We start from the raw sequence: 52,955 nt of genomic DNA, 5'->3' as shown, positions 1-52,955 counted from the left end.
ACAAATGGAGAAAGTTTAGCACTGTTGCTACTCTCCCTAGGCGTGGTCGTCCTGTAAAAATGACTGCAAGAGCACAGCGCATAATGCACAGGTGCACAACACCTCCAGCTGCACAGCCTAGTTCCTAAGTGGCTGCGGCCCAGTACCGGTCTGCGGACAGGGGTTGGGAACTCCTGCCTTATATGAAATAGTATCTCCCACCATATTTGAATAGCCTTCTCTTTCTAACCTTCAGATAGTGAACACTTTTGAATAAGTTGTTTGGTTTTATGCTATTCAAATATAACCTTCTGTTTTTAAATTTGATTTTTATTGTTTTAAAATCTTAGTTATATATTGGACAAATGTGTGCTACTTCGAGTTGGCTAGTTGAAACAGCCAATCAATCAATTGAGCTCAAAACTCCCTTTATTACCCTTGCTCCAAATGGGAAGGGTCTGGGGAACCCATCCACAAACACAAGGGTTCTGCTGCTGGCAAAATGGGGCTTACCCAGTCCGAGTCCATTAGAGAGGTTAGTTTGAAGTCCCATCCTAGGTGCCAAATTGTTGAAAGAAAAATCTTCATCAGGGTCCAGTCCAAGCTGGGAATAAACAAAATGGAGACTGCTTTAGAAAGAAGGTTGTAGTTTATTGAAGAGCAGAGCCTGACAGAAATGTGGCTCTGGGAAAGCTGACCACATGACGCTGGGAGAGGTGGGTTTTTATACCTTGTTGGGCTTTTGTGTTTGGAGTTGTTTCCTGTTCCTGTGGCATGAACTCTGACCTGAGCTTTTGACTGTGTACTTTTTGGTATTCTGATGGTGATGGGTTAATCCTATTATGTCCTAAAGGTCATATTCTGCTTTCCTGGGGCTGTGGCTATGTCCTGTGTTGCATTTTTTGGGTGAGGGGTTGTGGTTCTAGGGATCTTTCTAATCTCATCAGCTCTAAGCTTCCTGGTGCCAATCTGTCTGAAAGGATTATCAAATCTGCATTTCAAAAAGCTGGCCTGTTTGGTTTCTGCTTGTGGGAGGGAGACTTGGAGCTGTCTTTGCCTAAGATTTTTCATTACTCCTTTGGCGAAATATACTATTCTGTCCTTTTTAATATCCGCCCAAAATATTTCCTTTTCTAGGAGGGTGGGTGGATGCTGACTTCCAACACAATCAATCAGGCAGCATTAGATAAAAGATAAGAAAACAGATTTTTGACTTTACATCCGAAAAAATCCTAACAATAAGAGCAGTGCAGCACTTCAGATGGTGGTGGAATCTCCTCCCCTGCAAATATTTGTCAAACCCGCGACATCATGTGACATCGCGCAACGTATTGGGACAGTTGCCATTGCCAGCAATGGGGTGGGCGCAGCTTCAGCGTGATGCGTCCAGCCCACGGGCCAGCAGTTTGACACCCCTGTCCTAGAGGATAGACAGGGGTTTTTTTTTGTTACCATGGTGTTGTAATGGATTTCTTCACTGAGCAGGAGGTTTGACTATAGATTATTTCCAAGATTTATTTATTTTTTATTTTATTTTAATCCCATTTATATCCCGCCCTTCTCCGAAGACTCAGGGCGGCTTACAATTTAAAGCACAAATCAATGTGCTTAGCAATAGCCTTCATTCTATGTATATACCTGCTTATTAGGGCTTTCAGCCCCATCTCAAGCGGCATTATTACAAAGTCAGCTTATTGCCCCCAACAATCTGGGTCCTCATTTGACCTACCTCGGAAGGATGGAAGGCTGAGTCAACCTTGAGCCTGGTGGGATGCGAACCTGCACTAATTGAAAGATCCCTTCTTGGTAACAATGGAAAATACAGTAATTGGGAAAAATTATAATAATAAATTGCTAACAGTTATGACATAACTAAAGCAAAAGTTTGATCCATTTAATTCTCTTTCAAATGCATTCTTTTTTTTTAATTATTCCTACCTACAACCTTCGCTCCTTCCGGCATGATCTAAAAACTTATCTATTCGAACAAGCCGGCCTGGCCTGATGGATTTGGGTTTTAATATTATTTAACTAATGTATTCTTATTTTTATCGCCCTGTACACCGCCCTGAGTCCTTCAGGAGAAGGGCGGTATATCTATCAATCAATCAATCAATCAATCAAATAAATAAATAAATAAATAAATAAATAAATAAATAGATAGATAAATAAATAAATAATAAATAATAAACAAACAAACAAACAAACAAACTGAATTGAAGCTATGATCCTTCGATAGCTTCTGCTCTTTTCCAAGGACTTTCCTTCCCTCTGGTTTCGAAGGCCTTTCCTAAGGCAGCCCCCACCATGTTACCTACCCATCCCGGGCCTTAATCATTGTGGCGGTCGCCAGGAGCCACCAGCCAACAGAACCGCGCCTAAAACTCACTGATTCACCGATGCCGCTGCTCCGAGGGCGCGGTCCTGCCTTCCCGCTCCACTGCTCGGGCGGGTGTGGCCGGAGGCGATAAAGTGAGATCTTTTCTGCCGGAAGCCTCGCTTCCTCTTGCAGTGCGGACTGATTGCGCCTTCGGCGACGCCATGCCCAAGTGCCCTCGTTGTCAGAAGGAGGTCTATTTCGGTAAGGGAGAACTATGGTCGCTTCCTTCCTTCGCGACAGGTACAGCCGGGATGGAGAAAGGAAAGAAAGGCTACTATGGGAACTAGTGCTGAAATACATTGCAGAGACCAAAATCTGAGGTCTTCCCCTGCAAGCGCGGGTTGGGTGTGCAACGGAGCAATCAAGGCTGATTCAGAGCAGAGATTCTGGGGGGCAAAACTGGTAAGGGCTAAATCCCCAAGTACAGGGGATCTGGAGCACTGGAAGAGCGTCCCCAGATCCTGGGAGTAGGACTGTAGTACCTGAGCTCAGGATCTTCTGTACAGCACAGAGAACTTCGGAGCCGCAATTCCGATTAGCAAAAGGGCGCCGTCTTGAGCTAAAGTCCACATCTATTGTGGTTTTTTTTCTCGATTTCTCTATAGTTTTTTTTTCTTGTAATCTGATCCGAATAACTTTTTGGTGCATCTCGGTACCTTGAGAATTATTGTCTCACGCGTTTGCACACGGCACTAGACAATTTTAATATACCAGTCCTAGGTTCTATAATTTATTTTATTTTTATTTATTTATTTTAATTCCATTTATATCCCGCCCTTCTCCGAAGACTCAGGGCGGCTTACAAGCTTAGCTGTTTGCACTTCTAGAACTTTGAAAAGTCTCTTCCCTTTGTCAGAATAATAATTTGGAGTTCCAACTCCATCCGGGGTTGCACAAGAATAAATAAAAACGAGATCCAGACAGCTGTGGGGAGAGAAGAAATGTTTATTCCTAAAAGCAAACTGCTTGCCTTTGGGAGCAGCTGCAGAGAAATGGGGGAACAGCAACCCAGTTAAATAGGGAGCTTGTCCGGGGTGTGTAGGTACTGATTCTAGGCTGACACTTGTGTGTGTGTGTGTGTATGTATGTGTGTATGCATGTTATGTCTGTGATGGTTCTGCTGGGAGACCTAATTTAATTAACTCTAATTGTGTTTGCAGACCTTATCCTTTGATATGGGGATTAGGTCTGGGTAACTTATTTGGAGGTTTGAGGAAGTTTGGGTAAAAGATATTTCCTGTTTGCTATTTTTATTTGATTAATTTAGTTTCAGCTTGATTGTCAGTTATTTAGTGGAGATGCTGATTCTTGGACCATTGTAGATTATGTTAATATTTTAATGAATGATGGAAACAGTATAAAGAATAAAATATATTTTGATATAAAACTTCCCACATCTTAAAGCAGAAAAGAGTGTGTCGGATGAAAAAAGGGGAGGGACAGAGATTGTAGCATGTGGCAGTTGGAAAAAGATTTGGAGTAAGAGAATGCTACTCTCAATTTACCTTAAACTGCTTTGCATGTTTCTAAATTCTCCTAAAGGACCTAAAAGAAGTCGCAGTGTTGTCTTGCTGGCTGAGCATCATGAGAGTTGTAATCTCAATTCATATGAAAAGTGCCCAGAATTTGGGATATGGTACCCCCTACCATACCCGGGGATTCTAAAAATGAATCGCAAACTTTCTATCCAAAGTCAGAAAAGGCCATGTTTGAGGGATGGAAAACAGTGCCCTTTGATTGGATCTAAACTCCAGTTGGGGCTATAAACCTGTTATCATGGTAAAAAATCAAGTAGATCGTGGTTAATGTTTGATGATCACTTTATAAATATATTTTCCAGTATTTCTGTATGGTGTGACCAAATGATGTGAAATTATGTGAGGGAATCATAGGATTTGGTGCAACATGTTTTTCACTGTACATTATTCAGAGCTACAGTATGCATCTTGGAAGATGGTGCAATATCAAATTGGTGGTACAATTTAATAGAATAGAATAGAGCTGGAAGGGACCTTGGAGGTCTTCTAGTCCAGCCCCCTGCTCAAGCAGGAGAAGATACACTATCTCAGAGAGGTGAGTGTCCAGTCTCTTCTTAAAAATCTCCAGTGATGGAGCGCCCACGATTTCTGGGGGTAAGCTGTTCTACTGGGTTAATTGTCCTCACTGTCAGGAAGTTTCTCCTTAGTTCCAGGTTGCTTCTCTCTTTGATCAGTTTCCAACCATTGGTTCTCGTCCTTCCCTCTGGCGCTTTGGTGAACAACCTGGCCCCCTCTGTCCTGTGGCAGCCCCTCAGATACTGGAACACTGCTATCATGTCTCCCATATTTCTTCTTTTCTTTAGACTAGCCAAACCCAAGTCCCATAGCCTTTCTTTGTATGTGTTAGTCTCCAGGCCTCTCTCTACATCTTTTTTTGTGATATGGTGACCAAAATATGATATGAGGAACGTGGGGTATTTCTTTAGTGCCAAGTACAGTTTCAGAATATAGGAGAGTCAGCTGCGAATATTTCAAAGCACACATCTTTCATAAAAAATTACAATTTTAAATAAATATATATCTTGTCATAGCACTACTTAGAAAAGCTGCTGTTTGTTTTCCTTTGCACACAATGGGGCGTTTTGAACAGAAATGAGTAATAGCTATTCAAACTGATTTGCTGCCATAGAACAGTTAACTAATGCTACCTTTTGTCCACAAGAGGTTTTGATTTCAACCTCTTATTATGTGTTATGTTTATCTGCTTTACACCTTAAGTAAACATCCAGCAATGCAATTCTTGTTTTAAAAATATTATGTAAAAATAATTAAGTAGGAGGAATACATGCAACTGAAGAAAATAAAATTAAACAGAATGATTAAAATTAACCCAAAGGCTTTCCAAATGAAGTTAACAGCAAACATAGAATGGGTAATTCTCCTTGGAGACTATAAGCCATCAATAATGGCTGTAGTGCCTTCCTGAGCTGACTTAGTCCATTCCATACTATTTAATTATTTTCTTTAAAAACCCTAGGCATAGAAAGTCCTGAAGACCACCCTTGTCACAATGGAAAAAACTGGACTTTTTTTATTGTTAAGTGTTTTGTTTAATCTTTGTAAGAAAATTTAAACTGAACTGCAGAATGGTAAAATTAAGGAATACCCATATGTAAAGAAAAGAATCATACAAACAATCCAATTCTTTCTCCAGACATTCAAGGCTATGCATTTATTACTGTTATTTGGATCATCAAATGGTTGTGCTAGTGCAGGGGTCAGGAACCTGAAACTGTGAAAGAGCCACTCAGAACCGGTTCCCTCACAAAAGGAAAAACTGGGAGCCGCAAAAAATGTGTGCTCATGCGCGTACATGCGCACATGTGCAGAACAGGGTTTGACTGAAGAGTGGAGCCAAGGCGAGATATGCACCTACCCTGCATATTTGAATTGATTGGTTGAACTTTTTTAGTCCCACTTTTTTTTTTTTTGGACTGCACATGGCAGAGGACTGGGAGCCGCAGGAGACGGCTGAAAGAGCCGCATGCAAGTTGCAGACCTGTGTGCTAGTGTACCGTAATGGTCTTCAATAACCATAAGTATTCTGCAGAACTGAGCTCCTGTTACCATGTTAAGCTGCCTGCTATGTACATAGAACTAAGGAGAAATTTCCTGACAGTAAGAACAATTACTCTATGAAAGAGCTTATTTCCTGGAGTTGTGGATGCTCCATTGCTGGAAGTCTTCAACAACAGGGGTCCCAAACTTTTTTGATTCCACAGACCAGTGGTGGCAGTGGCTTTGACAGCAGCAGGAGAGAATGATTTCACGTATTCAACCCAAATCCTGTGCATGCGCAAATGAAGCTTTGCATGCTCCCCTGCTGCTTTGGCAGCCCGGTTCCCAATGGGCCACGTCTCTGTAGCGATCCACAGCCCGGGAGTTGGGGATCCCTGATCAAGAAAATATTTGGGCAGCCATTTGTCCAGGATGGAATAAGGTCTCTTGCTTTGGGCAGGAAGCTGGAGATTTCTTCCAGTGCTTTGATCAGTTCTCAATACCGGCATTCTAAATATTTATGAAAATGAATGTAACTATCAAACAACCCTTCATGCTAGTTCAGACACACATGAAAGCATATTTTAAGGTAAGAACTCTGTGAATACATATAAATAAATGCCGTTCTCACTGTTCAGAGCAAGGTTGTTCTTCATCTTTTAAACTAGTTTGGAATAGATAAACAGTGCTTTGGCAGCTTTCAGAATCTTCCATCCTCAGTAGGTTAACTGTCTAGTCCACACAATGGTACTTCTACTTTAGAAATAAAATTATCTTAATAATCAAACAATGAGGAGAAAATCTGAATCTTAGAAAATGGTTGCAATCCTGAGGCATCTGCAGAAAAGCCAAAGGAGACATTTCCCCATCCTTCAAATGATCCTTAAATCATTCAAAATCCCAAAACCAGTATCACTCTCTTTCTCCCCCCCTTTTTCTCAAAATACAAGATGCCAGCAGGGCTTTTCCTGCAATAATTTTGGGGTACTTATTATTTTTTAAAAAAATCTTTAAGTTTTGTTTTATTTTTTGTTTTGTTTTTGTTACTGGGAGAGAGTTGCGACAAACAGCTGCTTAATCATCTTTATTGCCTTACCCAGCAATTTTCTCTATGGCAACTGTTATGGTGTGACTGCCATAAAAGAAGAACTGAATTATCCATAGATTTTTAAAAGGCTTAAATAGAATATTTCTGTTTAAAGCACAGGGTTAGGGTTAGGGTTCAGATGTTTTCTGTAATGAACAATGTTATAGAAATACTTCTAATACGTAAAACCTATTGATACTGTAATAGTGCTGTTCAAAGAGTCTAACCAAAGTTTCTTCTACATGGATGGTTTAAGCACTTTCAGAATTCTCTTTCACACTAAATGAATAAATTGATACATGCCACTTCTTCTGGAAAATAACCCGATACTGATCTGTTCTCTCTCCTTGCTCCCTTTTTTCATGTCATATTTTTTTTCCTCCTCCAAATAGTGTTCTACAGGTCAAGACATCTCAAAATGCTTTTCCTTTCTGGAGCATGGTCCTTCCATGATTATAGGCCTTACTTCAAATTCATCTTCTCCATAGTAGTCCCAACTACTATGTTTTGTTTCCCAACTAGCACCAACTATAACTTTTTTTCCCTTTACCTGCTCACTATGTAACATCCAGCAGAGTTTTGATTATTATTATTATTATTAACTCATTTTCTTCCCAGACGACTCCCACTCAGTATGCTTCACCTTTCAGGACATATTCAGTCATCTTGGTAGCAACTAAATAACTTGTTTTTTATTTACAGAAATAGAAGATGATTTGGGGATTTTTTAAAATTTTCTTTCTGCAGAGTGGGTGGTGACTATGCACTCACATACTGCCTAACTGCCTGGTAATAAAGCAGTATTGTGGAGTGGGGAAGGAGGAAACTGAAATGAGCAGTGGGCTAATGCCTCCTTAAGTAACACCAGCTGCCTGCAATTAGTGCAGGTTCGAGTCCCACCAGGCTCAAGGTTGACTCAGCCTTCCATCCTTCCGAGGTAGGTAAAATGAGGACCCAGATTGTTGGGGGCAATTAAGCTGACTTTGTAATAATGCCGCTTGGGGTGTGTGTGAAAGCCCTAATAAGCAGGCATATACATAGAATGAAGGCTACTGCTAAGCTTGTAAGCCGCCCTGAGTCTTCGGAGAAGGGCGGGGTATAAATGGAATTAAAATAAATAAAAAATAAATAAAATAAATAAATGGCTGAAGGCAACAGCTCAAAAGCAGACCTATTGTGTGTTTGAACAAGTAGCCATAGCAAACTTAACAGTGTTTACATGGGCCAAGAAGAATTATCCAAAAGCTGTGGCTTAGCGGGAGAACACATTCTTTCATGCCATTGGTCCCCATGTCTATCCCCAGGTTCTCCTATGAAAAAGGAATTTATTGGGAAAGTTGGGAAAGGCTCTCTGCCTGAGGAATAGTTGTTGGGAAGTGGTGGAGCACTTTTATTCAGCCTAAATGTTCCCCTTTATGGCCCTAGTTTTCCATACTTTTTTTTTTATCTGTCTACCCCTATCTATCCCCCCTCTCCCTCCCCCTCCCTCAAATTTATAGGGCCATCTATCTCACAAAAACATTTTTTATTTATGTCTATATTATAATAGCTGAAAAAGTCACCTCCCTTGGGAAAGATTGGCACCGGCCATGTTTGAAGTGTGAAAAATGCAAGAAGACTTTAAGTCCAGGTGGCCATGCAGAGGTAAGTGGACTACATGAAGAGATGCGTGTTCTTGGCGATGGCTTGAAGAACAGTTTTGTCCTGTCTCATAGCTTCATTCTTTTTAGTAATTGTTCTTTTCAATGTCTACCTGCTTTTTTAAATAAGTTTATTGTTTTATTTATAGAGAATAAAATAAAGGATAATAAAACAAACGAAATGAAACAAAAACATACATTCAACCCTAACCACCAAAAAGGGGGGAAAAAGTGTACAAAAAAGGAGGAAAAAGTGGTCAATTAAATTTAATATTCAACATGTAGTTTTCAATTACACACCAATAAGAGAGTTAAGTGTTCAGACAGATGTTTAAAAAAACTTAGCTTTTTCTTGGTGTGGGTTGTATAATCCCACTACAATGGGTTTTATGCCTTGTTATTCAGTTTGCACAATTACATACTTGCCTTGATTGTCAGCAAACAATAAATGTGGATGTAGTTGGGTTTTATATACAAAACTACCCCATTATTTTTTTTCCCTTTGAATCAGCAGAAATAAATTCCAGACCCAAGGCATTATTTGTTAAATACTTTAATGTGAGTTTCCTGCAAACATATCATGGTTCACTTTTTTTCAAATAATGAAATAACATTTTTCTCCTTTGTGTGAATTTGCCCCATTAACGATCCATGTCAAAAATCTTGCAATCCATCTGTTATGAAGAGGAAGTTCCAGGGATTCCAACTGAGGCTCCCATCTCCACAGCCTGTCCTTGATAAGTGTCAAGCCTCTTTTTATCTTTTTCTTTATGATCTTTATCTTTTGAAAAATAACATCGATCCATGTTTTCCCCAAAACTCTTGTGCCTTAAGGGCTGAATTTAGTCTATATCACTGATTTCTAAAGATAAAAATAACCTCTTCCAGCTTATCCCAGCAAATTTGTTTCAGGAGATCTGTCAGGAAAAAATATTCTTTGTTTCCTTAATATTGGAATTTCTCTGAATATTTGCTCCTCTTTTCCAGAAATATTGAATCTCTGATGATAATGTTTCTGAATTACTTACTGTTTAATAGATTTTATTATAAATTGGATCATAACATCTCTTGGCAGTTGTCTTCTGGCTGCATATACTGAGTTTATTTTTTAAATCTTGTCTATTTCTTTACTTCTTTACTTTAATGATGCTTTCTCATCATTAAACCATTTAATCATTTCTGTTAGAATTATATCACTTAAGTTACGAATTTGTACAGAGAGTCCCCTGTGATGCAGAAAAACTTCCTTCTGTTTCAAATCCAGTAACAGTAAATGGTGGTTAAGAAGGCCTAACCTTTTCTGTCTCATCCAATCTAATCTGTATATTTTAACACTATTTAGTTTGCTTTAGCTGTGATACTAATAATTCAGATTTTTTTATCAGATTTTTCATTCATCTCTTTTATTGTGTTGTGTAGCATAGAAAACTTTTTCTCAAATACTTTCAAAAGAAATTTGGTGCTGGGTTTGTCCAAACCACGTCTTAATTCCTTCAGTTCCTTCTTAGGAGGCATTTTTGCCAGTATCCTCCCTCTCATACAGCCAGTTGCTGGCAGCAGGCAAGAATACACTATTCTCTTTTCAAGGTCAGATAAGTTCCAAAAGCAAAACTAAGCAGCTGGCAGTAGAAATAGTGTTGATATACAAACTCACAGAGTAGAGGGGGAAAAAAGAGGTTTCTAAACTTATAGAAAGCCGAGAAATATATGCAGAGTGCAGAAAAAATAGACTAAAGATATAAAGTCTTTTCAAGTTGACAATATATTTTGTCTTTTTGGTAGAAGTTCAGTATAATTAAATCAGTAGCTCATTTTCTCAATAATCTAAAAAAAAACACCCTTATTGCCATGTCTTTTCCATACAGAATGATTAATTGTTTTAAGACACTCCTCTGCTGTTATTAAATCAAGAGTCCATTAGAAGGGAAGATATCTACCGTAAATTCCAGCACACAGCCAGCAATTAACATGCAAAAAGTAAAAAGAAAAGAAAAACCACTGCAAAACATGAAGTTAAAACAGAAACATCTTTGAAGGCAACGACTGGGCGGACCTGGTGTCAATCCTCTTCTTTGGCAAACTTACCAGGGATAAACAATTTGCTGAATATTTACACACACACACACACACACACACACACACACAGAGCCAAGGAATGCCATCCAAGAAGTTTCAGGGTGATTCCATGCCAAACCTTTTCTAATCCAGGAGTGAAGTAGCTACAGAGACATGCTCTGTAGGTATCAAACCAGCCATTATCTAGCACATGGCTTTTCAACCAATGGTACGGGTACCACGTGTGGTACATTGGCACCTGGCAGTAGTACACGACCATCCTAGAAAATTGGTAGCAGTGGAGGGGAATGAGCTGAACTGGTGGCAGCAGTGCACAAGCCTGAGCGAGAGATGGTTGGAGCTGCAGGGCTGTCAGGGCTCAGTGGAAGCCCCAGGATCAGCGCTTCTTCAGGGCTGTCAGAGCTCAGCGGAAGCACCAGGATCAGCGCCAGGCTCCAGCTGGAGCCTGGCGCTCATCCTGGCACTTCTGCTGAGCCTAGAAGAAGCGCCGATCAGCTGCAATGTTGCAGCATCCCCAGGGTCTTGTGATTTACATTCAGATGCTTGGCAACTGATTCATATTTATGATGGTCACAGTGTCCCAGGGTCACGTGAAGTAACCAAAACCTCCTGCAACCACCCAACAGATGGGGGGAATAAAAACCAAACTCACCCCACCCCACCCCCACTGCCAATCCTCAACAGAAATGCTCACAACAATGAAAACCTCGGACAGGAGGAAGAGCACCACCGGGCAGGCCGGCAGGTGTCTTGCTCGGCTGTGCCTTGAGGGCCACTTTTTTCAGTGCCATTGTAACTTCGAACAGTCTCTAAGCGAACTGTTGTAAGTCAAGGACTACCTGTACTTCATCACTTTTTTCTTTTTGGTCACCAAGTTTTTGACAGCTTGCTAGGCGACTGGTGGTACTCGGATGTTGCCAGATCCTAAAAGTGGTACAATGGGTGAAAAGGTTGAAAAGCCCTGATCTAGCAGAACAAAGATATGTGCTGCTAGTTCAGAGCACCATACTGGTTGGCGTCCAGTGTTTACCTGCTTTTATCTCTAGCTATCAGACCCGACATTTACTCATATAAGGGACAAAAAAAATTCTGCACAAACTTTTCCTATGCCACCTTTGGGAACATGTTCTTTTGTAAATGGCCATGTTCTCCAATGATGCTCGGAGGGAAAAAATCTGTGCAGAAAAACTGGACAAGAGAGAGTATACTTGAGATGGCTGTTCAAATGAGAGGGAACTATGGGGACAAAATCCAGGCCTATAGCTCTTAAAGTTAGACTGTTTTTGCTGCAAAATTACCTGCCTGGTTAACTTTGGGGAGGAATCAACTGGCATCTACAAGACTTTGTGTCTGCCTCCGTCCTCAGAAGGAAAAGGTAATACAACAAAAATTTGAATAGACTACATCATATATCATTTTGTTTATGTTGCCTATGAGATGTTTTTCTTGTTTTCTCAGCATGATGGGAAACCTTATTGCAACTACCCCTGCTATGCTGCACTGTTTGGACCCAAAGGTAGGAGCCAGCAAGAGGATCTTATTGTATAAACTACCTACGTACACACACACACACACACACACACACACACACACACATAATTAGAAACTATACATAAACACAAATACACACACACATATCCCCAAATAGGCCTATTATCGGTAGCCACCCAGAGTCATGTGATAGCGAGATGGGCAACATATAAATTTAATAAATAAATAAATGTTAATACATAAATAGCATTTCTATCTGGCATCACTCTAATGTCACACTGTTGGTCTGCCTCATCTGAAATAAGGATCAGCAGGCCAGCCAAGTAGAATTTCACTCATTTTTTCTTGAATATGAGTTTATAATAGTACATTTGACTCATTTGCTTTCAATGATTTCTTAAGGTCTGCTCAACAATGTGTATATTATTTCAGATGCATTTCTACATATCTTTTGTAAGGAATCTTTCCTGACATAGTGTTTTTCTAAACAAATTTTGAATTGAGAATTCAGCCATAACATTTGAAACATTGCTATTGTAATATATCTGAGATTAATTATTCATTCCAAATTCTATGTACTGTGTTTGGGTTGAAAGCATGTAGAAATCTTGGATAAATGGAATACTTCTGCTACTTAAAAATTAGCATAAATAAATCCTAATAAATAAAAATAGCATAAATAAAACAAAACATTTTATGTAAAAGCTGGTTACTAAATACTGGGCAGTTCCATGTTCTGTTGCAAAATGCTCCAGCTTTCTAGCAGTTCAAAAGCCCTGTCTGGCAGTTTTCATGGTCACTATTTTTTGACTTCTTATTTTTTTTTATTCTAACATATGGCAAAGAATTAATTAAAGCAGGCCAGTAGCTGTTCTAAATTTCCACTGGGCCAGTAGCATAACTGAAGTCTGGGAAAAATCTGTAAATCTTTTGCATTTCACACCCTTTGCTCAATTACGTTTGTGAGATTTTAAGGCTTTTTAAGAGATTTCAAGAGATGAAAAATCAAGAGAGATTAGCTGGAAGGGAGAAAGATCTGGTACAGTTGCAAGAAAAAGTATGTGAACCCTTTGGGATTACGTGGAGTTTTGCATGAATTGGCCATAAAATGCGCTCTAGACGTCATGTAAGTCACAACAATAGAAAAACACAGTCTGCTTAAAATAATACTACACAAACATTAGCTGTTGTCATGTTTTAATTGAACATAAGATGGAAAACTTCACAGTGCAGGGTGGAAAAAGTATGTGAACCTTTGGACTTAATAACTGGTTGACCCTCCTTTGGCAGCAATAACCTCAACCAAACGTTTCCTGTAGTTGCAGATCAGACCTGCACAACGATCTGGAGTAATTTTGGACCACTCCTATTCACAAAACTGTTTCAGTGTAGCAATATTCTTGGGATGTCTGGTGTGAATCGCTTTCTTAAGGTCGTTCCACAGCATTTCAATCGGGTTGAGGTCAGGACTCTAACTGGGCCACTCCAGAAGGCGTATTCTGTTCTGTTGAAGCCATTGTTTTTTTGAATTACTTGTATGCTTTGGGTCATTGTCCTGTTGCATCACCCATCCTCTGCGGAGCTTCAGTTGGCGGACAGATGGTCGTACGTTTTCCTGCAAAATGTCTTGATAAACTGGAGTTCATTTACCCATCAATGACAACAATCCGTCCAGGCCCTGAGGCAGCAAAGCAGCCCCAAACCATGATGCTCCCTCCGCCCTGTTTTACAGTGGGGATAAGGTTTTGATGTTGGTGTGCTGTGCCTTTTTTTCTCCACACATAGTGTTGTGTGTTTTTCCCAAACAACTCAATTTTGGTTTCATCTGTCCACAGTATATTTTGCCAGTAGTGCTATGGAACATCCAGGTGCTCTTTTGCAAACTTCAAACGTGCTGCAATATTTTTTTTGGACAGCAATGGCTTCCTCCGTGGTGTCCTCCCATGTACTCCATTCTTGTTTAATGTTTTCCTTATTGTAGATGTGTCAACAAAAATGTTAGCATGTGCCAGAGATTTCTGTAGGTCTTTAGCTGACACTCTAGGATTCTTCTTTACCTCATTAAGCATTATGCGCTGTGCTCTTGCAGTCATTTTTACAGGACGACCACGCCTAGGGAGAGTCTTTGTAGACAGTCTGTCTTACCATGGACACATGAACATCAAGGTTTTTGGAGATACTTTTGTAACCCTTTCCAGCTTCATGCAAGTCAACAATTCTTGATCGTAGGTCTTCTGAGAGCTCTTTTCTGTGAGGCATGGTTCACATCAGACAGTGCTTCTTGAGACCAGTAAACCCAAAATAGATGTGTGTTTTTAAAGGGCAGGACAGCTGTCAGCAACACATCCAATATCATCACACTGATTAGAGTCAAGGTTGGCTCACTCCTGGCTCCAATTAGCTCTTGGAGAAGTCATTAGGCTAGGGGTTCACATAGTTTTTCCACCCTGCACTGTGAATGTTTCCATCTTATGTTCAATTAAAACATGACAACAGCTAATGTTTGTGTAGTATTATTTTAAGCAGTCTGTGTTTTTCTATTGTTGTGACTTACATGACATTTAGAGCGCATTTTATGGCCAATTCATGCAAAACTCCACGTAATCTCAAAGGGTTCACATACTTTTTCTTGCAACTGTATGTCAGTTTTTCTTCTTAGAAGTTGGAACCATCTTAATGACCTTGAAGAGGACCTTGGTGGAGCAGTGGGCTAATGCCTCCTTAAGTAACACCAGCTGCCTGCAATTAGTGCAGGTTCGCATCCCACCAGGCTCAAGGTTGACTCAGCCTTCCATCCTTCCGAGGTAGGTAAAATGAGGACCCAGATTGTTGGGGGCAATAAGCTGACTTTGTAATAATGCTGCTTGGGGGGGGGGGCGAAAGCCCTAATAAGCAGGCATATACATAGAATGAAGGCTATTGCTAAGCACATTGGTTTGTGCTTAAATTGTAAGCCGCCCTGAGTCTTCGGAGAAGGGCGGGATATAAATGGGATTTAAAAAAAAAGATGGAACACTACCAAATCCTATATGGCGCAGTATTTTCCCCCCTTATTTTCCTGTTCAGTTATGATGTGAATTGCGGTTTGGTATGAAGCTGGAAATTTTGCTTTACTATACATATTTTTCTCAACGACTTGGCTGAAGTTCTAGAAAAAGAGACAAATATTAGCAACACTGATGTATTCTGTTCATTTTAGAGATTAGGATTAACCTTTCCAAATAAAAAACTTGTTTTGATATTCCTATATATTTCTAATAGGAAATTTTACAAAAGGCATGGCAAGTTCCTGCAAAGTAGAATTTTTCCACTGTGAGGTGGCAGATTCTATTTAGTGCATGTTCACCAAGACAATGTCACAGAAGTCTTGCATTTATTCAAGCTATTGTTACGTTCTTGCTGCCAAACTACAAATGTAGCAGTCTGTAACAGGACGTTTCAGTCCATTTAAATACACTCTTACATCCTCACTACAGAAGTTATAGCTGACTCTACCCAAAACAGGAAAATATTTTTCTCTATATCTGGAAGGTATAGAACAGTGGTTCCCAACCTTTTCTATATCCTGCACCACTAGAACGCTTCTGATATATTACAAAAGTTCGAAATAATGGCAGTGAATTACGCATATACACTATAATTTTGAAAACCCAAGTTTTTGCACCCCCTGGAATATTATCTCGCACCCCCAGGGTTGGTTCATTGGGTAGTACAGGAACCATAGCTCTTCCAGTATCTTATCTCAAAGTGGAAGAGAAGCACTTGTCTTAGACAGAGATGGAGAGGTGCCATTAAAATCTGTAATGCTGACATTAGGTTTTTTTTTTAAGGGTTTGGCCGTGGAGGTGCTGAAAGCTACACTTTCAAATAAATCTTGGTGAGTCCCATTTTTTCTATTAATAGCTACATGATTAGAGAGCTACATGTAAGCTAGCCTTGCAGGCTGAGACTTGTTCTTTTGGGTTTTGCTTATCATGTTATCTTTTCCTTAGGAGCGGAAGGATGAATTTTGCTGATTCCAGGCGGAGTTCATATGAAGTATAACCACACTGTTTTTCCCTGGAAATGAATATAATGATGACTTCAAAAGGGGGGGAATGATAATTGAATGGGGGTTTCCTGTTTAACATCAGTTGAGAAATATAATCATGTAGAAACTAGGAAATAATAGCACTGGGGGCATCATAGAAAAGCATGGAAGTTAAAAATCAAAGCCTGCTTTAAATCTTTTATTATTTTTCTAACTTACAAATAAAATCTTAAATCAAAAGAGGCTTGCAGAGTTTCAATGAATCAGAACATGGACATAAAAATCTGGGAAACATTTACTGATGTTAAGAATTTCAGAATTAAGAATTTAAATTCTTTAAGAAAGGATATCCAAAAATGTCTTCAGAATTATTTTTAGTGAAGTCATGTGAAATGAACATATTTTAGTGAACTCACGTGAAATGAACACTTATTGCATCCAGTGAAACTTGCATTTTGAATTTATAAATTTGCAATTCAGACTGAAATTGTTTGATTGTATAATCAGCAACCAAGTACGTAATCTGCAGAGCATAGATATATATTTGTGTTTAAGCATTCCGAGAGAGGCTGTTTGTTCATTTTTACTCAGCACTAGCAAGCTGTTTAATTTACTGTACAATATATATTATATATTTTGCAGTGGGTATAATTTGCAGTAGAAAACAAGTGAGGATAATATATTGTTTACCTGACTCTCCATTCGCTTCTTTAGCTCCTTTTCTTCGATATATTTTTCCATACTTATACACTAGGCAAGTCTAGGCCTCTGGTAAGGTTAATATGGGTTTGATTCTATATTGAAGCTGAAAAGTGTATGGCAGTAGCAAGGCCCCCATCCAAAATGGCCCCAAATACACAGTAATGTAGCTATGTTTTAAGAAATAAAATATGTGGTATAGGAAGTCTGTTACGAGATTTATTGATATTTTCATTTCACGTAAGTTAGCCAAATTATATGAAAGTAGTTCAGATGAGAGCTGTTGTAATGAATTAAAAGAAACAATTCTTTCCTATTCAGTGCAGTTTTTCTAATTTAAACAACCAAGATATATTCTGTGAAAGGATGCTCCCCTTCTTGTAAAAGAAATGCAAAAGACAAAGTGAAGCTGTTTCTGATAGGAATTTTAGCATTTGGTTTTCAGATATCTCTGCCCTGGTATTTTCTTTAATTCCTTCACTGACTGAATGTCTTGGAATTGGATTTGCCTCCATTTGCTATAATCTTCGTTTGTGCTCTTAATTTAAGAAAGATAAGCATGTCATTTATAAACAGGTTAATACATATACTTGCTCACTGAAATAAAAGGGCATCTGGATTCTATCTCTTACTAATTGCTTAAGAAATTTATCAAATGTTTTAAAAATAGCCAAGCAATGCAAAATTAATACAGATTTAGTACTAAATACTATAGGCAATACACCTGTATCCTCACAGTCCTGTACACCCTAGGATCTGTTGGAAGAAAAGGCAGTTCCTCATTTCCACTCATTGGTTGTAGCTGCACCCCTTCCCCACCCTCTGCTTCTGGCTTGCTTCCGAGCCTCTTGGCTGAGGCTGGTCATCCAAACGCTCCTCCGGCCCTTCTGAAATTTCTGATGTCTCCTACACTTCCTGCTCCCCCCCACCCCCACCCCAGCTCTCAAGTCACCCCCCCAGCACTCCCAACTTCCTGAAGCAGGCTCTTTCTTGTCATCCAAACCTGCTTCGGGGCGCATCCATGACAGCATGAAAGCTGATTGAGTGATTTGGGGCCAATCACTGTCTCTTAGTCTGCTCTAGACAAGTTCATATCACCAGGATCTGATGGACTATATCCCAGAGTTCTGAAGGAGCTGGCAGATGTTATCTCAGAACCAGGGCTTTTTTTCTCATAGAACGCTCAGAACGGCGTTCCGGCACCTTTTTTTTTTGCACAAAAAAAAAGCTTTTGCACAAGCTGTGCTACTCCCTCTATTGGCTTTTGAAAGCCAATAGGAATTGCTGCTGAGCGCGCCAAAAGACCCAGCCGGCAAATGTACACAGGCAAGTTGTCTGCAGTGAAGGAACTATGCACCCCTCTTAACTAGGTAAGTAAGAGGAAAAGGAGTGGGAGGTGCATCACAACCACTGAATATGGTCTGCAATTCATGTCCTAATCTGGACATCCCCAGCAGCAGCAACAAAAGATGGGGGACGGGAGATAGAAAAGTTCCTCTCCTGACCAATCCTCCCGTGAAACAGAAAAGTGGCACGGGTGCAGCCACGGCACCCTGGCAACTCTCAAAAGAGTGGCGTGGATTGAAAGAGCCTTCCCCCAAACCACCTGGTTTAATTTGCTCCCCAGTCCCGAAACCAAACTCCCCGCTTCGCACAACACCCGTCCTTCAAAGTCTGGCAACTTCCCTCTCTGAGACAGCCCTGCTCGATGCGTAATTGCGCACGGAAAGCAAAAGCTTTGCTGCGGGGGGGGGGGGGAATACCAACACTATTGTTGCGTGTTTCTAGTCTGTCTTTTAGGGCAAGGGTTCCCAACCAGGGGTGTGAGATGATATTGCAGGGGGTGCGAAAACTTGGGTTTTCAAAATTATAGCGCGTATGCATAATTTGTTGCATAATTTGTTTTGAACTTTTTTAAGGGGTGTGAGAATATATCATAAGTGTTCTAGGGGTGCTGGGTATAGAAAAGTTTGGGAACCACTGTTTTAGGGTTATGTTTTTTGTAGGTTGGGCTGTATTGTCTTTTTGAAGACAGATGCAAAAAAATGAATTAAGTAGTTCTGCTTTCTGTCTACTGCCCGTTACTTCATTGCATCTTCTCTCATTAGTGGACCAATTGTTTCCTTGACTTTTTTCTTATTTTTTATACGTTGAAAGAAACTTAAAAAATATATTTGACAGTTGTTGCAAGTCTTAGTTCATTCGGAGCCTTAGGTTTCCCGAACTCATATTTGCAAATTCAGGCTATTTGTTGGTATTCTGCCTTAGTTATATGTCCTTAGAAAGCTGAAAAGGCTTCCACATTATTTACTCCAGAGACCTTGAGAATGAAAAAAGGAACTTCTGCATACAGTGGGTATCTGCTAGTCTGTTCACTGAAAGAAAAGTCAAACTCCTATTCAAGGACAAGAAATAGATTAAATAAATAAATTCACACCATAGCAAGACCTGCTGCCAAGCAAAAAACCAGACATACAGTACTATTAAACAAAAACCTTGGTATATTGGCTGTTGCATTTTCAGAGATTTTCCGGAAGTTATAGTTGCTATAAACATTTAGTCATCAAAGCAAAGGAAATCTGTTCTACTGGGTGTGGATAGAAATAGAAAGATAACGAATGGAAAGAACATACAGGAAACTGGTTGCCATCATAACAGATGTGTAGCTGTAAACAGCCTAAGACCAAAAACAAGGAGAAATGAGCCAAGACCTGGATTCGGCTTATTTTACCCAGATCACACAAGTATTGCTTTCAAGACTCCAACAGAAAAGAATAAGTATTATATGTTCAGCTTGGCATTAGCAGAGCTATTGTGTATTAAACTGAAAATGAAAAATAATTACTAACCAGATATGACTGAAGTCTAAGACATATCTTGTTTTACTGAGCATTCCTAAATGTGCTCTCTGTCCTTGACTGCTGACTACAGCCTGGGGACTTTTCAAGTATCACTGCCTGCCCAGCATCTTCTTCCCTATTGTAAAATGTATGGACTGAAATCACCTCAGTATGGGGGAAGTCTTTTTGAGAAGATTAAAAAGCAAATATAGCAAATAAATTAGATGGTTGTTTACATACTTTAAATGCTAAATAAGACTTTTATGTTTACTGTATAGCATATGGCTATGTCTCTAGTTTTTCTTTATGAATTGCATGTAGAAAGTGTGTAGAAAGTCAGATTCTAAAAAGGTTTGCCCCCATACAATCTCAATTCTCCAAAAGAACTGTTTTCTTTCTCACAGTGGCAGGTTGTAGGTCTTGTGACTGAGCAAGAAATAAAAGTGATGTCCACTCAATTTTTTTAACCCCTCACCACCTCACAATATTAGCCATTGTTCACAGCCCTCAGAATTGAGGAGTCATGGCAAGGCTTAAACAAGACAAGGTTCAGATGTATCACTTCTCCATGAGTCAAGAAAGATCCTAGCAACCTGCAATGCACAAAATATTAGCCCAAGCCCAACAAATGACTTCTTGTGACCATCTTTATTTTTCCTGTACATACATAGACAGAAGGACTGGAAGGGGAGGGAGAAGGACTTGTCAATCTGACTACATTCATGAGCCACATTAATGGACAGGACTATATACGGTAAATCACTTCACATCTTAATACACTATTTTTCAATTCTAATGCTATCATATAAAATAATCTTTTTTGCTTCTGCAACAGGCCTAATATTAAAAATAAAAATTTGGACACTTAACTATTTCAAACATTTCCCACACTTGACCTTTAAGGAATGTAAAACATAAGTGTAATATGTAATAAGCATTAAGGAAAATCTGAGAAAACTACACTAAGATTGGGGAAATTATTTAAAAGTGAATCAGATTAGCAATGGATTTTCCCAAGATAATTTATTCTTTCTTCCCCTCATTCTGAACTGAGCCAGTTGTTTTCCAAACACATTCTTCCTGACTCTTGTAAGATGTAGCCCTTTCCCTGCCAGAAGCTTCTGATTTAAGTAATACAAAGTTTTCTCAGTGGCATCATCTCTTGAGCCAATTAATTCCAAAGCACAAATAACTGAACAAACTCCTAAAGTCCTCCACTCCCTCACTGGATGTTGATCTTCCATTGGATACCGATGAAAATACTACCTGTGCTGCTGTCTCTTTGGCTTTCTTGCCTAGCTGCTCATAGTTCCTTGACATTGTTTTCAGGATCTTTGCTGTATCATTTGTCCCCACATGAAAGAGGAGAAAGGAATAATAAATCTGTAGGCTTAATTTTTTAGAAAGCCTCTCAGTCACATATTTGATTTTTGCTCCTAGATATCTCCCTATCTGTAAAACCTACCAGTAGTACTTATGGCCACTAAAGACAACAGGGTGGAGGTGTTTCTAAGTAGATTCATAGTTGTCCCAAAGGTGCTTTTCAAAAGGAAACTGACTTTTTTACTCCCTCCCTTGAAAAGGGGCCTTTTCCAGGCCTCTGCCACCCAGATCTGAGGCTGGAGGATGTTTCCGCGGCTCTCTGGAGGCCCATTTCTGGGTGTTAGCGGCCTGGAAAAGGCTTCCAATGCCCAGATTGGGCCTCCAGAGGGCCGTGGAAACATCCCCCAGCCTCAGAGCCAGGTGGCAGTGGACTGAAAAAGGTCTCCAGTGCCTGGATCCAGACTCCAGAGGCACACAGAAGCCTCCTCCAGCTTCAGTTCCATTGTCTGTTGCAGAGAACAGGCCTCAAGTACTATGAGATCCCATAAGATCAGTAGTGTGAGATCTTGCGCCACTGAACTCGTGTGATCTTGTGTTACTTTAGGCCTCTATTTTCTGCGAATGCACTGAAGGCCTGGAGCAGCCAAGCAAGCGAAGGATCTCGATCTTCGCAGGGTGAGTATTGAAGGGCTGGTGCCTAGGGCACAGGTGTGCAACCCGCGGCTCCGGAGCCACATGCGGCTCTTTCAGCCGTCTCCTGCGGCTCCCAGTCCTCTGCCATGTGCAGTCCAAAAAAAAAAAAAAAGTGGGACTAAAAAAGTTCAACCAATCAATTCAAATATGCAGGGTAGGTGCATATCTCGCCTTGGCTCCACTCTTCAGTCAAACCCTGTTCTGCGCATGCGTGCATGTACACATATTTTTTGCGGCTCCCAGTTTTTCCTTTTGTGAGGGAACCGGTTCCGAGTCGCTCTTTCACTGTTTCAGGTTGCTGACCCCTGGCCTAGGGAGACCTGGAGCAGGGGTGGGGAGGGAGGGAATAACCACGATGAATGTTGCAATGTCTGTGGTCATTCATAAGGGTGAACGACTGCTGTGGTGCAGCAACATTCGTAATTTTGGGACTTGCTCATAAGCACTAGGGGAAGCTTATTGTGTAACTTCGGACGTTTGCAACTCTGGGATTACCTGTAATAATAATGATAATAAAGGGAAGGGACCTTGGAGCACATCTAATCCAATCCCCCGCTCAGGCAGGAAACCCTATACCCGTGGTGGCGAACCTATGGCACGCGTGCCACAGGTGGCACGCAGAGCCCTCTCTGTGGGTACATGTGCTGTTGCCCCAGTCCTAGGCTTTCAGCTGTGTTTTGTAAAACCTTTTTGCTTTAGGCCTCCGCTGCTGTGTGCAAAAAAAAAAAGGTTCAATCAATTTCAACTTCTTGTGGGAAAAAAAAGATCTCGTAAAGTTGGGATTGATTGAAATTTTTGGTCCCACCCAGTCTGCCGTTACCACTGCAGCCACGCCCACCCAATGGGCCACACCCACCCAATGAGCCACATCCACCCAATGGGCCACAGCCACCTGGCACCCGACGATACATAAGTGGGTTTTGGGTTGCTGTTTGGGCACTCAGTCTCTGAAAGGTTTGCCATCACTGCCCTATACCATTTCAGACAAATGGCTGTCCAGTCTCTTCTTAAAAACTTCCAGTGTTGGAGCATTCACAGTTTCTAGAGGCAGGTTGTTCCACTGATTAATTGTTCTAACTGTCAGGAAATTTCTCCTTAGTTCTAGGTTGCTTCTCTCTTTTGGTTAGTTTCCATCCGTTGCTTCTTGTCCTGCCTTCAGGTGCTTTGGAGAATAGCTTGACTCCCTCTTCGTGGCAGCCCCTGAGATATTGGAACACTGCTATCATGTCACCCCTCGTCCTTTTCTTCATTAGACTAGATATTCCCAATTCCAGCAACTGTTCCTTATGTGTGTTAGCCTTCAGTCCCCTGATCATCTTTGTTGCTCTTCTCTGTACTCTTTCTAAAGTCTCAACATCTTTTTTACATCTTGTTGACCAAAACTGGATGCGATAGTCCAAATGTAGCCTTATCAAGGCATTGTAAAGTGGTATTAACACTTCACATGATCTTGATTCTATCCCTCTATTAATGCAGCCTAGCACTGTGTTGGCTTTTTTGGCAGCTGCAGCACACTGCTGGCTCATATTTAAGTGATTGTTCACTAAGACTCCAAGATCCGTCTCACAGTTGCTACTATTGAGCAAGGTATACCTGTGCATTTGGTTTTTCTTGCCTAAATGTAGAACCTTAATTTTTTCACCATTGAATTTCATTTTGTTAGATAGAGCCCAATGTTCAAGTCTGTCAAGATCCTTCTGCATCTTAAGCCTATCTTAAGCAAATGTGTTCTCAGAACCGTTGAACCACATCTTTCAAAGATCCTGAAGCCCTGGAGAACTATTAGAGGACTGAAAAAGAACTGATGTGGTTCCCATCTTCAAAAAAAAAGGGGGGGGGGGAAATACATCCAGGAAACAATAGACCAATCAGTCTGCCATCAGAATCTGTGACGATTCTGGGGGAAAAAATCAAACAATAGATCTGCGAACACCTAGAAGCAAGCAAACTTATAACCAGAAGCTAACATGGGTTTGTCAAAAACAAATCATCCCAAACAAATCTTATTTCATTCTTTCACAATGTGACTAAATTAATGGACCAGCCAAATGCAGTGAATATAGTATACTTGGATTTCAGTAAGGCATTTGAGAAAGTTACTTCCACCAGAATCAAAAAGTAACTGGATTTTGACAAGAAACAGCCTGATCTTGGTCTGACTTCCTGATTCTTCTGAGTATGATGTCAAGCAAATGAATTCTCCAACTCTCCTTATGGTCCATGTAGCTGTTTAAGCAAGAGATAACAGCACACAATGAAGCCAGGCGGTTGGAGATATATTTTTGACAGGTGGAGATATATATTTGACAAGTGGAAGTGAAGCATTCGTAATTATGAATATCTTTGGACTACCTAAATTTAAAAAATAGCTCTCTTCCCTATAGATAAGTTTAGTGCTATTCTTCCTCTCTTGCCATAGGGAAGTTAGCTCATGCATTATAATATAATGCTTCCTGTGTTGTGACTTTTTTAAGGCAGGCTGCCAAATTCAAAAGTGTGCAAAAACATGCTTTCATTAGTTTCTATTTCCTACCGATTTTTTAAAAAATGTTCAAAGTACATTTTTCTGAAAGCTACCCAGTTAATTTTACTGAGTTGAGTAGCAGCATTCAGGATAGATTACCAACCATTTACTGTTGTGATTTTGTATGTACTTATGGTAAAAAAAAGGAAAACGATTTTCATTTTGTTTTATGGGAACACTGCAAAATATTTTGACAAAATATTTCCAAAAGGGGCTACTCCATTTTAAATTTTGATTTTTTCCCCCAAGTTTGTGGCCTGCTCTCAACCGTTTGAGAATTAACATTTCACCCTAAATCCTGACCATCTCTTCCAATAGATTTTTGTTGTTTTTTTACTGCTTCACTCTGGATTGATACCATGTTTGGAATTGTGCCTTGCAGACTCTCAACCTTTCCTTGCCCCCTGAGCAATTCTCTTCTTTGTGAATTTAAGTTTTGCTTGGTGGATTTAAGTTTGTCTAGTGCAGTTATTTTGTTTGAGCAACTTTCAAGTGCTTTGTGGACTATTGGGCCACTGCTTTGTCTAACCTTGGTCCGCTTGTGGCTGGACCTGATTGGGACAGTTCTGGGATTTTGGTGAGGGGAATTGCTGGGGAACATTAATAAACTCATTAAACTACAGTTACATATGTGTGTGAGCGGGGAGCACAGTCTCATGTAATTTTATGCATTTAGTGCTCAGTACCACCAGCACCTTTATTTGCTCAAACTGCATTGTATAAAACACGTCTGCCTAGGAAAGGCAATAGGAATACAATCAACCTCCTTAAGTTATGGTTTCTGGATAACAACAATCAAGATCAATTGACTGGGAAATGTAAGTTATCTCAAGGTGTAGAGTCAGACAGTCTTATGCTCCTGAGATTTGGTGCTACAATGCTTAGCTCAGAAAAATTGGCAAGAGGTGTTAAGGAATTATTTGGGACTGGTTGCAAAAAAAATCTTATGGCCAGTGACTATTCTGTTTTCTCCATTATGTACTTTCAAGAGAAGAAAGGAAAAAGAAACAATGTAATTCAAAATAGTTGTAGGAAAAAAAACCAATGTAATCAAATGCATTGTATAAAACAGTCTGCCTAGGAAAGGCATTAGGATCACTGCCAGCTTCTGTACGTTAACCAGAAGAAATCAACTAGACTAGGGCCATTAGAACACTGATTCTACATTTCCCATTTCCACAAAGACTGTCTTCAGCTGGGAATAGTATTCAATTGCTGCTTTGCCATTCTCTCGTCCAAATCCTGAAAAGAGAGATAAATGTATGATAAAATTGTAACCATATGCTCTAAAAATCTGCAAACGATGCATCAGAGAATGAAGAATCTGTCAAAACAAACTTAATAGTCTCATTCCAGAAGTTAGATTCCTAATGATAAAATGTAAATGACAACTTCTTCATGTATAAATCAAGTGTTTTCCCCCCACCCACTCAGTGAGAAGTTATGAGTCAAACATACAGCTTACAAATCTAATATTGATTTAATACCAGTTTTTCTTCTTATCTCCATTTTAATTTAAAATGCAATGTATACATTTTTGTACTTAAGAAAAGTTTCTTTACATCATGTATGTTTTATGTAGAAGTCATCCTTACTAAATGGAGCTTACTCATAAAACAGGTTTGCATAAGTATGTAGGTCCTCTGTCTTATTTTAAATAAATCCAACTTCTTTTTGAAATAGAGATTTCAGAAAGAAGATGAAATTATCATGAGAGAGGAACAAATCTGGCTAATCTGGCTATCGCTGCTACTGTAAACTGGGTAATAACGTTCTGCTGCTTTAACTCTGTACGTTGAAATTGTGAAATTTAGTTCATGATCCAATTTAGAGTGATTTTTTCATGTTTTGTCAAGTATCATGTAAGCAGCTGCCAACAGCCAAAATATTATTAAAGCAAGTTACTGAATGGAATACCTGACATCTTGTATCCTCCGAAGGGAAGCTCCACAGGACTGGCGTTGTAATTGTTGATGAAACACACACCAGCCTGGAGACCAGCTGCTACTCTGTGGGCACGCTGGATATCTCTGTAAAGCAGAAGGATAATTTAAATTCACTCTCATTTCCCTAGTATAAAGCCCATTATTTATTAACTCTTTCCTTGGGATACTGCTAGGGATGTCTGACATTTTAGTGAGGAATCGGAAAGCAAGGATAACATTCATTTTTTTAAATCAAATCAGAACCATGGAGCAAACAGCTTTTTGCCATGCTCCAAGTTGACTGCTTCCAGCCTCACAGCTGTCATAAATGCCTTATTCCTACATACGCAGCTCCACTTGCCACAGCCGTCTCCCCACTCAACCTCCTGAAATATGTTCTCTTTCTTGATTGTACCTGGTGAAGACACCTCCTGCCAGGCCAAAATGTGTATTGTTGGCTCTCTCTAAGACCTCTTCTTCTGTGTCAAAAGGTAGAATAGACATGACTGGTCCAAAAATCTCTTCTTTTACACATGTCATGCTGTCCTTACAGTTTCCTGGAAGCAACACAGGAATGATCATACAGTATTAAGAAAACAGTCAGTCTGAATTTATATGAAATGAGAAGGGCTACTTCAGCCTCTAAGAACTAAGTAGAATTTCAGAACTACTTTCTAAAGATCTTTTTTTGTAAGATTTAAGATAAAACTTTTAAATTAAATAAATGGCCAGAGCACATCCTTAAATACTTAATTTTTAAGTCCCACTTTAGAGAGTTTCAGTTTTAATCATCCGATCATGAAGTCTGTTTTTAATGTCTACAACATATGGGGCACTACGTTCTTCAATGCAGTTGGCTTAACTAACCTCAGATCAATCCATAAGGCAATTTTTTCCAGTGTAACTGACACTGCCTCCAGGTCTACATCTATATAACCATGAAAATAGAATCAAAGGATGGAAGGAACCTTGGAGAATTTCTAATCCAAACCCCTGTTTAAGGCAAAACACCTTAGACTATCCCAGTCAAACGGTTGTCCATTTTTTTTTTGAAGGCCTCCAACAACGGAGTACCCACAACTTCAGGAAATAAGCTGTTCCATTAACTGTTTCTCTTTAGTTCCAAATTGGATCTCTCTTTAACAAGCTTCACCCTTTGCTTCTTGTCCTGCCCTCAGGTGCTTTGGAGAATAATTTGACCCCCTTCTCCCTTTGACTGCCCCTCAAATACCAGAAGACAGCTAACAGGTCACTCCTAATCTTCTTCTTCCTTAGGCTAGATCAGAGGTAAGGACTTGTGGACTTCAATATCCAGATTTCCTGAACCAGTCAAGCTGACTCAGGAATTCTGGAAGTCCACAAGTCATAAAAGAGCCAAGGTTCCCTACCCCTGGGCTAGACATACCTAGTTCCCTTAATCATTTCTCATGCAGTTTAGCCTCCAGACCCCTTAATATCTTTGTTGCTCTTCTCTGCAATCTTTCTAGGGATTCAGCATCTTTTTTTGTAATGTGGTGACCAGAATTGGATTCAGCATTCCAAGTATAGACTCATTAATGCAGTATACAGCAGTATTATCACTTCTCGTGATCTTGATGCTATCCCTCTGTTAATGCAGCCCAAGACCTCATAGGCTTTTGGGGCAGCTGCAGCACACTGCTGGATCGTACTTAAGTGATGGTCCACTAAGACATCAAGATCCCTCTCACAGTTACTATTGTTGATACAGGTACCACCTATTCTATAGCTGTACATTTAGTTTTTCCTGCCCAAATCCAGGACCTTACTTTTCTCTCCACTGAACTGCGTCCTGTTGGCTAAGGCCCTATGCTCAGTTCTATTAAGATCCTTCTGAATCAAGAGTCTATCTTCCAAGATGTTGGTAATCCCCTCCCCCCCTGCACATTTGATGTTGTCTGGAAATTTGATCAGTTCTCCTTCTATCTCATCTAGATCATTTATGAAGAAATTGAAGAGCATTGGGCCCAAGACAGAACCTTGAGGTATGCCAATGCATACTTCACTCCATGTAGATGTAGTTTCATTGACTACACATTGAGTGTGGTTGGTCAGCCAGTTGTGAATCCATCTGGTGGATATAGGTTGTAGTCTACTTTGTCAAATACCTTACTGAAGTCTAAGTTAACTATATCCACAGCATTTCCTCGATCCTCTAATTTAATCACTTTGTCAAAGTAGGCAATAAGAGTTCTCTGTCATGATCTGTTTTTAACAAACCAATGTTGATTTCTAGTAATATCAGTGCTCATTCCTCATTCTATTATCTTTCCCAGGATTTTCCTGGGTATTGATATCAGGCTAATTAGTCTGTTGTTTCCTGATCCATTCCCCCCCCCCCTTTTTAAAAAAGATTGGAATCACATCAGCATTTTTCGACTCCAGCAGTAGTTCCCTGATGTTCCAGGAGCTTTAAAAAATTGTTCAGTGGTTCCAAGATCATGTCTGCCAGCTCCTTCAGACCCATGGGGTGTAAACCATCTGGTTCTGGTAATCTGCACTTATCTAGACTCGATAGGTATTCTCTTACCATTTTCTTGCCTATTTTGATTTGTATTCCTATTCTGTCTTTTACAGCTTCTGATAGGTTGGACTATTTTTTTCCCTTTGCATAAAGGTGATAGCACTGTCTATCGCACAATGTTCAATCTTACCAAGAAGTACCAAGAGGAATTACCCTGTGGTAAATTGGGTGGCCAATAGATTTAATACGTAAGTAAATAAATAAATAAAGTAGGCTGTGGAATTTGTCAAATGCCTTACTGAAAACCAAGTAAACTATATCCACAGCATTTCCCTGATCCACTCATTTTGTCACTTTATCATTTTAATTTAATCACTTTTTAGCACCATGTTATTACCTTGTCTTCACCCTACCCCTTTAGTCTAGTTTAGTAAGAGCAAAGCTTTGACTATGGTTAAAAAGTAGTGCCAATTGCATTAATAATATAGTATCCATACCTAAGACACAAGGAGACATATAAAAGCCATTTTTCAGACTGGGATCATCTGGCACAAATGCATCCCCTCCACACAGGACTTTTACACCCTAAAAAAGTGTAACAGAAGACAATGGTAGAAAAAACCACAATACATTTTAGGTATAATTAGCAAAACATTGCCAACCTGTACAGGAAGGTACCAAAGCTTAAGTGGATATAATAAAACACTAGACTGGACAGAAGGTTCTTTCTCTTGGTGCAATATCACTGTTGCCAATAGAAATGAATCTTCTCCAATCACATAATGTCATGTAAGTGTTTGAAACCCAAATGGTATGACATTTCACCATAACTGGACTTCAACTCCCAGAATTCCCTAGCCAGCATGCTGATTTGTACTGTGCCCAGAGCCTGCTGGCTGGGGAATTTTGGGAGTCCATCCATCTTAACGTTGCTAAACCTGAGAAGCACTGACTTGAAGTCTTAGTTAGCTCTTCCCTATAAATTTATTTTAAAAAGCAGCATATATGCTAAAGAGGTAGAAATAGACAAGGAACAAAGCAGGGGTGTCAAACTCAACTTCATTGAGGGCCGCATCAGCATTGCGGTTGCCCTCAGAGGGGCGGGTGGGTATGGCCAGGGTGGGCGTGGCCTACTAGGTGGGCGTGGCCAGCTCTACATCTTTCTCATCAAGGGTGCCTATGGGGGCCTGGGCAGGAGTGGGACAGATCTGAGGGTCTCTGGGCCAGGGCCAAGGCAGTGTGGGCCATTTCCTCACTGTTTCCAGGATGGCTTCGCAGGCCACATGAAACCACTTCGCGGGCTGGATCTGGCCCCCGGGCCTTGTGTTTGACATGTCTGGAACAAAGTATGTTTTTTCTGATTAAACTAACTCTTGTCTTTATGGATTTTTTTGTTGCAAACTATAGAATTAATTGTAGGGACTTAACACCATAAAACCTTGAAACTCTTAACTTAGCTCAGGTAAATATAGTACAATATAACATAATCAAGATACAAGGTCATTAAGTATAGATTGGTAAGCAATTTCCTTATATAATATCCTGATTAAATTATTCTTTTCTGTATTGTCCCATGGAAGAAACAAACAGTAAGAGATTGTTTTTAATCAGAAGTTTGTATTATTGCATATAACCAGCAGACTGTAAAAATTGCCACCAGTTAATTCAAGAATTTGCTCATTACCTCAGCTTTGTATTACATTAGAAGTGAAAAATGCACTCCCTTTTACTGCCAATGTTGTTTTTACTCGCTATACATTCCAGTTAATTTCATAAAGTGTCTGGCAAGGGGTGGTTATTACTAATGGAGTGTACCCTCCTGTCAGCTGGGAGCTGACAAGATAATTGCAATTGTTGCTTGCTCTTGTTTTCCTTATTGGCTATTGATAAGAGTGAACAGCACATGGACTCTGAAGGGAAGCAATGGCTGATAGGTACTGTAAGTTGCATTCCTTACAGACTTAGAAAGGGAAATAGCAATAGAAATTGGGTTATATATGAAGATGGAATGGGAATGAACATTAAAATGAAAACAGGACTAATAAATGTTCCCTTGCATATTTATTAGCACAGAAGATCCCTAGCTAGTCTTGGTCATTTGTATCTCTCTGAGGACCCAATAAATGAGTACAAACTTCCTAGGGTTTTTTATGATTGTAAACTGCCCAGAGTTACCCTGAGGTAAGATGGGCAGCCAATAAATTTTATAAACAAATAAAGAAGCAAAACTAATAGACCAGACCCCTTTCCCCATTGAGTTTAGGTACACACACACATTCACATATTATACCTATTTATTTCTTTTCTATTTATTTATACTATAGAGATGAGGCATTTATTTATTTTGCATTAGTGAATGGGCATAAAAAGCGTTGAGGCATATTTTCCCCTTTAAAATCATCCAAAAAGGGCTCCACTGCTCACTAAGATGATACCATAACTTTACCAGCCACATGAGTTGCAGCCCTTACAGTCAAAACAGGTTAAACAAACCTGCATGTTTATTTAACATTACTGTCTTAAATTAGTTGAATATAGGTCAATGGGAGCCACACCACGTGACCATAAAAAGAATTCTCTATGGTAAACACAGCTCAAATCTGAGTTCTCCCACAATAAGAGGTAGACACTAATATAAAATCTACCACCGAGCATGCCAAATTTTATTCCAGATGTGGTTTGTACTCATTGTTTTTAGTAACTCAATTACAGTTGGTTAAACAGATGTGCCTAGATCAGATAGCTTTTCCCTGGATGGCCATAAACTGTACAGACACAGAAAAGCACTTTTATTCTACCTTCAATACTCAGTTTTGCACATAATATATAATACAATGTTCTAGCACCTCCTGTGGCAGAAGAGTGAAGTGTTTTCAGTAGCCCAATCCCTCAGGATAAACCTCAGTAAAGATAATGCTCACCTGCTCCTTTGCTTGTTTAACAAAACTCAAGACCTTCTCCAGGTGTGCCTTGTTGATAAGTGCCCCCATCCTTGTAGTTTGCAGCAGGGGGTCACCAATTTTGATGTTCTGAGTCTGTTTCACAACTTCTCTGGTGAAGGCATCCAGGATTGCTCGTTGTACAAACACACGAGTACCATTGCAGCACACCTGAAGCACAGGAACAGGCTTTAAAAAGGGCCCATTTCCTGAATTGACAGGCTTAGAACTAACTAACCTGTAACTATCAACTCAAAGGTAGATCTCCACTTACGACTACCCTTGGGCCCAGAATTTCAGTCAGTGAGTAAAGTAGTTGTTAAGTCAGAAGCCATGTAATCACTTTGCTCAAGGACCCCAAGTCTGGCTCTCCAAGTTGCAGCTGTTAAGTGACCCACACAGGTTGTTAAGTGGAGTGCCAGGGAGAAGGCCTGGGCCTCTCGGGTGTAGCAGAGTAGGGAGCGGGCACAGGTCTTCCACCATACACATTTGCTGGCGTTTTCACTAGATTTGAGGTCTGTTTCTCCAGTGGGCTGAGAGATTTCACCTCTGGAGGGGAAATCCTTCAGCATGTTAGATCTCAAATCTGGTGAAAACCCTAGCAAATACCATTGTTCTGAAAGGCACAGAATGCTGATGTTCACTAGTGTTTTCACCTTTGAAGTGGGGGGGGGGAAATGCTGGCATTCACTAGCATTTCCATCAGATTTGAGATCTGGTGGGTTTCCTCTCACTGCACAGAGGGGAGGAGAAGTCCTTTAGCATGCTGGAGGAACAGATCTCAAATTCTACATTCCCTCCATTTGCAATCTTCCCTGACAGCTTCCTCCAGTGATTTTCTGGGGAAGCTGCCAGAGAAGATTTCAAATGGTGATCATAGGACTCTTGGCAACTGGTCATAAATGTGAACAAATTGCCAAGCACTTGAAATATGGTCATTTGATGGCAGTGGGTGTAATGCAAAATTTATAATGGTCAGAAGTGGTTTATGGGCAGTAAAGACCCATTCAAACTCTGTCATGCCTGCAAAGACTCATTAAATAAGTTGAGGACTACCTGTACTGACATTTCTGCACTGATTTAATATCTCTTTGGAATAGCAATCAGTAACAAATATCAATGTCAAATCAAATCTAATAATTACACATAAGGTCTATGAGGAGTGAATAGAGGAACAGAGCTGCTTCTTGAACAACAAACATTACAAGATAATACGAGTCCTGAAAAGCAATGAACATTGAAAAAATTGGATCTTACAACACAGTGCCAATGATAAAGCACAATTTTTTTCTTAGAGATTCTGATAACCATTTTTGTATTGCAATATTTTACAAGATACAGCCAGGGCTTTTTTTCTCATAGAACGCTCAGAACGGAGTTCCGGCACCTTTTTTGGATGGAACCTTGTAGGGTAGGCAAGGCGGGTTGTATGACATGTGTGAGTTCCGGCACCTTTTTCTTTTACAAAAAAAGCACTGGATACAGCAAATTTCTTCTCCAGCTATGGAATTTAAATAGACTTTTTAAATGATTTAGTCATATCCACAGCTTCCTCTCTGTTAGATAAAAACGTTACATACCTCACCCTGGGTAAGAAAATTAGCCATGAGGGCTCCTTTCACAGCATTATCCAAAACACAGTCAGAGAAGATAATGAGGGGGGACTTTCCTCCTAACTCTAAAGTAACAGGTTTGATCCCTTTGGCTGCCGCTTCCATAATCTATTGGGGGGGGAAAACAGAACAAGATGTAGCAGCTAACACAGGCAATTATAATTCTATTTTCTTGGTAAATGCAAAGTCTCAGTTAGAATTTGTTGAATAAGAATCCATCTCACATACAAAATTATTGCTCTAATTATTGAATTAGTCAGGACATAGGTGAACATTTCCAAGCAGATATCTCACATAAATGTGCTAATTTTTGATATAAACATCTAACACCCAAAGTTATGCTATTAAAGTAGCAATGGGCCTTTATTCAGTCATTTTTTATATGAATATTAAGAAAGTTTTTTCTTCTTCTAATCTTAAGGAACATGTTTTATTTGAACTGTTGTTAATTATGTATGTTACTGTTATTTTCACTATGAAATGTTGTCAGTTACTTCAGCATATAAAAATAACTTATAAATACACTGAGTAAGGATTACTGGATAATTTTTTACCAACATGCAATTCAGAAGTAGAATCTGGATTAAGAAGTGATCTCCACATTTCCAAAGAAGGGCCATCCAAGCATTGAGTACAAGAGCAATGACGACACCCGCATAGGCCTGGTTTTTGTGCATCGTATTCAAATGCACATCTTTAAAAAACCTGCAGACCTTGAGATTGCAATGGAATATCTGTAGATTTGGCAACTGGCAAATATGTAAATTGGACAACAAACAGGTCTACCAGCCTCTCAAACTGGCAGTTCTGATAAGTAGCAAAACAACTCTTCTAACTGATGTTAGCGTAGTTGCATGTGTGTGAATAAATTGTCAAGTCATTGGAGAAGGGACAAATTGCATTAGGACTGCTTCAGAAATCAAACCTTTTTAAACTTTATCATTCAATAGTGACAGTACTGAATACACACACATGCATGCACACACACACGTATATATACCTTAACACCTGTGGGAACACTCCCAGTGAATGAGACTTTGGCCACATCTGGGTGCTGGCACAGGAATTGGCCTGTGGCAGCTCCACCTTGCACCACATTGAAAAGTCCCTTAGGAACACCAGCCTTATTGTAGATTTCTGCCAGCAGCACAACAGAGATGGGGGTGAAGGGAGAAGGCTTGAAGACCATGGCATTACCTAGGTAGCCCAATTCACAAGAATAAAAAGAATGGATACTCACTTTCTGTCTAGAAATAGTTTCAATTGCAATCAAATGAAAGAGTGATATTGAAGAAGAAAAAATGTTTCACTCCAACTAAGACAAATTAATACAGACATCCAGATTATTGTATCCACCCCACTTAATTTTTGAAGCTAAATCAATGCCAGTGTCCATAAAGTGGTCTCTTCTACTATTAAGGTAAAGGTAAAGGTTCCCCCGCACATGTGTGCTAGTCGTTTCCGACTCTAGGGGCCGGTGCTCATCTCCGTTTCAAAGCCGAAAAGCCAGCGCTTGTCCGAGGACGTCTCCGTGGTCATGTGGCCGGCATGACTAGACGCCAAAGGCGCACGGAACGCTGTTACCTTCCCACCGTAGTGGTCCCTATTTTTCTACTTGCATTTTTTACGTGCTTTCAAACTGCTAGGTTGGCAGAAGCTGGGACGAGTAACAGGCGCTCACTCTGTTACGCGGCACTCGGGATTCGACCTGCCAAACTGCCGACCTTCTGATCGACTGGCTCAGCGTCCTAACCCACTGAGCCACCACGTCCCTCTTCTACTATTACTGAAGTGTTATTATTCAGTTCTAACAACTCCACTGGCTCTTTCTTCCCCGTTTTCACATCTCAAATGGTAATGACGAACACCAAGAAAGGCAATCCTCGACTACTAGTTTCTGTGAATGAAATTCATTCATTTGCGTCAAAAAGTTAATTTATTTTACCACAGGCCAAAGCAGGGGCTGATTTCCAGCAGGCAATCTGAAAAGGGTAGTTCCAAGCCCCTATCCCGACACAGACTCCAAGAGGTTCTCTTCTGGTATAAGCGAAGGATCCCTCAGGAAGCTGGACATGTTCACCTAAGTAGAAAAGACAAGAGAGATCCAGTCGTAAGAAATATAAACCAATTCTCAAAAATGAGAAGCAGAGTAATTAATTAAAAAGGTTTTATGTTCTGTTCTGTTCTGTTCTGTTCTACATATTACCTTCCTCAATGACTATGGAAGCCTACTGATCTTCTATTCTAATTGTTGAAGAACAGACTTTTCCCCTCATACGGTTAATACAAAAACTGGATGCTCCAGAAAAAAATGTGGATAGTCCAATCGGGCTCTTCTTTCTAATTCACTAACCTGCGTGGAATCCCAGCAAATCATCAAATTAAATAATCAAAGTGGACAGAAGCAGAGTTATTTTTACTTCTTTCAACAAAACAGTCATTTCTTGCAGGTTCTCCTGCTTGAGCTGGGGACTGGACTAGAAGACCTCCAAGGTCCCTTCCGGCTCTGTTCTGTTCTGTTCTGTTCTGTTCTACATATTACCTTCCTCAATGACTATGGAACAGCAAAAATCTGGATTCTGCCCAGCACATACAAGGATAGTAATTTCCAAATTTTATTCACTGTCATCACATATACCTTCCATCAGAATTCTACCAAACACCTTCCCAATATTGCACAGTTTTTCTAAAAGCTCTTGAAAAACATTTGACCTATCATTCATAAGCAATTACTCCTCCTGTTCTTTCATATGTATTGACAATTACCTGGATGATACAATCTCATACCTCTATTATGTATGTTAGCCCTTTTAGCCTTTCATTCATAAACTACATCTTCACTTTCATGCCTGTATGCATCAACTTCACTGCATAAAATCACATTTTCAACTCTATTAATCATGGTCTTCTGTTAAATCATAATCATCTCTTTATATTAGTTCACAAGCAATACATTTCTTCATTTCATTCATTAATTCATGCTTTTTACCATATACCCCTCCTACATTTAAGAACATAGTTTTTCCATATTGCAGAAGTCAAGAGATAGGATTGAGGTTTTCATATAATAAAAAAGAAACTATTTCACCAACTTTAAGCATACCCATGGCACTTGCAGCATTGCCTGCTAATGATTAGGACATAACATTCCGCAACTTTTGTCAAATTTTGGAAAGTGTAACACAAGATTCATTTTGAGCAATTTCAAATTATTCTATGCAAATTAAGATGAATGATCTAAAATTTACCTTGCTAGTCTCCCGTGCCCTGTTAATCTGGAAGTAAGTACTAAAACATTCAAGAACAATTCTGCTATTCTACATCAACTAGAGCTCAAATAAAGTAACCTTTGCTCTAAGACTTTTCCCTTGGAAGTACCTGATATTAATTCTTAATATTAAGTACTTATATAAAATTGTATTAATTGGTTTTATTTAAGGAGACAGTAGACCAAGGAATTAAGAAAGGGACAGAATTAACAAGCAGAACATGTAACAGCTACCTGCTAAGGAGCCAGCTAGACCAGCATAATACTGCAGGCATTGCCAAGATATATCAATGTCTACGAGAGCTTCAAAGATGGATTTCCCATTGTTGATCGTTTCCATGGTGGCAATTTCTTCTCTTCTTTCCTGGAATCCAATACACAGCACAGAACATGCTAAGCAATAGCAAGACATTTTCTATTTTTTATGGATCTATTAAAATATTTAAACCGTTTAATAACTGAAGCTCTCTGGACAGTTTACAATAAAGCACACTAAAAAGGTACAATTTGAATAAAAACATATATAATAAAATTACAAATAAAAAGAACAAATCCTGAACAGCCTTTGTACATATTGCACTTCAAAAGAAAATTCTAAAAAAAAAAGCTGAACAATAGAATATACGGCATGTGATTTACAACTGCATGCATTTTTACAAGTGAAGCAGAATACAAATACGATACATTTGGTCAAATTTGAAAACTATGATCTGCTTGATCAACCAGCAAGGTGAATAATTCTTTTTCAATGAGACTAGATCTTGAAACATGAAAATAGCAGGTAATCGGAGCACTGGCAAAATTTCAGAAAAGCCTATGCATGTGCAGTTAAATATGTTAGGGTGCTATAATCACATATCAGGAGTAGACCAGATGAGACAATTCATGAGACATTTCCCTAGCACTGCTTAAGTCTGCTGAAATTTAATGGAACAGTTTTCAGTCAGCATGGCAAAATAAGGACAGGGACAGGAGACCTCTGGAGATCTTTTTCCTATACAAATCTCTCAAACCCAACAAAATTTTCATTAATGTCACCCAGACATTGGAAAACTTCCTATAGCTTGGAATCTGGTCAAGAGACAGTTATAATCCCTGTCTCAAAATTTGCCCATCCTTATAGTACACCATGAAGTACACTGTGCATTCCAAATAGACCAGGTTTCTACCATCTTGTCCAAATAAGAACACACTGATTATAGGAACAGGAATTAGTAATTGTTGTATTAATTTGGTATTTTAACTTTGCAGTTTATTTAAGAATGGAAAAGAAGTCTTTCTCAGATAGTCAAAAGACTTGTCAATGTCTTTTTTCTTTGTAGCTAATTAAACGTCTAATGTCTAATTAAATATGCCTGATATTTAGAGGTCTGGTGTCTCTGATCCTGGAGATAGCATGTACTCATGGACTATTAACCAATGATACATAGCCACATCTTCTGGTAATGAATTCTGATCCTTATGTGAAGTATTTTATCTATCCAACACTTTCCATTATTAAAGGTAAATGGATACTCCAAGTTCTTTTATTGTGAGAAAGAAAAAAATGCTTATTATTAATATTCTTTTCACAACATTCATAATTCTATAAACCTTTATCATGACTTGTCTTTCTTGCTTTTTTTCTAAATTAAAGTAAAGGTTCACCTGCACATGTGTGCTAGTCGTTTCCAACTCTAGGGGCCGGTGCTCATCTCCGTTTCAAAGCTGAAGAGCCAGCGCTTGTCCAAGGACGTCTCTGTGGTCATGTGGCCAGCATGACTAGACGCCAAAGGCGCACGGAACGCTGTTACCTTCCCACCGTAGTGTTCCCTATTTTTCTACTTGCATTTTTACGTGCTTTCGAACTGCTAGGTTGGCAGAAGCTGGGACGAGTAACAGGCACTCACTCTGCTACACGGCACTCGGGATTCGACCCACCAAACTGCCAATCTTCTGATCGACAAGCTCAGCGTCATAATCCACTGCTCCAAATGCTGGAACTCCCCCACACTAAATCTGTTTGTCCTTTCCTGCATCTCTTCAAGAAATACCTTGCATATAGAATAGAATAGGACTTGAAGGGACCTTGGAGACCCTATATCAGTGGTCTTCAAACTCGGCCCTTTGATGACTCATGGACTTCAACTCCCAGAATTCCTCAGCCAGGCATGCTGGCTGAGGAATCCTGGGAGTTGAAGTCCACGAGTCATAAAAGGGCCGAGTTTGAAGACCCCTGCCTTATATCATTTCAAACAAATGGCTTTTCAGTCTTTTTAAAAAACCTCCAGTGATGAAGCACCCACAACTTCTGAAGGCAAGCTGGGAGCCATATCCACAGACAGGCATACAAGTCTTAAATGCTTATACAGTAATGCTCAAAGCTTGGGGAACAAGCAAGGTGAACTAGAAGCAATAGTACATGAGGATAGGTATAACACAGTTGGCATTACAGAAACCTGGTGGGATGAAACCCATGACTAGAATGGACTGATGAGTGGATACAAATTGTTCAAAAGACACAGAACTAGAAAAAGAGGAGGGGGCGTTACACTAAATGTAAGAGAATACTACATATCTACAGAAATGCACATGATCAAAGATAAAAGCCCTCTAGAATCAATATGGGTTAATATAAAAGGGGGAAAAGTGACATTGCCATAAGGGTATACTACAGGCCACCCAAGCAATCAGAAGAAATAGATGGAACTCTTTGCCAACCAGTTAACAAATGTATGCAGGAAGCATACCACAGTACTAATGGGAGACTTCAACTATCCAGATATCAATTGGGAGACAAACTTTGCAGCAAGTGGGAGATCAAACAGATTCCTAACCAACCCGCCGACAACTTTGTCATCCAAAAGGTAGAGGAGGAAACTAAAAGTAAAGCTATACTGGACCTAATTCTTACTAATAGAGAAGATAGAGGGAGTTGAAGTTGCCAGACCTTGGGGGGGGGGAAAGTTTGTTAAAAACAGATCGTGCCAAAGCAATCTTATTTCATTCTTTGATAAAGTGACCAAATTAGTTGACTAGTGAAACACTGTGGACATAGTATACTAAGATTTCAGTAAGGCATTCAACAAAGTAGACCACAATCTACTGCTTGATAAGTTCGAAAAAGGTAGAATAGACAACATCACCATCAGATGGATTTGTAAGTGGCTGACAAACTGTACTCAATGAGTAGTCCTCAACGGTACTACATCCACATGGAGAGAAGTTCTATTTGAACTCTTCATTTCTTACAGTGTACAGCTGCTTGGGGAAAACTAGAGTAGTGAAATTAACAGATAATATTAATGTGGAGATAGGATCTGACCTGTTTCTTTAAATCACTTCAAATCAATTTATGATCTGTACACAATCTGAGGCTTACATATTTTTCTTCCTTGTCAAAAGTGACAACACAGCAATCATAACCAGAATTATCCTGATTCCTGGGAATCAATGTGTATCCTACCCACCTGATCCTAGCCAGGTTCCATAAAAGTCGGTGTACCCCCAATACTAATAAACTTGCTAACACAACCTTACAATATGGCTTTTATATCACATACCCGGATAATTCGGGCTGCCTCCAGCAGAATGCTGCTCCGTTCCATTCCTGATTTCTGACTCCATATTTTGAAAGCAGCATGTGCACTCTTTACAGCCAGATCTACCTCCTTTTCACCAGAGAAGGATAAGTTCCCAATAATTCTGCCTGAAGAAGAAAAAAGGCAGTTCAGTTAGCCAAAATAGATCAGCAATTCTTACTTGGCAATGCTTATTAATACTATCCATAAAGCTACATGCTAAGAAGTGAAAATGACTTAAGTAACAATTCAATATTACAGCACCCTTCTGTCACAGTTTCAATACATCCACAAAGGAGGTTCCATTACTTCTTAAGGACTTTGTTCCCTTTTCTGAAAAGACTTTAGTGTTATGATTTTTTTAACATCCAATTGAAATCTACTTCATAAATTAAATATCCTGTCTTGGAGGAATAATGCTGAACAATTTCACCTCATCTTCCACATTGGAATATTCTTTATTGGCCATGATTAGACACGTGAGGAATTTGTCTCCAGTGCATAAGCTCTCAGTGTACATACTAAAAAGGTGATAAGTCATAAGATAATACATTGTAAAATACCATCATAATTCATAAGATACAAACAAGTGATAAATCATAAGATACCAATAGTAGTAGGTTGTAGGAAAGATGATGAGAAAAATAATAGCAATACAGCCCTATTACATGGGTAAATATCTTTAGGCATAAGACAATGCTGTGGGAATTAGGTGTTTGACAGAGTGATGGCATGGAGGAAAAAAACTAGCTTTGTATCTAATTGTTTTGGCATGCAATGTCCTATAGTGGCATCCTGATGGGAGAAGTTGAAACAATTTATGTCCAGCATGTGAGGGGTCTGTAAATATTTTCTCAGCCCTCTTTCTGCTTGTGCAATATACAGGTCCTCAATGGAAAGAAGGCTGGTTGCAATTGCTTTTTTCTGCACTCCTACCTGTTGAAGTCTGTACCTTTCCTGTATGGTTGCTGTGCCAAACCAGACAGTTATAGAGGTACAGTGACAGATTCAGTATTTCCTCTGTAGAACTGTATCAACAGATCTTTGGGCAATCTGAGCTTTCTGAGTTGATGCAGGAAAAACATTCTTTGTTGTCCCTTTTTAATGATGATTTACTATTAGTACACAACAGAAGCTATCATTATTTATTTATTTTTTACAAAAGACCTATATTATCCAGGTGCAGATTTTGTATATTAATTAAGTCAGGACTAATGTTGGCATTTGAGTAGCATACCAGAGGTCACACTCAATATAGGCTTTTTTGGGAAAACAAAGAAAAGACCTGAGAAAAATATTAATTTTATTTTATTTGCATTTCAGTATACGTATAAATATACTGTATTACTCTTTAAATGTATATTTACTACTTTTCCTTTGATTACAGGCTGGAAACTTTGTGGTTAAGCAACACGGTCATAAGTAAAAAAAATTGTTACCACACAGCTTAGCAACAGTAGTTCTAGCAGTCCCACTTGCTGAGGGCTGCACAGGTCGTTAAGCAAAGACCTCATGCAACTTTCCACTACACCCCCCCCCCCATTGATTGTGAGAAGCTGAAAGGGAACTTTTGGGAAATCTGATCATGTGACCTTAGCACACTACAGCATCCTATCATGAGATGGTCACCAAATGCCCAGATTACATGACCATGGGGATGCTGCAATGGCCTTAAATATAAGGACTAGTCATAACTACCACTCAGTCAATGCTGTCTTAAGTTAGAAATGAAATAAAAACATTTTAAGAATTTGGCAGGTGATTCATATTTGGGGTCATTATTACACTCCATATTAACATGAGACTGAAGGAAAGCCTTTTCCGTTTCATTGACAGCATGCAAAGAGCACCGATTTCATTGTGCAATAGTACTTTCTAAAATGAAAAATCGCAACCACTTTGTAATCCAAAGCTAATTTCAAAATATATGCCTAAATATTCCTGTATTATTTGTACTGGCATCAGCACTGATATATGCTAAGGCATGTACAGCAGAAGGCCCAGTTATTTTTTTCTGCTTCCACAGTGAAAAAAACCGTTTTGATACAGAAATTTTTCTAAAAACAATCATAATGATCTAAAAGTATATTCCTAGATAAATATAAATTTTGTATAAATTACTTTACTTATACATCTTGCATAAGAATCCTCAAAATTTTCTTCTACCAGTATCAGCAGATTAATAAATTGTGCCATAAAAAGCGTCAGTAAAAATATTTGAAAAAGAATATATTTTTTCTCTTGTATTAGTTATTTATCTAATTATCTAATAGGATGTAAATGTCAGTTATATAACTTCTAAGTTAGCTATTCCTGTGGGTGTGAAAAGAGGTCAACATTATATAGCTGTAGAACATTAACTCCCTAAAAATTCAATATCACAATTACAACAAATGATTACCAGTTGCTGGTTCATAGATCTCCTCACTATGATCCCCATCCACAGGCTGGTGACGGTCACCTTCTCGGTAGTTGAGAGGTTGCTGCAGTTGAAATGTACCAGTAATGGTGCTCATTGTAGCAGAATGGAGTAAACGAGGAAAGCCACGGAGGAGAAATAATAAACTGGAACTAAGAAGCATTCGAACTCTGATGCAAAGCTGCAGAGGATGTAATATGTGCATACTCTGTGACAAGGTATCTTATGTAAAGTACAGATTCTTTAGAATCAATATGGCCATTAGTTTTCTTGCAAAAAATAGAAGAGTTTTACCACTGCCTTTTATTATTATTAGTTTTATGTCGCAGCTTTATTTTCTACAACTCAAGTTGGTGTACGTAATGTTCCCACCTTCTTTTCCACACAACAACCCTATGAGGCAAGTTGGCTGAGAGAGGGACTGGCCCAAAGCTAAGTTTCATGCCCAGCATGTCAGCTCCCCGTTTCTTGTTCAGCACCTTAACTATTATGCCAAACTGGCCCCCTCGGATTCCCAGTGTAGCCTGGGGTTGTCTCCCATACAAGCATAGCCTTGCATAATTTTTTCAAGATCAGCCATTTGTGTTATATTTAGTTCAACTATTAAATTGGGCACTTGGGAATGACCTAGTGCATGGGTAGGCAACCTCGGCTCTTTTATGACTCATGGACTTCAACTCCCAGAATTCCCGAGTAAGCATAGCTGACTCGGGAATTCTGGGAGTTGAAGTCCATGAGTCATAAAAAAGCCGAGGTTGCCTACCCCTGACCTAGTGGCTTCCAAGCTCCCTTCCAATTCTATACATTGGTATTATCTTTCAGAAAACCTTCCACAATAGTTTAGGGGGGAAAAGGCAAAATATTTTTATTATCAAATTCAATACTTGTGGGCACTCATTTCTGTACCAGAGAAGCTGTATAAAGTATCAGTGGCGTAGCGTGGGGGGTGCAGGGGGGGGGCGGCCGCACCCGGCGCAACATCTGGGGGGGCGCGCTCGCACTCGCAGCTCTCTGCCCTTGCCTGGCTCACTCACTCTCTCTCACTGCAGTGCTGGCTGTGCGAATCCGATCCGAGCCACCGGGTCGCCGCCCACTGTGGAGGGGGGGTGCCAGGCCTGCGGTGCGGTGCGGAGAGAGAGCGAGGGACTATCTGGGGGAGGGACAGTGCAGACTCGAGTGCTAAAATCCATGGGTTAGGGGGTGCAAATTACTTGCCTTGCCCCAGGTGCTGACAACCCACGCTACGCCACTGTAAAGTATTATAAGTTGTATAATCCATTCTCGAGCATAATTACATTATTAGATGGAGCCTTGGTGGAGCAATGGGCTAATGCCTCCTTAAGTAACACCAGCTGCCTGCAATTAGCGCAGGTTCGCATCCCACCAGGCTCAAGGTTGACTCAGCCTTCCATCCTTCCGAGGTAGGTAAAATGAGGACCCAGATTGTTGGGGGCAATAAGCTGACTTTGTAATAATGCCGCTTGGGGGGGCTGAAAGCCCTAATAAGCAGGCATATACATAGAATGAAGGCTATTGCTAAGCACTTTTAATTTTATTTATTTATTTTTTATTTTAATTCCATTTATATCCCGCCCTTCTCCGAAGACTCAGGGCGGCTTACAAGCTTAGCAGTAGCCTTCATTCTATGTATATGCCTGCTTATTAGGGCTTTCACACACACACACCCAAGCGGCATTATTACAAAGTCAGCTTAATTGCCCCCAACAATCTGGGTCCTCATTTTACCTACCTCGGAAGGATGGAAGGCTGAGTCAACCTTGAGCCTGGTGGGACGCGAACCTGCAATAATTGCAGGCAGCTGGTGTTACTTAAGGAGGCATTAATTAGCCCACTGCTTAGATTGTAAGCCGCCCTGAGTCTTCGGAGAAGGATGGGATTAAAATAAATAAAATTAAAAAATTATTTAAATTTATAGTTGATTTATTTTATTTATTTATTTATTTTAATTCCACCCACTCGATACACAAAAATGCATTTTGTGATGCTTTCTACTCCGTGCGTGCGCGCGTGTAGCTAATGGATTAACACTTAAGAACCACCGTCCGGTCAGTAACTTTTACCTACGGCTAGCTAGGATATGGAGAACACAAGGATAATGTAAGATTATCGCGGCTCAGAAAGCAGCTGGGGAAAAAAAAAAACAGAGGGAGGAGATGAAACAGGACCCGCCTTCGTTTTATAAACCTCAGGCCTAAAACCCATTTTGGGAAATGGAAATACCTCTTGACAATTGGAACAAAGTGTCGTATTGCAGGCGAGATAAGAGCACCCGCTCCGAAAAGAACAACCCGAAAAACAAGGCGCGTCCCTTCCGTATCTACTTTTCCCAGCAAGGGAACGAGAAAGTCCTTTTCTAACCGGAGCAGGAACGTCTTCCTGCGCGCGGAGCGTTTCAAATGGGAGAAGAAAAAAATTTTGGACCGAATGATCCATTAAGGGAGACCCTAGATCAGGGGTCTTCAAACCTGGCCCTTTTAATGACTTGTGGACTTCAACTCCCAGAATTCCTCAGCCAGGCACGCTGTCTAAGGAATTCTGGGAGTTGAAGTCCACCAGAGTATGCGCGGGTGCAACCATAATCGGTAGGAATAATCTATTGCAAAAAGCAAAAAAACAACAACAACCCACTCCCGATTGTCCCTTCACTTCCACTGTGACAGCGCCCTGTCCGCGATGAACGGGAAAGCAAGAGGTTCGGATCCCGAGGCAAACTTTGAGTGGAACTATTTCTCGCTCGCTGATCCGTAAACCGCCTCCGCGCCTCTTTTTAGTCGTCGCTCATACTCACGTTTCAGCGCCTGCACCTGCGCGGCCGAGAACCAGCCTTTGACGTGGAGGAGCTTTTTGCCTCCTTTCTACAGCTCCGCCCCCCTCCTCTTGTAGGAAAGCCCCACCCTCGAAGGAGGCGAAAAGGGGCGAGCGAGGGGGCGCCTGGAGTTCAGAAATTGGCTCGCGCTTGGGATTGCGCATCGAATCCGCCTCCTGCGCTATTGGCTGGTTGTGCGAAAGCCTCGGAGGAGTTGCCCGGGGGCCTCGCTCGTCGTCCAGGGTTATGTTTGCTGAGGAAACAAGTATGCGCTGCCCATAGAAGAGAGTTTTAAGAATGCCTTCCCCGAGAGCGGCGTTTCCCCCGAGGGCAAGGATAGGCAACCACGGCTCTTTTATGACTCATGGACTTCAACTCCCAGAATTCCTGAGCCAGCTATGCTGGCTCAGGAATTCTGGGAGTTGAAGTCCATGAGTCATAAAAGAGCCGAGGTTGCCTACCCCTGTGTTAATCCATTTACACGCGCGCACGCACGCACGGAGTAGAAAGTATCACAAAATGCATTTTTGTGTATCGAGTGGGTGTGTCAAACTGGATGCATAAATCAACTATAAGTACACCAGTTGGTACTAAATTTTTTATTTATTTATTTTTATTTATTTTAATCCCATTTATATCCCGCCCTTCTCCGAAGACTCAGGGCGGCTTACAATCTAAGCATAAATCAAAGTGCTTAGCAATAGCCTTCATTCTATGTATATGCCTGCTTATTAGGGCTTCCAGCCCCCCCCCCCCCAAGCGGCATTATTACAAAGTCAGCTTAATTGCCCCCAACAATCTGGGTCCTCATTTTACCTACCTCGGAAGAATGGAAGGCTGAGTCAACCTTAAGCCTGGTGGGACGTGAACCTGCACTAATTGCAGGCAGCTGGTGTTACTTAAGGAGGCATTAGCCCACTGCTCCACCAAGGCTCCATCTAATAATGTAATTATGCTCGAGAATGGATTATACAACTTATAATACTTTATACAGCTTCTCTGGTACAGAAATGAGTGCCCACAAGTATTGAATTTGATAATAAAAATATTTTGCCTTTTCCCCCCTAAACTATTGTGGAAGGTTTTCTGAAAGATAATACCAATGTATAGAATTGGAAGGGAGCTTGGAAGCCGGGCAAGGGAGAGAATAGGGCGGGGAATTCGGGTTAAAGTAGTCAAAAGATTTTGCCCTGTCATTGTCAACACCCTCATAATTCTCTATGACTTCTCTCGCTCTGCAAGATCATTAATTCATAATTTTATATATTATAACTTAATAAATAACTGTAATCCCCAGGAGATAGGGTAGCAAGGCAAGAGGAAAACTGTCAAAAGGTATTTTTTTTGAGGGGAAAAAAATGTCCCGATACTCGATCCGAGTACTTTGCTCGGTTTTAATTTGCCCTGTAAACCGCCCTGAGTCCCTCGGGAAAAGGGCGGTATATAAATCAAAATAAATAAATAAATATTTTGCCGTGTACTATTTTTCCGAGCCCTGAGAACAGGAAAGCAGGATGCTTTCCCTCCAAACTGGTTTTTTCCTCTCCAAAATGCTTATATATTCCAAGTATTGCAGATCCAGAAATACCAGCACAGCTATTGAATGGAGCTAAGTACTGTGGAATTACAAATGTCTCATGTTATTTTTGAACAGTGTGAGGTACACAAGAAACGTACATGTTGTAATTTTCCATTTCTGCTAAAGGAATAGGCATATAGAGGCACTTAGCTAAGGTATTTTTAGGAAAGGATGTAAACGAGGACTAGAGAGAAACTACACTGACAAGTATACTTTTAGAATAGTGCACGCTATTGTAGAATAGTATATAGCTTATAAATAACACAATCCATTTATATAAGGTTGATTCTTTATAAAAAAACTGTCTAGAGTTAGTATTTTAAAGTGTAACTATGAAGCAAAGTGCAGCCATGTTTAACCGAAGCATGAACTCTGTTACACACATAGCTTCTAGATGCAAAGCAAGCATTCTTATAGATAAATAAAGGAAGACATAAATCTTTTATAATTGCAATTATCCAGTTTGGGTAACAGTTCACCTTGTAGATAAGACTGTACCCTTAGGATGTTACAAATCATGTCACAGAAAAGGGAGTGAAGATAAAAGACAGGAACAAAAGGGGCACTTGATCTAATAATTGGAGGGTCTGGTAATTGTAATGATTGCTAGGTGGTCAGAAAGCATGTGACCAGGTGGGCCTATCAAGTGGGCTCACTTTGGAAGGATCTGGCATGATGCACGGACAGGGTATAAAAATCTATGCAAAAATTGATTCAAGTGTGGACTCTGGGAATTGCCATTACCAAGAGTTCCACCGCTTTTGCAAAAGCTTTAATAAAACTTGGGAGTTGAATTTTTATTCCTCACAACAGCTAGCAGTAGTGGCATTTCAGTGTGGAACACATTCAATTTCCATCCTAATGAGGCAGATTATATTCCAAGTTGTCTTTGCCCAGAATATTAATTTAGAAGAGCCTTCTGACATTTGGAACTGGCCTTTCATTTATGATAAGGTCAACATTTTTACTGAATCATTTATTTGATTTCTGCAATATATCAATAAATTACTCATTCCTGTGTTAGACTTCAGACTCAGTACAAATTGCAGACCAAGCAGTTTGGTCTGTGGTAATAAAAAGTCTGAGACAATATAGTGGGGGGAAAACCAGGGCAGGGATACATTTTTTAAAAGTATTTCTTCTGTCTACTTTGTAGGCTTAAAAAACTGAAACACAAAAATCACAGTATACCAAGGCATCCTTCCCCCCCTCTCTCCCCCCCTTTACATTTTCTTCTTGTTAAGCAGCTGAAATAGCTTTACAATGAAGTGATGGGCTCTTGGCAAGTAACTAAGAGGCTAATCATTTGCTCTGTGGAATGTCTAGCATTAGCATAATTGAAAAGAAAAAATACAGGAACAAAGCTTGTGCAACACTAGAGCTAGTTGAGAAGGCATGCTCCAGGCCCCCTCCATTAAGCAATGTAATCGAGCACAAAATCATGCCTTCTCAGTGGCATATGCCCTATGGAACAGCATCCCCTTGATAGTCTAATCCTGCTAGTGTTTCACAAGGCATTGGAAACTAGCTGTTCTCCCAGCCAAATGGGTCGGGGGTGGTGGTGGTAGTACATGGACACTGCGGTTTCCTTGGCCCTGTAGTTATTTGTTGGAGTTGTTTTAATTAGGTAAGCCAGAGTGATTTGTGTGTGATAGGCAGCTATATAAATTAAATAAAAATAAGAATAAAAGAAAATATGGCCAGAGGGAAGAACCCTGATTAGTAGACTTATGCTTAAGGTAAAGGTAAAGGTTCCCCCGCACATGCGAGCTAGTTGTTTCCAACTCTAGGAGCCGGTGCTCATCTCCGTTTCAAAGCCGAAGAGCCAGCGCTTGTCCGAGGACGTCTCCATGGTCATGTGGCTGGCATGACTAGACACCAAAGATGCACGGAACGCTGTTACCTTCCCACCGTAGTGGTTCCTATTTTTATGTGCTTTCGAACTGCTAGTTTAGCAGAAGCTGGGACAAGTAACAGGCACTCACTCTGTTACGCGGCACTCGGGATTCAACCCGCCAAACTGCCAACCTGCTGATCGACAAGCTCAGCGTCCTAACCCACTGAGCCACCGTGTCCCTACAGACTTATGCTTAGATAACAGTTATATTATGAGGAAGATATACAGAACAGGATAAACAACTCAAGAATTTTTGGACATCCTGGGAGCTGCAAGGAAACATCACCAATATGTCACTAGAGTGATTTAAGGGCAACCTAGAAGACAAATAGGCAATTTGTAGCCTCTATGGCATCTCCTAACATATGTAATACGAAAGGTATTAGGAAAGATGGTCAAGTAGCCAATCTGCAAGCAACTAGAAAAGAATGCTACTATTACCAGAGCAGGTGTCCCCAACCCCCGGTCTGTGGACTGGTACCGGGCCGCAGCATGCCAGCAACCAATCTGCACAAACAAGCAAAGCCCCATCCGCAGGATGCAGGCAGCACACAAAAGCACACATCCTCTGGTCTTCAGAAAAACCTCTCTCCACAGAATCAGTCCCTGGTGCCCAAAAGGTTGGGAACCTCTGTACTAGAGTCAACACTGATCAAAAAGTAGAAGCATTAGATTAACCATATCATTTAAAAACCGAAATCAAATGTAGATGCATTTGATTATAGTAAAATGTTGGATAGTTTGGTATTTTTGTCACAAGGTGATTAAATATGGGCCAGAGAAAACTGCAATCTAATGCAGGGCTTTTCAACCTGTGGTACATTGGCACCTGGCAGGTGGTACGTGACCATCCTAGAAGTGGTAGTGGGGGAGGGGAATGAGTTGAACCGATGGCAGCACTGCACAAGCCTGAGTGAGAGATGGCTGGAGCTGCAGGGCTGTCAGGGCTCAACAGAAGCACCAGGATCAGTGCCAGATTCCAGCTCTTTCCTTTGCGGGGAAGGGGGCAGGGATGAGGCTTCCACATTCCTCAAATCTGGGGCAAAGCAACAGGAACCGGAAGTTCCAATCGCCTGGACGACAGTAGCAGGCTCGGCTATGCTGCGCTGGAAGTGCAAGGTAGCGGTGCCCATGAAAACTGATCGGAGGGAAAGTGGAGCAGAAGGGAAATCTGAAAACCCCACCACCACCTCTGGACACCATTTTCCCCTTTCTGAATGCGAGGATTTGATCCTGAGAAACCACTGCTACCTGGCCATCTGCTGAAGGAGCTTGGAAGGAGCAGAGCCCTGGGATCTTCACCACCCTGGGCTGCCTGGATTCGGGAATGGCTCATGCAGCGCAGAGAACTCTTCCCCAGGGCTTGCAGTGGCTCTTCCTGGCCACCCTGATGGTCCTGTGACAGGCGAGGGGGCAGCAAGAGGAGGGGGTGCCACCTGCTATGGGGGCTTTGACCTGTACTTCATTTTGGACAAGTAAGTGGCCTGGCGTCACGGCGGCTGTGCCAGATGAGGCTGGGCTGCATGGGGCACTTCGTTTCAGGATTTTCCTCCAGAAAATCTGTGAATTTATTGCCAAGTAACTTTCTTTGATGGATGTAAACCATCTCTTTTAAACATTTTTTCATTGGACCAGCTACAGACATCGTGACTAATATAACCAAAGCCTTCCCCTTTACACCACTGCTTTAGCCACATACATTGAATTCTGCTATACGCTGGCCTTTTCCATTTTGCTCCTTATACACTGGTAAAACCTCTGAAAAAGTAAGTCTACAGCCTATCCTGCCCCAAGCTCTGGAAATCATTCTGCACAGAGAGTACATCTTTTGGGGACAGTTTGTTAGTGCCAAGATGTACAATAGCCTCCGCATCACAGTTCTTGCTGGCATTCTTATTTAAAAAATATGCTTCTTGTGCCTACTGCAGTAGCACCTGGAAGACATCTGACCTCTTTTGAAACCTCTGTGTCCTTTCCTAAATTTACATCCCTTATAATTGAATCACCAACCAGAAGGTGGCTTCTCTTTTTGGATGCCTTTCTCTTCTTGCATGACTAATGTGTTTCTTGCCGGCACTGATCCTGGCACTTCTGCTGAGCCCTGACAGCCCTACGGAAGGGAGGGAGGGAGGGAGATGTGAATGAGAAGGAGGGAGGGGAAAAGGAAGGAAACCCCCCCAGTAACCACAATGCTAGTGCGGCCCTCAATGAAATTGAGTTTGACACCCCTGATATAAAAGGTTGTTAAGTGAATCTGGTTTCACCATTGACTTTGCTTGTCAGAAGGTTGCAAAAGAGGATCACATGACCCTGGGACACTGTGACCGTCATAAATATGAATCAGTTGCCAAGCATCTGAATGTAAATAATGTGACCTGGGGATGGTGAAACGGTCATAAGTGATGGTCATAAGTCACTTTTTTCAGTGCCATTGTAACTTCGAACTGTCATTAAGCCAACTGTTGTAAGTTGAAGACTACCTGTACTTTTATCACTTTTTTCCTTTTTTTTTAATCCAAGTTTTTGACACCTTGCTAGGCGACTGTTGTTACTCGGATATTACCATATCCTAAAAGTGATACAATGGGTGAAAAGGTTGAAAAGCCCTGGCCTAATGGATTTGCAACTGGATAAACAATTTTACCCCAAAGATGCACATGAATAGCTCCACACTATCCTGGAGAGAAATAATGAATGGGATTTTCAGGGTCCAATACTCTTCAGTATCTTTATAAATGAGCCTAGAATAGCTTTGGACATCCACAACATTTGCAGATGACATTCACCTAAGCAGATTAGCTACAACTGTAAAGATTCACCTTTCTAGTGAACAACCAGATAAACAAGAATAAATAGTGTGATGCAGCTAGTGGAGGGATAAGCTGTATTAGCAGAGGCACTGTATCCAGATCAAAACAGGTAGTACGGTACTTGTATTATATTCAGCACTGATTGGACCACAAATTAAGATTATTGAGTCCAGTCCTAGATATCATGCTATAAAACAGACATTGGAGAAGTTGGAACGGTTTCAGAAGAGATACTAAGGTGATAATATTTCTGGAAACCAAGCTCAGTGAGGAATGGCTGACAGAGATGGGCATCTTTAGCTTTCAAAAGGGAAAATAAAGGAGATACAATAAGCATCTAGAAATATCAAAAAGGTTGCCAATTGACAAGTGAAGCATACTTATTGAAATATATCACAAAATTTCCATTTATGACCCTGCTCCACTTCTTCCTCCTTGCCACTTTCACACAGACACAGTGGAACAAAAAACAAATCAACAAAAAATAATATGCTCTGAGGAAAAAATTGTTATTTCTATAAAATTACAATAATTAATGGATATTAAGTATCTCATGCCAAATCTTCTGTCATAATTTAATAAAGCCTCCATTATCCATTAATATCAAATATTGAATGACAATGTATGATCTTTCTTGTAAATTCCTAGAGAAATCCAGTTAATGTTAGACTAAATTAACATTTGAAAAATGGCAGGGAAGACAAATTAAATAGTTTGGGATAATGGAAATTCTTCTTTGTTTATCAATAAGAGTGGAATCATGTCTTTAAAAAACTCCAACTTTATATGAATCCGCGTCCCATCTTTAAGTTCAATATGTATTCTTACAAAGTTTTCCAGATTTTAAAATCTTCATGAAAGTACCTTCGCTCCATCCTGGAACTTGAGAGCTAACCAAAGATATCTATTCAATATGGTTCAATTCATAAAACAGATGTTACTAGATATCTTGGGTACCAAAATATATTTAGAAACATTTCCATAAAATCTGAATATTTTTTAAATATTTTCATTGGCAAGAGAGATAAAGTTATTTCTCTTATTTCAGGAGAACTTCCCAGCTTGAGGTGGGGGGCCAAGGAATCCTCCAGCTTGCTTGGTGGCAGCTCGGGAAGGAGCCAGACCCAACAGCTTCTGAATATTCTGATAAAAGAGCAAAAAAGACATAAGAACTCAGTAGTGTATTTAAAATACAGCAAAGTTTTCCCTTAATAAATAGTCAAAACTATATGCAAACATTCTTAATCAACCTCAAGTAATTGATAGCTTCATTTACACTTACACATTTATGAACTGAAAAAGTAGGTGTGCTTAATCTGTACCATTCTGATTATCAAG

General features: G+C 40.2%; 3 protein-coding genes across 4 annotated transcripts in view; 1 reads left to right on the top strand and 2 right to left on the bottom strand.

The window, feature by feature from the left end:
* The first annotated feature begins 2,478 nt into the window (after positions 1-2,478).
* CRIP1 (cysteine rich protein 1) lies at positions 2,479-17,559 on the top strand. The gene is made up of 5 exons (XM_081324641.1): positions 2,479-2,560; positions 8,532-8,626; positions 12,157-12,214; positions 16,020-16,066; positions 16,182-17,559. The coding sequence occupies exons 1-4, from the start codon at positions 2,521-2,523 to the stop codon at positions 16,058-16,060; spliced, it is 234 nt and encodes a 77-aa protein (XP_081180767.1). The 5' UTR covers positions 2,479-2,520; the 3' UTR covers positions 16,061-16,066; positions 16,182-17,559.
* A 7,737-nt stretch (positions 17,560-25,296) lies between these two features.
* On the bottom strand, positions 25,297-45,449 carry ALDH9A1 (aldehyde dehydrogenase 9 family member A1). The gene is made up of 12 exons (XM_081323443.1): positions 45,314-45,449; positions 42,487-42,685; positions 40,068-40,213; positions 36,760-36,889; positions 35,203-35,337; positions 34,258-34,454; positions 33,225-33,365; positions 31,627-31,815; positions 29,203-29,290; positions 26,639-26,780; positions 26,216-26,328; positions 25,297-25,540 (listed from the first exon to the last, which is right to left on the bottom strand). Exons 2-12 carry the CDS (start codon positions 42,665-42,667, stop codon positions 25,446-25,448), a joined length of 1,557 nt encoding a protein of 518 aa, XP_081179569.1. The 5' UTR covers positions 42,668-42,685; positions 45,314-45,449; the 3' UTR covers positions 25,297-25,445.
* A 6,658-nt stretch (positions 45,450-52,107) lies between these two features.
* The window catches only part of TMCO1 (transmembrane and coiled-coil domains 1), an 18,950-nt gene continuing 18,102 nt past the window's right edge, over positions 52,108-52,955 (bottom strand). For both annotated transcript variants that reach the window (XM_081325917.1, XM_081325916.1), the window contains exon 7: positions 52,108-52,760. In XM_081325917.1, the coding sequence (XP_081182043.1) occupies positions 52,662-52,760 (99 nt within the window). In that variant the 3' untranslated portion in view covers positions 52,108-52,661. The remainder of the gene's footprint in view (positions 52,761-52,955) is intronic.

Source organism: Vipera berus (assembly GCF_964194415.1).
Source record: "Vipera berus genome assembly, chromosome: 3".
Lineage (NCBI taxonomy): Eukaryota > Metazoa > Chordata > Lepidosauria > Squamata > Viperidae > Vipera > Vipera berus.
This window is presented reverse-complemented; position numbering and strand designations above follow the sequence as displayed.

What these genes read in the sequence shown, in the direction of transcription:
- CRIP1 (XM_081324641.1), top strand. Translation starts at nt 2,521, where the DNA reads ATGCCCAAGTGCCCTCGTTGTCAGAAGGAGGTCTATTTCG. An exon ending in TCAGAAGGAGGTCTATTTCG is followed by an intron (nt 2,561 to 8,531) that starts GTAAGGGAGAAC and finishes ATATTATAATAG; the next exon opens with CTGAAAAAGTCACCTCCCTT. An exon ending in GTCCAGGTGGCCATGCAGAG is followed by an intron (nt 8,627 to 12,156) that starts GTAAGTGGACTA and finishes TTGTTTTCTCAG; the next exon opens with CATGATGGGAAACCTTATTG.
- ALDH9A1 (XM_081323443.1), bottom strand. Translation starts at nt 42,667, where the DNA reads ATGCTTCTTAGTTCCAGTTTATTATTTCTCCTCCGTGGCTTTCCTCGT. An exon ending in TATGTCTCCTTGTGTCTTAG is followed by an intron (nt 26,781 to 29,202) that starts GTATGGATACTA and finishes TGTTGCTTCCAG; the next exon opens with GAAACTGTAAGGACAGCATG. An exon ending in GCAGGAGGTGTCTTCACCAG is followed by an intron (nt 26,329 to 26,638) that starts GTACAATCAAGA and finishes TCTGCTTTACAG; the next exon opens with AGATATCCAGCGTGCCCACA.